The following is a 71,260-nucleotide window of genomic DNA, read 5'->3' as shown; positions in this document are numbered from 1 at the left end:
TCAAGCACATGTGAACCCTTGACAACAGCACCCTGAAGGATAAACTGTCCTTGGTTATTCCAAGTAGCGGTCCCCTTTGAGTCTTTTATCTTGTTCATAATGTATCTAACATTTTTCCTGTTACGTACCTGAACATGTGTCAACATGTCATGCATAAGATTATCTTCAACAGGCATTTGATCTTCAGCCGGTAAGATCGCAGGTACAGGCATTACAGGGGCTTGGCTCTCTCTAGGCGCGTCATCTTTTAAAGGTTCCGGTAGGGAAAGCGTGAAATGGTTGGTATCTCTCTCACCTTGTTTTACCAAGGCCAAATACCTTTGCAAGAGGTTTGTGTATTTTTGGACCTTATCATAGGGGTTCAATCCTTTTCGGTTCAAAATATCCTTCATGGCCGTATCCAAATCATTTCCCGCTGTTTGTCTGATATTTTCAGGACCCTGCATTTGTTTTTTTAAGTCTATCCAACTCTTGTTAAGGCACCAAGTACATTTTATTTGCCATCAAATGTGTTCAACCCCACGTCTGGCAGCAATAAGGCTGGTGATGAAGGGCACAGCTATAGTTAGCAACGGCAGAAGAAAACCCCCAGACTGTTGTAGGCTATGTCTTTTCTTTTGAAGACTGGCTCTTTTATTGGCAAAGATTTTGATCGCTGTCTTTTGTCTCTTTAATTTTTTTAATTGGGTCAGGGTGAGTGGAATGCGCCCTTTGAGAAGATTCAAAGCAATCTCACATAGGGATAATATGAGATCTGAAGAACAGTGACCCAAGATGGCCTTCCGTTCTTTAGCTGTAGCCCCAACTAGGCTTCTCAAGAGGGGCTGGTTTCTTTTTAAATGCAGAGACATACTTTTTAGGAATGTACACAGCCGGCCACTCCCACGGGAACAGGCCTGTTCGGAGCCTCAGGTGTTCTGGAGTATTTGCTTTTAAATCCACGATTAAATAAGAAAATGGCGCTTTGGTAACGTCCTCATAGCTTTCCATAAAGTAGGATTTCCTTCCCGGGTACATCTGCTGAGCTAGAGTGTTAATTTGTAGTTTGTTTCTAGGGTTTTTGAACAAAACCATGTAATTGGCGTTCAAACTAATGGTAAGGCTATTTTTACCTTGGTGAAACACATTCTGCACCAAGTAAAGCATGGACAGGTTTCTATGATGAGTATATTGGGTAAAAGCTCGTGCAATTTCAGGATGTTCGCTACCTGCAAATAGCATATCGTCCAAAACCAGCAGATTGTTTTTATGAGGAGTTAAAAGTTCATCATCAGACAGGGATTCAGGTATTCCTTCAACAAACTTGATTTTTATTTTCTTCAACAGTTCATCATACAAAGGCTGATAACACGAATAACACCACACAATATTGTCAGGCTTCTGAGATAACACATGTTAAGAATTCTATAAAATACTTTTTACAAAACAAGTTTTACCACTGTTGGAGTGGCCTGCGATTAAGGCCGAAATTGGTAGTTGCAACCGGGGGTCAAAACCTTCTACAACAGCCATTATATCTTAAGCTTTAAGACACACTGGGGCTTGTAGCATAAGTCAGTAGCCAAAGGGCAATGTGGTCCCGTCAGATAAAAGCAGTCTCTTGTCACAGACTACCCTGAATCTTTTAGTAAGTGGGGCATTCCTTAGATGGAAGCCCTTTTTATCCCTAACTATTATTATTTTATTTTTTTAGGAGCTAAAAATCTCCAAGTCACTATTCCGGTCGTTTATGAACCCCTCGACCAAGCGTGTGATTGATTCCAAGTTTACACGCGGGGCATTGTTCTACGCCAGAAGGATAGATCCTGACTGTATTGCCGCTCGAGTAAAGCCCCCATTCGTTTGTGTAGCAAGACATTTCTGGATTTTAGAGCCCTGGAAAAGGCAGTAATAAACCTAGCTTGTTCTATTTCAGGTTTGGGTGTTTCTACATAAGAAATGGGGGAATCAAGAAGGTTCGCCAATTCGCAGAGGAGCAAGTCGTCTACCTCGGGAATGTCATTTAAAACGGTGAAATCATCCGGTTTCGTTGTTTTATTGTGAATGTCCGGCGCTCCGAAATCCTCCGCGGGTTCTCGGTGTGTATGGTCTTCTGTGCCGTTATACGCCGGGGAGGAGTCTGAAAGAAAATAATATATACAAAATAGATTATTAAACATTGAAATATCTTAGGTAAAAAATGTCAAATATGTATAACTAATAACATATATAATTGTTTCATACCTTGTCCATGTAGCGCTGTTTCTTGAAGCAGTAAGTTTCCGGACCAGTAACACTTTTCGGGCTGGGGTGATTCTGCACAATGCACTTGCGCACATGTTGTACGTTGCTTGTTTGGGTCTGAAGTATGGAGCGTGCGTGTGGTGGTTCCCGGGGGAGTTGATGTGACGATTCTCCGTGCGTTTGAAAAAACGTTCGTACAGAACGGGAGAATAGCATCTATGTCATTGTTCAGAGTACATAATGCAGCAGGGATCCTTCTTTGTGGTCTGTCAGCTGTAAACACACAAAAAAGCTTTTAATATAGGGTTCACACTTTTTTGTTTTTAATGTATAAACATTCTTATGGATTTTATTATTGGACTTACGTCGACAATAGTGTGATGGGGACTGGCTGCATGCGTTTTGCTCCACTGAAACCCCCTCTAACGAAGGCTGTTCCAAATCATCTATTCCCCTCAGAAGCTGTGTAAAGGATTGAGACCCTACAAACGTTAAACTAATAATAACATATATTTATACTGTATATACATTTTTAAAATATACGAATACGTGCATTTGACATATTACCTAAAAAATCGTTGTCCATCCGTTTTAGAATATCGATATCAAATTTTAATATCCTTACAATTCCCTGAAAATACCTCTCCAAATCGAATATATTATTTTCACTAACTCACCTTCAGAAAGCTCCATTATGACGGTTTCACAGCTGATCTTTTTAGCTGTCCGGGGGCTTTAGTTGCGCTTTAGCCGGTCGTACAGAATGGCTAGTATCTGTTTCGCCAGCCTCGCTCCGAGGTCGTGTCTCTAACGAGAAATATTCTGTAATGAGCTTACAGAGCGGGGTTGCCGTTTTTTTCGGGCGACATCCTGTATGCAAAAAAAAGGTCACAGGCGGGTGTCTCGACATATTCTGTCTACCAGTACTGCATTTATGCTTCATTGCACCGCTTGGGGGTGTCCGTTGTAAATTTATATCCCGGGGTGGGGGGACCGTTAGTATATGCGCTGATTACAAATGACATATGTTTTAAACCGTAGGAGGTTGCCTAGACCATATATATTCTGCCTGGGCTGTTTGACTTTTTAGCCCCCACATCCTTGGGGGTGAGATAAATACGCATTTGAAAGGCTTGTGCGGTAATAAAATCGAAAGTGCCCAAGCCCAATTGAAGAGATGCACACAATCCTAAACAGGCTCACACACACTTTTTCTGGTTTCAAAAGCCACCCATGCAGAGAGACACACCCCCACCCCCTATTTGTTTTGAAACACACACACACCTACATTCCCGCACACGCACACACCCTTCAGGAATCCTTTTTTCTCCGGGACAGGCTTGTGGATGGCTCGAAAATGCACAGCCCCTTCGTTAAAGGTGAGATACAGCTTTAAAACCATTTATTTAATTCATAATATTTAGTACAGACCTTTTTTAAAACAGCTTGTAATCACTTAAACATTTTTACTGCGCAATATTGAAACATGCAATAATGTTTTTTATGTATAAACAATGTTTGTACAGCAGGTCAGCCACCATTACCGGGCACAGTACTACACTTTTTGATAACCTTTAATATTTCTAACATGTTGTTGTAGGAAAGACTATTCGTATAAAATAAGACCTTGCATTTCTCCGCGACAGACCGGGGCGAGAGAGAAATGACAGATTCCTGTTCGTTAAGGGGTGAGATATAGCATTAATACCCTTTATTTAATTCTAAATCTTTAGTACAGACCTTTTAAAAACATTTTTTTACTGTTCCTTTCGACAGATAAAGGGCCCCGGTTATAGGATTGTCCCTGACCCCGCCCGTCAGTTTCCAATTCCCCCTCGTCAAGACTCCGTAAGTTTTCACTCCAGGGATAGATCAAACGTCTTGTATGTAGACTGTATGTCTTAAGGATAGAAGCGGCCAGCGACGTAATTGTTCACGATTTTGGAAAAGACTGTGCAGCTTATTCATCAGGGTTATGAATATAGGGTAATCCCTCCATTTAAAGCTAAACACAGGCATAAAAAAGTTCACATCCTTGCAGGCTTTGGAAAATACATATGAACTGACAGACTTCGTCGCATTTGTACTATCAAAATGTTCACAGGCTAAAATTGTCACTTTGGAGTCGGGGCTATAAGCCACTGAAGAGATCATTATGGCTTTCAAATCATTGCGCCCGCACACTTGCTCTTCCAGGGCATAGCCTGGCACGGTTGTACCACTCAGGGCCTGTTCAATTTGACAGAGTGCTAGCCGTATCTTAAGCCATTCTCTCATACGCAGTGCAGGAGAAAAACTCCCGGGTTTTGCTTGATAAAGGGAGCTAGGGCCGCTGTCTGTGAAAACCTTCACAGTTGAATCCTCAGGTTGGAATATGTAAGTCATATGGCCATCACCCGTATCCAAAACTGCTTTAAAACATTCCGGTGCCTCACCCAAAAGATCCTTGATGCTTTTATCATTGGGTTCACGACAAGAGGCGCATAGTACCCCGAGAATTGGCCTAGGAGACATTAATTTTCTGTTTAATGTTCAGGGTTTTATTTTTAAAATCTTGTTTAGTGTTCTGGGGCCGCATGTGTCTGGGTCTTATTGATAAGGCGTCTGCCTCCAACACAAAGCCCCCCGGACATTCCTAATTCATAGACAACAACCCTAAGAGCAATAAAATAGGTGGGGTGTGGGGGTCATCCTCTTTGAAATGTTCAAACATAACCCCCCCCCTCCCCCAGCTCAACGAGGTCCCTACACATCAATCATCATGACAACTTCAAAAGAATAGATGCAATATAGATATAAAATAACACACACTAACATGTGACAGAACAGGATGCAACTATATGACCCTAACCACGTGACACCTTCCCCCCAGGATGTCTTGACCGGATGCCCTTATTTGGGCATGTACGGACATAGGGTCATAAATCACGATTTTGACCGATGCTGTCTACTTTATTCTCTCTATTATGTACATTTTGCAATATGAAAAGCATATGATGAACAACAGATGGTTTATACTTCTATCAAATCAATCAAACAAAGCTCATCAGAACCCAATAGACATTTTAAAATATTTAATCTGATATTAGACATGATCATGTCTCAAAATGAAAAAAAAACCCAAAAGTAACCTTATTCTGGTTTCATATATACAATTTGATTTCATGAGGACTAAACAAAAACACTAATTATCAGTCAAAAACACAAGTCAGAACACAGCCTCTCGATTCTCTCATGTGATTTCAGGTTTCCACGATGAGAGCAGTGGTATGTCTTCTCCTCCTGTGTATGTATACTTTCATGCTTATTCAGGTGCCTTAACCAATTAAATCTCTTTCCACACTGGGAGCAGTGGTAGGGTTTATCCTCTCCTGTGTGCGTCCTGTCATGCTTATTCAGGGCTTCTAACTGGGTAAACCGCTTTCCACACAAGGAACATTGGTAGAGCTTTTCCTTTTTTTTGTGTGTGTATTCGCTCATGCGTTTTCAGAGTCCCTAACCACCTAAAACTTTTTCCACAATGGGAACAGGAGTAAGGCTTCTCTCCAGAGTGTATTTGCTTGTGACTTTTCAGGTAATCTAACCGAGTAAAACACTTTCCACACTGGGAACAGTGGTTAGGCTTTTCTCCTGTGTGTGTTCTCTTGTGTGATTTCAGTTGCTGTGATCGGATAAAACTTTTTCCACACTGGGAGCAGTGGTGTCGTCTTGCTGGTTTGGACGTCTCTGGGTCTGGTTCCCCTGAATGACTCTCCCCGCTGTCAGAGTGAGAGTCTGGTCGCTCTCCTGCTAAAGTCAAACAAATGATTTAGTTAAATACTAAACAGAGCCCTGAATAAAACCTCCATGTGATAAACTATCTTCCTATGTGGTTTAATGGGCTGTGTCTGTGCGCCGGGTTCAGTTATTGTTATTTTCTTTTGACCCGCCTAGACGCACTAAGAATATCCCAGGCAAATCATGATCTGTTGAATTGTTTATACTACGTCCCTATTAAACAGCGACTGGACAAACATTATTAGGTTTAACATGTATTTATTTGTATTTCACCATAATTGGTTTTGTTCGGTCCATTATCCTCCTTTTCTAATCCAGTAGAATTTATTTGATATTTAGATTATGGGCCATTAGAACAGAGGGAGCCTTGTGGACGGCCATTAGAACAGAGGGAGCCCTGTGGACAGGCCATGATTTACATTTTACATTTATGTCATTTAGCAGACGCTCTTATCCAGAGCGACTTACAAATTGGTGCATTCACCTTATGCTATCCAGTGGAACAACCACTTTACAATAGTACATCTATATCTTTTTTGGGGGGGAGGGTAGGGGGGGGGGGGTTAGAAGGATTACTATATCCTATCCCAGGTATTCCTTAAAGAGGTGGGGTTTCAGGTGTCTACGGAAGGTGGTGATTGACTCCGCTGTCCTGGCGTCGTGAGGGAGCTTGTTCCACCATTGGGGTGCCAGAGCAGCGAACAGTTTTGACTGGGCTGAGCGGGAACTGTGCTTCCGCAGAGGTAGGGGGGCCAGCAGGCCAGAGGTGGATGAACGCAGTGCCCTTGTTTGGGTGTAGGGCATGATCAGAGCCTGAAGGTACGGAGGTGCCGTTCCCCTCACAGCTCCGTAGGCAAGCACCATGGTCTTGTAGCAGATGCGAGCTTCAACTGGAAGCCAGTGGAGTGTGCGGAGGAGCGGGGTGACGTGAGAGAACTTGGGAAGGTTGAACACCAGACGGGTTGCAGCGTTCTGGATGAGTTGTAGGGGTTTAATGGCACAGGCAGGGAGACCCGCCAACAGGGAGTTGCAGTAATCCAGACGGGAGATGACAAGTGCCTGGATTAGGACCTGCGCCGCTTCCTGTGTAAGGCAGGGTCGTACTCTGCGAATGTTGTATAGCATGAACCTACAGGATCGGGTCACATGTTAGCGGAGAACGACAGGGTAATGTCCAGGGTCACGCCAAGGCTCTTAGCACTCTGGGAGGAGGACACAATGGAGTTGTCAACCGTGATGGCGAGATCATGGAAAGGGCAGTCCTTCCCCGGGAGGAAGAGCAGCTCCGTCTTGCCGAGGTTCAGCTTGAGGTGGTGATCCGTCATCCACACTGATATGTCTGCCAGACATGCAGAGATGCGATTCGCCACCTGGTTATCAGAAGGGGGAAAGGAGAAGATTTATTGTGTGTCGTCTGCGTAGCAATGATAGGACAGACCATGTGAGGATATGACAGAGCCAAGTGACTTGGTGTATAGCGAGAATAGGAGAGGGCCTAGAGCTGAGCCCTGGGGGACACCAGTGGTGAGAGCACGTGGTGCGGAGACGGATTCTCGCCAAGCCATCTGGTAGGAGCGACCTGTCAGGTAGGACGCAATCCAAGAGTGAGCCGCGCCGGAGATACCCAACTCGGAGAGGGTGGAGAGGAGGATCTGATGGTTCACAGTATCAAAGGCAGCAGATAGGTCTAGAAGGATGAGAGCAGAGGAGAGAGAGTTAGCTTTAGCAGTGCGGAGAGCCTCCGTGACACAGAGAAGAGCAGTCTCAGTTGAATGACCAGCCTTGAAACCTGACTGATTTGGATCGAGAAGGTAATTCTGAGAGAGATAGCAGGAGAGCTGGCCAAGGACGGCACGTTCAAGAGTTTTGGAGAGAAAAGAAAGAAGGGATACTGGTCTGTAGTTGTTGACATCGTAGGGATCGAGTGTAGGTTTTTTGAGAAGGGGTGCAACTCTCGCTCTCTTGAAGATGTAAGGGACGTAGCCAGCGGTCAAGGATGAGTTGATGAGCGAGGTGAGGTAAGGGAGAAGGTCTCCAGAAATGGTCTGGAGAAGAGAGGAGGGGATAGGGTCAAGCGGGCAGGTTGTTGGGCGGCCGGCCGTCACAAGATGCAAGATTTCATCTGGAGAGAGAGGGGAGAAAGAGGTCAAAGCATAGGGTAGGGCAATGTGAGCAGGACCAGAGGTGTCGTTTGACTTAACAAACGAGGATCGGATGTCGTCGACCTTCTTTTCAAAATGGTTGACGAAGTCATCCACAGAGAGGGGGGAGGAGGATTCAGGAGGGAGGAGAAGGTGGCAAAGAGCTTCCTAGGGTTAGAGGCAGATGCTTGGAAGTTAGAGTGGTAGAAAGTGGCTTTAGCAGCAGAAACAGAGGAGGAAAATGTAGAGAGGAGGGAGTGAAAAGATTCCAGGTCCGCAGGGAGGCTAGTTTTCCTCCATTTCCGCTCAGCTGCCCGGAGCCCTGTTCTGTGAGCTCGCAATGAGTCGTCAAGCCACGGAGCAGGAGGGGAGGACCGAGCCGGTCGGAGGATAGGGGACATAGAGAGTCAAAGGATGCAGAAAGGGAGGAGGGTTGAGGAGGCAGAATCAGGAGATTGGTTGGAGAAGGATTGAGAAGAGGGAAGAGATGATAGGATGGAAGAGGAGAGAGTAGCAGGAGAGAGAGAGCGAAGGTTGCGACGGCGCAATACCATCTGAGTAGGGGCAGAGTGAGTAGTGTTGGAGGAGAGCGAGAGGGAAAAGGATACAAGGTAGTGATCGGAGACTTGGAGGGGAGTTGCAGTGAGATTAGTAGAAGAACAGCATCTAGTGAAGATGAGGTCAAGCGTATTGCCTGCCTTGTGAGTAGGGGGGGACGGTGAGAGGGTGAGGTCAAAAGAGGAGAGGAGTGGAAAGAAGGAGGCAGAGAGAAATGAGTCAAAGGTAGACGTAGGGAGGTTAAAGTCACCCAGAACTCTGAGGGGTGAGCCATCCTCAGGAAAGGAACTTATCAAGGCGTCAAGCTCATTGATGAACTCTCCAAGGGAACCTGGAGGGCGATAAATGGTAAGGATGTTAAGCTTGAATGGGCTAGTGATTGTGACAGCATGGAATTCAAATGAGGAGATAGACAGATTTGAAAGAGAGACGGTCCACTATGGAGAGATGAGGATTCCAGTGCCACCACCCCGTTCACCAGATGCTCTCGGGGTGTGCGAGAACACGTGGTCGGACGAGGAGAGAGCAGTAGGAGTAGCAGTGTTTTCTGTGGTATTCCATGTTTCCGTCAGCGCCAAGAAGTCGAGGGACTGGAGGGTAGCATAGGCTGAGATGAACTCTGCCTTGTTGGCCGCAGACCGGCAGTTCCAGAGGCTACCAGAGACCTGGAACTCCACGTGGGTCATGCGCGCTGGGACCACCAGGTTAGAGTGGCAGCGGCCACGCGATGTGAAGCGTTTGTATGGCCTGTGCAGAGAGGAGAGAACAGGGATAGACCGACACATAGTTGATAGGCTACAGGAGAGGCTACTCTAATGCAAAGGAGATTGGCATGAAAATTAACTAAACAACTGGGGAAGCGAGAGAGCAGGGCCTCCCTCACTAACAATTCACTGAAACACTAAAACGCTAAAATATAACTTTTCTAGCTACCACTAGAAATTAAAATTGATGTAAACTACAGTGGTTCAATGTTTCCAGGAATAGGCTCAAGCTTAGTTTATTCCGCTAGATAACTTGGTACAGTATTCTTCCGTGAAAACCCACCTAGTGCACCGTGTCCTATGACGCCGTAGCTAACTAGCATGCTAGCATCCTATAACACACGGTTAGCACCAATACTTGGTAACAACAAGCTACCAATGGATCATTCGTGTCCATGTCTAGTTCATAACGGCTCCCATGAGGGCTCCATGTGGACGGTCCATTAGAACAGAGGGAGCCCTGTGGACGGTCCATTAGAACAGAGGGAGCCCTGTGGACGGGCCATTAGAACAGGGGGAGCCCTGTGGACGGGCCATTAGAACAGGGGGAGCCCTGTGGACGGGCCATTAGAACAGGGGGAGCCCTGTGAACGGGCCATTAGAACAGGGGGAGCCCTGTGGACGGGCCATTAGAACAGGGGGAGCCCTGTGGACGGGCCATTAGAACAGGGGGAGCCCTGTGGACGGGCCATTAGAACAGGGGGAGCCCTGTGGACGGGCCATTAGAACAGGGGGAGCCCTGTGGACGGGCCATTAGAACAGGGGGAGCCCTGTGGACGGGCCATTAGAACAGGGGGAGCCCTGTGGACGGGCCATTAGAACTATATCGTAATACCTACTATTACACACGTACTATATAGTAATACCTACTATTACACGTGTACTATATAGTAATACCTACTATTACACATGCACGTTATAGTAATACCTACAATACGTCTGTTTAGACCAAGTCAAAAAAACTAAAACAGAACTGGAGTTCACTCTATCCTTACTAACTCGTCAACATCAAAACAGTTTCTCTGCCGAGAAGCAGAGAAACTGATCAATAATTAAATCTGAGTTAAAATCATTACTCAGACTGAGAGCAGAATTTCTAATTCATAGTGTTGGAATGGGCTAAACTTTGAACATTGAGATATTAAATGAATGATAGGAAATGAAAGAGACTGGGTTATGTTAGAAGTTAATGGTTCTCAAGAAGAAAGAAGGCAGCTTTGGAATGTGTTTGATGGAGGAGAGGGGAGTGATGTGATGATATAGGGAAGACAGATGGATATCTGTGGATTAGGTGAAGGAGGGGTTGAGGTCAGGAGGTGAGGGGTGAGGTCAGGAGGTGAGGGGTGAGGTCAGTTCCCCTTGAGGGAGTAATCAGGGTTGGTATCTGGTTACCTTCTTTCCCGTGGAGCCATAAACTTTGAGGAAGAGTGTATGAAGTAGGATGCATATAAACTGTGAGGAGGAGTGTATGAAGTAGGATTCATATAAACTGTGAGGAGGAGTGAATGAAGTAGGATTCATATAAACTGTGAGGAGGAGGAGTGTATGAAGTAGGATTCATATAAACTGTGATGTCTGAAATGTTTGGGGGTCTGATTTCAGCTGTACAGAACCTTTGGGAAAAATAAACTTGGTTTAAGCTTCTCTAGTGTCCGTGGGTTATTTACTCTGGAAAATAAGAACCTAACACTAGAGTCAGACAGATGGATTATCTGGATGGTAATCAACCCAGCTTCCTGACGATCAGATCCCACCCAGAACCGTGAATTCTCGAGTCGGACCTGATCGGGTCTCGGGTATTCAGGTACAGATGGATCCGTGAAGAGCTTTAGTGTGTAAACCATAGAGGAAAAGGCCAAGCAAGAGGTTCCAAAATAAGGCCAATGTTTATTTTGGACCTAAACTTGTCACCTACCTTCCCGCCTTTGGGACAACAGAGACATATGCCCTTGAATGTTTTGGTACACCTACTGGAGAGCTCTTCTTGGTCTGCACCCATTCAGCATCGTTCACACCCTCTTAAGCCTTAGCCCCACCCATCTCTTTAAGGATTGACATGTGAGGCCATGTGCTAAACAGAGTGAGTAAGATTGCATAGTAAACAACCAAAGATTAAGACAAGTGGTAGACGTAGTAACCTACAATAAGGAAAACTCCAGGTAAAAATACACTTCATCTTGCCCTTGGCCTATATCCTAACCTCTTGACGGTCGCCTAGGATACAGCTACAGCGATTTTTGAAAAAAAATTGTGCCCATTTTAACCTGTTATGGCTAGGGGGCAGTATTTTCACGGCCGGATAAAAAACATACCCCATTTAATCTGATTATTACTCCTGCCCAGAAACTAGAATATGCATATAATTATTAGCTTTGGATAGAAAACACTAAAGTTTCTAAAACTGTTTGAATGGTGTCTGTGTATAACAGAACTCATTTGGCAGGCCAAAACCTGACAAGATTCCTTACAGGAAGTGCCCTGTCTGACCATTTCTTGCCCTTCTTGATTATCTCTATCCATTACAGGGGATCTCTGCTGTTACGCGACACTTCCTACGGCTCCCATGGGCTCTCAGAAGGCGTCAAAAAGCTGAATCGTGGCTTTGCAGGCTCTGGCTGAAAAAAAGTAGCGCGTTTGGGTAGTGGCTGGTCACAGTACTGTGAGACTCAGGCTCGTGCACGAGGGGATCCCATGCTTTTATTTTCTCTCTCTTTGTACGTATACACGCTTTCCCGGTCGGAATATTATCGCTTTTTTACGAGAAAAATGGCATAAAAATTGATTTTAAACAGCGGTTGACATGCTTCGAAGTACGGTAATGGAATATTTAGAAATCTTTTGTCACGAAATGCGTCGTGCTCGTGACCCTTATTTACACTTCGGATAGTGTCTTGAACGCACGAACAAAATGCCGCTATTTGGATATAACAATGGATTATTTTGAACCAAACCAACATTTGTTATTGAAGTAGCAGTCCTGGGAGTGCATTCTGACGAAGAACACCAAAGGTAATCAAACTTTTCTAATAGTAAATCGGAGTTTGGTCAGGGCTAAACTTGCTGGGTGTCTAAATAGCTAGCTGTGATGGCTGGGCTATCTACTCAGAATATTGCAAAATGTGCTTTCACCGAAAAGCTATTTTAAAATCGGACACCTCGATTGCACAAAGGAGTTCTGTATCTATAATTCTTAAAATAATTGTTATGTTTTTTGTGAACGTTTATCGGGAGTAATTTAGTAAATTCACCGGAGGTTTGCGGGGGATATGCTAGTTCTGAACGTCACATGCTAATGTAAAAAGCTGTTTTTTGATATAAATATGAACTTGATTGAACAAAACATGCATGTATTATATAACATAATGTCCTAGGTGTGTCATCTGATGAAGATCATCAAAGGTTAGTGCTGCATTTAGCTGTGGTTTTGTTTTTTGTGACATTATATGCTAGCTTGAAAAATGGGTGTCTGATTATTTCTGGCTGGGTACTCTGCTGACATAATCTAATGTTTTGCTTTCGCTGTAAAGCCTTTTTGAAATCGGACAGTGTGGTTAGATAAAGGAGAGTCTTGTCTTTAAAATGCTGTAAAATAGTCATATGTTTGAAAAAATGGAAGTTTTTGTATTTTTGAGGAATTTGTCATTCGCGCCACGCCTATCATTGGATATTGGAGCAGGTGTTCCGCTAGCGGAACGTCTAGATGTAAGAGGTTAAACAGCCTCCTACTCAAACTCAGAAGCTAGGATATGCATATAATTAATACTTGTGGATAGAAAACACCCTAAAGTTTCTAAAACTGTTTGAATGGTGTCTGTGAGTATAACAGAACTTATATGGCAGTCAAAACCCCGAGACAGATCGTAACAGGAAGTGGAATTCTGAATTGCGGACTCAACTTCATCACTTTGCCTGTAAATCACACAGTGAGCAATGGTTCATTGAGCACTTCCTAATGCTTCCACTAGATGTCCCCAGTCTTTACAAAGTGATTTGAGCCTTCTACTGTGAAAACTGACAGAATGAGAGTCTGTGGAAAGTGGTCACATGAGGAGGGCCATCACCATTATGACGCCGGCGCCCCTGGCTACCCTCCCCTTTCGAAACGTTTAGAAAGACAATGCAACCGTCCCCCTTGAATCTTATTGGAGCTCTGGTTGAAAAAGGCCCTAAAGATTTATGTTATACAACGTTTGACATATTTGAACGAACCTAAAAAAAAAAAAAAAATGCATTTTGTTGAAAGAGGAGTCCCGCGCACGACGGAACTTTTGGTGCAGCCTTCAGAACGCGCTAACAAGAACAAGCTATTGGGACGTAAAGGATTAACTTTTTCGAACGAAAATACATTTGTTGTGGACCTGGGATCCCTGGAAGTGCTTTCTGATGAAGATAATCAAAGGTAAGGGATTATTGACAATAGTATACAAGACTAGATTTGATATGCGATTGTTCCAAGATGGCGCTGACCTGTATTGCTAGCCTATTTTCTGAGTATCGCATCCCCTTTTATCGAAAAGTGTGATTACCCAGTAAAGTTATTTTTAAATCTGGCAATATTACATTTTAAAAATGTTTTCGAATAGTAATTTAGTAAATTGTAGCGCTGTTTCACCAGATGCATTTGAGGGAAAATAGTTAGTCAACGTTACGCGCCGACGTAAAATGCTGTTTTTATATATAAATATGAACTTTATCGAACAAAAGAATGCATGTATTGTGTAACATGATGTCCTAGGAGTGTCATCTGATGAAGATTGTCAAAGGTTAGTGCTGCATTTAGCTGTTTTTTGGTTATTTGTGATGCATGTGGTTGGTCGGAAAATGGCTATGTGGCTACTTTTACGATATACTCCTCTAACATAATCTAATGTTTTGCTTTTGCTGTAAAGCCTTTTTGAAATCGGACAACGTGGTTCGATTCAGGAGAGGTGTATCTATAAAACGATATAACATAGTCCTATATTTGAAAAAAATAAAATAAAAATGTTATCCTGTTTAGGATAGGGGGCAGTATTGACACGGCTGGATAAAAAACATACCCGATTTAATCTGGTTACCACTCCTACCCAGTAACTAGAATATGCATATACTTATTACATATGGATAGAAAACACCCTAAATTTTCTAAAACTGTTTTAATGGTGTCTGTGAGTAGAACAGAACTCAAATGGCAGGTCAAAACCTGAGAGATTCCTTTACAGGAAGTGGCCTGTCTGACCATTTCTTGAACTTCTTTTCCATCTCTATCATTTACTAAGGATCTCTGCTCTAACGTGACACTTCCCACGTCGTCCATAGGCGCTCAGAGCCCGGGAAAAAACAGAATGTCGTCATTCCAGCCCCAGGCTGAAACACATTATCGCCTTTCTCAAGTGGCCGATCAAGGGACACTGGGCTTATGCGCGTGACCCCGACCGCCCCCGCCTTTGGGATTTTTTCCTCTGTTTGCCGAAAAGGAGATTCCCTGTCGGAATATTATCGCTTTTCTACGAGAAAAATGTCGTAAAAATTGATTTTAAACAGCGGTTGACATGCTTCGAAGTACGGTAATGGAATACTTAGAATTTTATTGTCACGAATTGCGCCATTCGCGTGACACTTCTTTACTATTTCGGATAGTGTCTGGAACGCACGAACAAAACGCCGCTATTCGGATATAACGATGGATTATTTTGGACCAAACCAACATTTGTTATTGAAGTAGCAGTCCTGGGTGTGCATTCTGACGAAGACAACAAAAGGTAATCAAACTTTTATAATAGTAAATATGATTATGGTGAGTGCTAAACTTGCCGGGTGTCTAAATAGCGAGCCCGTGATGCCTGGGCTATGTACTTAGAATATTGCAAAATGTGCTTTCACCAAAAAGCTATTTTAAAATCGGACATATCGAGTGCATAGAGGAGGTCTGTATCTATAATTCTTAAAATAATTGTTATGCTTTTTGTGAACGTTTATCGTGAGTAATTTAGTAAAATGTTAGCGAATTCCCCGGAAGTTTGCGGGGGGTATGCTAGTTCTGGGGGGTATGCTAATTTATAAATATGAACTTGATTGAACAAAACATGCATGTATTGTATAACATAATGTCCTAGGGTTGTCATCTGATGAAGATCATCAAAGGTGAGTGCTGCATTTAGCTGTCTTCTGGGTTTTGGTGACATTATATGCTGGCTTGAAAAATGGGTGTCTGATTATTTCTGGCTTGGTACTCTGCTGACATAATCTAATGTTTTGCTTTCGTTGTAAAGCCTTTTTGAAATCGGACAGTGTGGTTAGATTAACGAGAGTCTTGTCTTTAAATGGCTGTAAAATAGTCATATGTTTGAGAAATTGAAGTAATAGGATTTTTAAGGTTTTGAAAATCGCGCCACAGGCTGGCAGTGGCTGTTACGTAGGTGGGACGAATTCGTCCCGCCTAGCCTAGAGAGGTTAAGCTAATGGCGATAGGATTTTTCGATGCGGGACGAGCCCGTCAAGAGGCTAATCTGACTTTGGTGCAGGTCATGTTGTTCTTTACATTACTGTCTCTGGTAAACACACACTATATATCAAATAAAAATCAATGTTTGTCACATGCATAGGATACAGAAGGTGTACACGGTGCATTGAAATGGTTACTTCCATATTTGCATAGCAATATCAAAAACAGAAAGTGTCAAAAAAACTAAAACAGATATCAGTGATACTGGTGATAGAGGAGGTAGTAGTTATAAGTATTCAATCAGGGGTAAAGTGGCTGAGCAGCAGGATAAAAAGAAAATTGTAGCAGCAACGTATAGCCTGTGTGCTAGGAGAGAGTTATGTGAATAGAGGTACTGCAGATTGTCCGGATTACTGAGAACTCTTCCCCCAGTCCACACCACGCTTCTGTCCTGCCCTTGACTTTGGTGCAGGGCATGTGATGTCCATGGCATCTTCGTCGCAGAACTCCCTGATCTTCTCAAAAAGATACGTTTGTCTAGCCGTGTCCAGTCCAGGTGGCGCTTGTACAGGCAGACCGTCTATGGGAGGAAGGATGTCAGCGTTGCGGAGCAGCTGAAACCTGGTCCCGACTGAGTCAGAATGCTCCTTGGCGACAACAACACCAGGCTCCAGAGCATCGAAGCTGTAAAACAGGAAAGGCATTAAAACCTTTCATAACATCAATTCACCTCCCAAGTTTAGATAATAACAATCATTTCATACAATGCCATGAAAATGATATTCACCTGAAGTGCTGGTACTGCTTGATCTGTGGCAGTGGCCTGAAGAACGGAGTCAGGTGTTGTTGCCAGCCATAGCTTTCCATCAGCACCGTACCGTCCTCCAGTCCAACCAGCTGTGGGATGCTGACCCCTGTCACAGTGCTGTCCTTCACAACACCAGCAATCTCAGACAAAGTGTTCACTCTGGTCTTTCTGAAGCGCTGCTTGATGAGGCTGAAGAACCAGTCGGGGGCAAACTTGGTGTGGCCTGTGATCAGGAAGTGAAGGTCCAGACTGTGGTGGAGGTTGTGCATGGTCCGCCAGGCACAATACCAGAGCACAAACTTGTTCTTGTTTTGGCCACTGCCGTTATCACAATTCAGGTCCACGCGTGTTTCCCCAACTCCGTAGTTGGTGAAGAAATGGTGCATGTAGTTGATGACTGTGCTGCTGCCTTTGCTGGATGACATGCCTTCATCGATCAAGTAGTTGACTTGTTGTGGGATTCCTTCACAGCAGACACCAAACAAGCCACACTTGCGAGGAGTTAAAAAGTAGATAGGACCTGGCTGCATAGGGTCAGAAGGATAGTGCACCTGCAAATAACAAAAGCACATTAAACAAAAATAAATTGTCACATCCCTGTCACTCTATTTTTACACAGGTCAGTGAAAGATGCGTGTGCCTGCTTCCCATTTATAAAAAGGAGGAAATGTTGCTTACTTGTTGAGCAAAACCAAAGCTGTAATGCATCCTAATGTCTTTACTTGCTGGTTCAGTAGGGCCCCCCAGAGACAACTGCAGGTCTTGACAGGTGGTCTTGCAGTCAGCAACCATCTTCTGGTAGACAGACCGCTCACTCTGAACAAGCAGGAGATGCTCCTCTTGCTTCTTCAGCTTGGCTGACTTAACAGCTTCTGGCAGATTAGCAGATTCGAAGACCTGATAGTTGTTGTTCCTGTGGCACTGCCAGCACAGGTCTGTCCTGGACTTAGTGCTGGAGATGTGGGACAGCAATTTTCTCCATAGATTCCTGAAGGAAGGCAGCCTGACTGCACGTAGCTCTGGAAAATACACAAATAATGTGAGATCAATAAAAGTAGTGCCAATCATGTTGAAAGTAAATAAAATAATCTAAACGTGTTGTTTATGCTTTAAATACCAAGTGTTGTCATTGATTCCTTGTAGAGATGCCACACCGCTGCTTTTGTCACATGAGATGGCAGCAACTTTCCACCAAAGTGTTTGTGTCCTTGGTGGCGTCCTGGTAATACTATTGCGTTATCCTCTGCGAAGTTGTTGATGAAGTTCACAACTCGCTGCAAGTCCTCATGCTTCAGGTGTAACCTGTGCTTGCTTGGGCCAGCTCTCTTTTTGATGGGAGGCATTAGACCATTCTCCTTGTATGACTGGTGGAGGAGAGTCAGGCGTGTTCTACTGATGCTGAAAGACAAATTCCAGATACAAATATTTTAGCATTATAAGATGAGGCCTCCCAGACACACTTCTCTAAATCGATGGGTCAAAGAGAGGCTATAACATCTAGCTACGTGGATGGGTCACTAGTGTCTAGACATGTACACCACTGTTCAAAAGATCGGGGTCACTTAGAAATATCCTTTTTTTTTTTTTTTTTTTAAAGAAAAGCACTTTTGGTGTAAGGTTCTAAATGACTATTGTAGCTGGAAACGGCTGATTCTTTATGGAATATCTACATAGGAGTACAAAGGCCCATTATAGAAAGAGGAGTGGGAGGCTCGGTGCATAACTGAACAAGAGGACAAGTACATTAGTGTCTAGTTTGAGAAACAGATGCCTCAAGTCCTCAACTGGCAGCTACATTAAATAGTACCCGCAAAACACCAGTCTCAACATCAACAGTGGAGAGGCGACTCAGGGATACTGGCCTTCTAGGCAGAGTTTCTCTGTCTAGTGTCTGTGTTCTTTTGCCCATCTTAATCTTTTCTTTTATTGGCCAGTCTGAGATATGGCTTTTTCTTTGCAAGAATAGACTGACGAGTTTCAGAAGAAAGTCTTTGTTTCAGGCCATTTTGACCCTGTAATCGAACCCACAAATGCTGATGCTCCAGATACTCAACTAGTCTAAAGAAGGCCAGTTTTATTGCTTCTTTAATCAGACCAAGTTTTCAGCTGTGCTAACATAATTGCAAAAGGGTTTTCTAATGATCAATTAGCCTTTTTAAATGATAAACTTGGATTAGCTAACACAATGTGCCATTGGAACACAGGAGTGATGGTTGTTGACAATGGGCCTCTGATTCCATAAAATAAATCTGCCATTTCCAGCTACAATAGTCATTTACAACATTAACAATGTCCACACTGTATTACTGATCAATTTTATGTTATTTTAAATGGACCAAAAAAAATGTGCTTTTCTTTCAAAAACAAGGACATTTCTAAGTGACCCCAAACTGTTGAACAGTAGTGTACACATGTTCATGAAATACAATAGATGGCTGTAATCACCCCCAGACACACCTGGCTAACTTGATGGGCCATGTAATCATCTGGCGAAGTGGAGTCTTTTGTTTAGACCATGTAGCTAGCTAACTAGCTATACAATAAATCATAACAAATCGAATAAACTAGGTTCAATGTTAGCTAGCTAGCTAAACAATGAACCATAATAAAGCTAACCAACTAGGTTCAATGTTAGCTAGCTAGCTAACAATGTTAGCTAGCTAGCTAACATTAGGCTATAACTAGCAATGCAAATAGAATTCTGAGATACAAACAATATTACGACAAAGATCATACAAGTAACGTTAGCTAGCGAGCCAGCTAACGTAAGCTAGCTAGCTAACAGTATGCTTGAACTAGTTAGACAAAATTTGATGTAGCTAGACTTACCCGTATACACGGATGAATGCATTACGGCAGACTGGAACCCCTTTAACTAAGTAAGACGTCCTGTGTCGTTTCCGTTTTGTTTGTACAGCTTGCTTGGCCCGTTGTGTCAAGTCACTCTGGTTCACACTGACCGTGTGCAATGCCATAAGAATCATCAGATCTTTCTCCTTCTCTGTCACGGTTGCCATGGTTGCCCTTAGTTTGAAGATGTAATCCGTAGACAGTTGTTTTATACAAAAGCCTTCTGTGTTCTCTTTTCGACTCCCTCCGCATTTGCAATCAAACGCCAGAATTTTCTCCATCTCCTTATAATCTGCTTCCCCTGGGCATTGCACTGATTTCAAAACTCTGTCGTCAACTTCTTCTGTCAAAAACACACTGTTGATCGACGTTTGTTTCCCATCACTGTCATCAGAAGACTCTACAACGTCTGGTTCAATGAAAATGTTTTTACCTAAGTCAGGGATTTCCTCATCATCTGATTCATTTTCAGAGTCCGAGAGAGTCAACATGGCACGATCATCCTCCAGAAAGTAGTCTGTTACAACTTTTCCCCACTGATCTTTGTCGATAGCGCCTGCTAAATTCAGGGCAGCAATGTTGTTGAGACCAGTAGCAACACTTTTGCAGTTCTCCATGATATCTTAAAAAAAATTAAAGCGTTAATAAGAATGATCTACACATACTGAGCAGCTCATGTTATAGACAAAAGCATGCAACATGCCAGACCAATCCAAACTCATCTCTCGGCATGTCCAGTCCATCCATTATCTCATCCATTAAGTGCGACATACGCCTAGCTTCCTGAAACGGATCACGTTATTTTATTGTACTAGAAGAAGCAATCCCTTCTAAAAGTGAACACTGTCTATTTAAGAAATGAATGACGTCATTCGCAAGGCAGAATGTGGCTATGGAATCTAGTGGAAACCAGACAGGAGGCAAAAGGAAGTTGAATAAGTGAATTATAAGGTGGCGAGAGAGAAACTTTTTTGTTAAGTCAGCTTTGAAATTAGCATATCTTGTGTTATGGTTTGCATGTTATCGCAAACAAAGTACTAGGATAGTGAATTCAGCTGTCAGCTGGCAAGGAAAGTTAGCCTACAATTCAAAGTGTTCTAGCCTGTAGGGACATTGTTTTGCGAACAGTAATGAGCAGTTTCAACATTTCTACATGCCGTGTTGCATTATTCAAGTGTGCAGCATGAGCGGGGGACTGGGGAGCTTAAAAAAAAGAAAAAATATTTTGAATTACTCAAATGAATTCGATATATCGCACAGCCCTAGGTACAGAGAGTAAGTAGTCATTCAAAAAGCATGATAAACACCAGTATGCACACAGAGTGATTCTATTAAACTTATCTGACTTATTAAGCACATACTTACTCCTGAACTTATTTAGGCATGCCATAACAAAGGGGTTGAATACTTACTGATTCACAACATTTTCAGCTATTCATTTGTAAAAATGTCTGAAAATGTCATTTCACTTTGACAATATGGGGTATTGTGTGTTGGCCAGTGACACAATCTCACTTGAATCAATTTTCAATTCACATCAAAATGTGGAAAAAGTCAAGGGGTGTGAATATTTTCTGAAGGCACTGTATTATCTCCAAGAATCAATGGCTATATATATCATTCATTTAAAAGTAAAAAAACTGCATGTACCAATCACAGTTTTCCCTTTTAACAACTCATACAGTACTGAACAACATATTTGAGTGCAGCACTTCAGTAGAATGCCCCTTAAAAATCACACAATAGTTCAACAACTGCATAGTTTATGACCCTGTTTTAAAGACAATACCTACTGGTAATAATCAGATCTTCAGTCTCCTCCTCCATTCCTTCCTCCTCATCCTCTTTCACTCCCAAAACATCTTCATCATTTTCTTTTTTTGAAATAGCCTCCTCTTCCTCCCCAAAAGGTTCTTCCACTTTTTTCATTGTAATATCCTCTTCTTCTTTCAATGTGATAGCCTCTTCCTCCTTTTTAATTCTGAAAGCTTCTACCTCCTCTTCCACTCCAAAAGGCTCATTCTCTTCTTTCAATGTGATAGCCTCCTCTTCCTCCTTTTTAATTATGAAAGCTTCTACCTCTTCTTCTTTCACTCCAAAAGGTTCTCTCTCTTCTTTCACTATATCATCCTCTTCTTTCAATGTGAAAGCCTCATCTTCCTCCCTTTTCATTCTGAAAACGTCCTCCTCTGCTTTTATTGTAATATACTCTTCTTCTTCTTTTACGACAATGTTCAGCCCCAGAGCTTCTTTCTCCGTCCAGCTGACGACCTCTTCTTTGGCAGGGGGCGAGTAATTTAGTGAGCTCATGGTCGGTGATGTTAGCTAACTAGCATTAACGACTAGCCTAAACTCAGTATCAATTTAACAAATTTGCTAGCAAATTAAGTTCAACTTAACTAGTTGATGTGTAAACTGAATTATGTTTGAACTAATAATAACTATACCCAAGATCGGTCTAAAGAGCTTCAAAGCTTCTGTTTTATGTTTGCGAGAACGCTACCGAGGCGGTTGAATCAGTAGCCTGTTGTTGGAGAAACATCCCGTCCCGTCCACTAGATTATACGTCACGCAAGAAGTATGACCTGAAATACTCACATCGTCATCTGTTGACTGGAGTGGGTAACGCAGACTTGAAAAATATTAATTACATAGCTTATTCTGGCAAACAATGTAATAAGATGATTGTGTTTCTTGCTTTAACAGTGCAATAAATATTTTTTATGCCCCCAGCTGATGGAATAGCCTTCAGGCCACCTTGAAGCTGGACTAGCTTGTCTCCATTGGACAGTTTAGATTGAGTTGAAGTAGAGGTGATATGTGACAGTTGTGTTAGCTTTGATTCATCTTGTTGTGTGTATTGTATTAATATTATTATCTTACACTGTTATATTAAATTGTGCTCATGTTCAACAGGGCTCCCTTGTAAATGAGATGACCCCTGGTCTTAATGGTAACCCACCCTGTATAAATGTTTTATCTCCTTCTCTTCATTCAAAGACTCAATCGTCATTACTTTATGTTGTATTAAATTGTGTTCATGTTCAACACGAGGGGTGCATGCTTAGTCCTCTCCTGTACTCCCTGTTCACCCACAACCCCAACACCATCATTAAGTTTGCAGATGACGCGACGGTGGTAAGTATGATCACCAATGACGATGAGCCCGCCTATAGGGAGGAGGTCAGAGACCTGGCGGTGTGGTGCCAGGACAACAACCTCTCCCTCAACGTCAGCAAGACAAAGGAGCTGATCGTGGACTATAGGAAACGGAGGGCCGAGCACGTCCCCATTCACATCGACAGGGCTGTAGAGGAGCGGGTTGAGAGCTTCAAGATCCTCAGTGTCCACATCACTAAGGATCTATCATGGTCCACACACACCAACACAGTTGTGAAGAGGACACGACAAATGTCTCTTCCCCACAGGAGGCTGAAAAGATTTGGACTGGGCCCTCAGATCCTTTATACAGCTGCACCATTGAGAGCATCTTGACTGGCTGCATCACCGCTTGGCATGGTAACTGTTTGACATTCCGACCTCAAGGCACTACAGAGGCCAGTGCTTACGGCCCAGTGGACCTCTATACCAGGCGGTGTTAGAAGAAGGCCCTAAAAATTGTCAGCCACCCAAGTCATAGACTGTTCTCTCTGTTACCGCACAGCAAACGGTATCGATGCACCATGTCTGGAACCAACAGGGCCGTAAACAGCTTCTACACCAAAGCCATAAGACCCCTAAATAGTTCATTAGTTACCCGGACTATCTGCATTGACCCTTTTCGCACAAACTTTTTTGACTCATTATATACGCTGCTGTTAGCAGGGAGAGTAGCTTAGTGAGTTTAAGGTCAGAGATGTTAGGTAGCTAGTTAGCATTAGCGATTAGCCTAGTGCCATATTAACGAGCCAGCTAGCTAACAACAACAATGCTAATATTAAATGGGTTAACCAGTAACGTTATGTGACAAACACAGCGACTAATATACAAAGGAACGGTCTAAAGCGCTTCAATGTTTCGGTTTTATGTTGGCTAGCAAGCTAGCATGGGATTGAACCAGAAGCAGTGTTGTTATCGTTAAAGAAGCATCCCGTCTACTACGTTATACGTCACACTGGCAGCATCGAATGAAAGACGCACATAGCCATCTGCTGACTGGAGTAAGCAATGCAGCTGAGGAACCAAAAGTTTATTTTATTTTCAGACAAAAAGTGAATCACTTTCAATGATTGTTTTTCTTTTATTTCAATAATAATATGTTATAACATTACATGTTGTAGTCAGTAATCTTCCTGTATAGTATGGAGCATGTAGTCTTTATTTATTTTATTTCACCTTTATTTAACCAGGAAATAGTATGTAGCCTGTAGTCTTTAGCATGTAGCCTGCGGTCTGTTGTTTCCTGTATCGTCTGTAGTCTGTAGCCTGCCAGTAAAGTATGTAGCCTGTAGTCTGCCAGAATAGTTTGTAGTCTTACAGTATAGTATGTAGTCTGCCAGTACAGTATGCAGTCTGCCAGTATAATATGTAGCTTGTAGTCTGCCAGTATAGTATGTAGCTTAAAGTCTGCCAGTATAGTATGTAGTCTGTAGTCTGCCGGTATAGTATGTAAACTGTATTCTGCCAGTATAGTATGTAGTCTGCAGGTATAGTATGTAGCCTGTAGTCTGCCAGTATAGTATGTAGTCTGCCAATATTGTATGTCACCTGTAGTCTGCCAGTATAGTATGTAGCTTGTAGTCTGCCAGTATAGTATATAGTCTGCCAATATAGTATGTAGCCTGTAGTCTGCCAGCAGAGTATGTAGCCTGTAGTCTGCCAGTATAGTATATAGTCTGCCAATATAGTATGTAGCCTGCAGTCTGCCAGTATAGTATATAGTCTGCCAATATAGTATGTAGCCTGTAGTCTGCCAGTATAGTATATAGTCTGCCAGTGTAGTATGTAGCCTGTAGTCTGCCAGTATAGTATATAGTCTGCCAATATAGTATGTCACCTGTAGTCTGCCAGTATAGTATATAGTCTGCCAATATAGTATGTAGCCTGTAGTCTGCCAGTATAGTATATAGTCTGCCAGTGTAGTATGTAGCCTGTAGTCTGCCAGTATAGTATATAGTCTGCCAATATAGTATGTAGCCTGTAGTCTGCCAGTATAGTATATAGTCTGCCAGTATAGTATGTAGCCTGTAGTCTGCCAGTATAGTATATAGTCTGCCAGTATAGTCTGTAGTCTGCCAGTATAGTATATAGTCTGCCAGTATATTATGTAGCTTGTAGTCTGCCAGTATAGTATGTAGCCTGCAGTCTGCCAGTATAGTCTGTAGTCTGCCAGTACAGTATATAGTCTGCCAATATAGTATGTAGCCTGTAGTCTGCCAGTATAGTATGTAGCCTGTAGTCTGCCAGTATAGTATATAGTCTGCCAGTATAGTATGTAGCCTGTAGTCTGCCAGTATAGTATATAGTCTGCCAATATAGTATGTAGCCTGTAGTCTGCCAGTATAGTATATAGTCTGCCAGTATAGTATGTAGCCTGTAGTCTGCCAGTATAGTATATAGTCTGCCAATATAGTATGTAGCCTGTAGTCTGCCAGTATAGTATATAGTCTGCCAGTATAGTCTGTAGTCTGCCAGTATAGTATGAAGCTTGTAGTCTGCCAGTATAGTATGTAGCCTGCAGTCTGCCAGTATAGTCTGTAGTCTGCCAGTACAGTATATAGTCTGCCAGTGTAGTATGTAGCCTGTAGTCTGCCAGTATAGTATATAGTCTGCCAATATAGTATGTAGCCTGTAGTCTGCCACTATAGTATATAGTCTGCCAATATAGTATGTAGCCTGTAGTCTGCCAGTATAGTATATAGTCTGCCAGTATAGTATGTAGCCTGTAGTCTGCCAGTAGAGTCTGTAGTCTGCCAGTATATTATGAAGCCTGTAGTCTGCCAGTATAGTATGTAGTCTGCCAGTAAGTATGTAACCTGTAGTCTGCCAGTATAGAATGTCGTCTGTAGTCGGCCAGTATAGTATGTAGCCTGTAGTCTGCCAGTATAGTATGTAGTCCGCCAGTATGTATGTAGTCTGCCAGTACAGTATGTCATCTGTAGTCTGCCAATATACTATGTAGCCTGTAGTCTGCCAGTATAGTATGTAGTCTGCCAGTATAGTATGTAGCCTGTAGTCTGACAGTATAGTATGAAGCCTGTAGTCTGCCAGTATAGTATGTAGTCTGCCAGTAAGTATGTAACCTGTAGTCTGCCAGTATAGATTGTCGTCTGTAGTCTGCCAGTATAGTATGTCGTCTGCCAGTATAGTATGTAGCCTGTAGTCTGCCAGTATAGTCTGTAGTCTGCCAGTATAGTATGAAGCCTGTAGTCTGCCAGTATAGTATGTAGTCTGCCAGTATAGTATGTAGCCTGTAGTCTGCCCGTATAGAATGTCGTCAGTAGTCTGCCAGTATAGTATGTAGCCTGTAGTCTGCCAGTATAGTATGTCGTCTGTAGTCTGCCAGTATAGTATGTCGTCTGTAGTCTGCCAATATAGTATGTCGTCTGTAGTCTGCCAATATAGTATGTCGTCTGTAGTCTGCCAATATAGTACGTCGTCTGTAGTCTGCCAGTATAGTACGTCGTCTGTAGTCTGCCAGTATAGTATGTCGTCTGTAGTCTGCCAGTATTGTATGTCGTCTGTAGTCTGCCAATATAGTATGTAGTCTGCCAGTATAGTATGTCGTCTGTAGTCTGCCAATATACTATGTAGCCTGTAGTCTGCCAGAATAGTATGTAGCCTGTAGTCTGCCAGTATAGTATGGAGCTTGTTGTCTGCCAGTATGTATGTAGTCTGCCAGTATAGTATGGAGCTTGTTGTCTGCCAGTATAGTATGTAGCCTGTAGTCTGCCAGTATAGTATATAGTCTGCCAATATAGTATGTAGCCTGCAGTCTGCCAGTATAGTATATGGTCTGCCAATATAGTATGTAGCCTGTAGTCTGCCAGTATAGTATATAGTCTGCCAGTATAGTATGTAGCCTGTAGTCTGCCAGTATAGTATATAGTCTGCCAGTATAGTATGTAGCCTGTAGTCTGCCAGTATAGTATATAGTCTGCCAGTATAGTATGTAGCCTGTAGTCTGCCAGTATAGTATATAGTCTGCCAGTATAGTCTGTAGTCTGCCAGTATAGTATGAAGCTTGTAGTCTGCCAGTATAGTATGTAGCCTGCAGTCTGCCAGTATAGTCTGTAGTCTGCCAGTATAGTATATAGTCTGCCAATATAGTATGTAGCCTGTAGTCTGCCAGTATAGTATATAGTCTGCCAGTATAGTATGTAGCCTGTAGTCTGCCAGTATAGTCTGTAGTCTGCCAGTATATTATGAAGCCTGTTGTCTGCCAGTATAGTATGTAGTCTGCCAGTATAGATTGTCGTCTGTAGTCGGCCAGTATAGTATGTAGCCTGTAGTCTACCTGTATAGTATGTAGTCCGCCAGTATAGTATGTAGTCTGCCAGTACAGTATGTCGTCTGTAGTCTGCCAATATACTATGTAGCCTGTAGTCTGCCAGTATAGTATATAGTCTGCCAATATAGTATGTAGCCTGTAGTCTGCCAGTATAGTATGTAGCCTGTAGTCTGCCAGTATAGTCTGTAGTCTGCCAGTATAGTATGAAGCCTGTAGTCTGCCAGTATAGTATGTAGTCTGCCAGTAAGTATCTAACCTGTAGTCTGCCAGTATAGATTGTCGTCTGTAGTCTGCCAGTATAGTATGTCGTCTGTAGTCTGCCAGTATAGTATATAGTCTGCCAGTATAGTATGTAGCCTGTAGTCTGCCAGTATAGTATGTAGCCTGTAGTCTGCCAGTATAGTCTGTAGTCTGCCAGTATAGTATGAAGCCTGTAGTCTGCCAGTATAGTATGTAGTCTGCCAGTAAGTATCTAACCTGTAGTCTGCCAGTATAGATTGTCGTCTGTAGTCTGCCAGTATAGTATGTCGTCTGTAGTCTGCCAGTATAGTATATAGTCTGCCAGTATAGTATGTAGCCTGTAGTCTGCCAGTATAGTCTGTAGTCTGCCAGTATATTATGAAGCCTGTAGTCTGCCAGTATAGTATGTAGCCTGTAGTCTGCCAGTATAGTCTGTAGTCTGCCAGTATAGTATGAAGCCTGTAGTCTGCCAGTATAGTATGTAGTCTACCAGTAAGTATGTAACCTGTAGTCTGCCAGTATAGTATGTCGTCTGTAGTCTGCCAGTATAGTATGTCGTCTGTAGTCTGCCAGTATAGTATGTAGCCTGTAGTCTGCCAGTATAGAATGTCGTCAGTAGTCTGCCAGTATAGTATGTAGCCTGTAGTCTGCCAGTATAGTATGTAGTCTGCCAGTATTGTATGTCATCTGTAGTCTGCCAATATAGTATGTAGTCTGCCAGTATAGTATGTCGTCTGTAGTCTGCCAGTATAGTACGTCGTCTGTAGTCTGCCAGTATAGTATGTAGCCTGTAGTCTGCCAGTATAGTATGTAGCCTGTAGTCTGCCAGTATAGTATGTAGCCTGTAGTCTGCCAGTATAGTATGGAGCTTGTTGTCTGCCAGTATGTATGTAGTCTTCCTGTATAGTATGGAGCTTGTTGTCTGCCAGTATGTAATCTTCCTGTATAGTATGTAGCCTGTTGTCTGCCAGTATGTAGTCTTCCTGTATAGTATGGAGCTTGTTGTCTGCCAGTATGTCTGTAGTCTTCCTGTATAGTATGAAGCTTGTTGTCAGCCAGTACGTATGTAGTCTTCCTGTATAGTATGGAGCTTGTTGTCTGCCAGTATGTCTGTAGTCTTTCTGTATAGTATGAAGCTTGTTGTCTGCCAGTATGTAATCTTCCTGTATAGTATGGAGCTTGTTGTCTGCGAGGATGTATGTAGTCTTCCTGTATAGTATGGAGCTTGTTGTCTGCCAGTATGTATGTAGTCTGAAGTTTGAGAGTAGAGCTGGACAGTTCTGGGTGAGTAGTCTGAAGGTGTTTTCCATAGAGAAGTATTGGTACATCATCTTTTTATATGTCCCATTAGGGTATCTGTGAGCGCCAGGGTAACTTGAGGTCTTCTCCATGTTGAAGTAGTCTGTGTTCTTCTTCTACTACTTCTATGAGTTGGTAAAACAAACTGAAAGGGTGCATACTGCCACCTAGAGGGGTGGTGTTGGAACAGGTATTAAAGTAAAGGTTGGCTGATTCCTCCCAATGACCCGGATGGAATCATGTCATCCTTCCTCAACCCATAGGACAGGGATCATCAACTAGATTCAGCCGCATGCCGATTTCTTTTCTTGAGCGGAGTGTCGGGGGGCCGGAACAGAAATACAAATAATTTGTAGACTGCAAATTACCGCCTTGCTTACATTTTTATACGATCACGTGTCTCTCTATTATACATGGGAATACTTGGGAACAGATTTCTTGAATGAAAATCACTTGGAGCTGGTGTTTTTAGTCTTTTATGTGTTCCCCCCCACACAAAAAAAACTCTTCTGTTTTTGTTGCTCAGAAATCTTTGGGGGCCAAATAAAACCAGGCTAAATTCGGCCCGCAGGCTGCTAGTTGGGGAACCCTGCCATAGGAAGTCCCACCCAGTTGATGACCTGGATGGAATCATGTGATACTTCCTTAACCAATAGGAAAGTCCCACCCAGTTGACTGCTTTATAATGGTGGAAACCCTCAATGTCCATGACAAAATGTGTTTCATCCGTCTAGAGTCCTACATCTCACTGTCTTTCTCATCTCTCCTCCCCCATTTAGACCAAATAGTCCTCTGTGTTTAGTTCACATTATATCATTTAAAAGTATGCAGGAAGGTGTCTGTAATAGAATACAACAAATGTAGACATTAATAAATACATTTCTATAGCTTCCTAAATAGTTTTTAGAATGGTGGTGGAGTACCAAAATGGAGGCGCAGTGGCTTCATTCAAAACGGCACTCCATTTCTCTCATCTAGTGTGTATATACACATATATATATATATACTGCTCAAAAAAATAAAGGGAACACTTAAACAACACATCCTAGATCTGAATGAAAGAAATAATCTTATTAAATACTTTTTTCTTTACATAGTTGAATGTGCTGACAACAAAATCACACAAAAATAATCAATGGAAATCCAATTTATCAAGCCATGGAGGTCTGGATTTGGAGTCACACTCAAAATTAAAGTGGAAAACCACACTACAGGCTGATCCAACTTTGATGTAATGTCCTTAAAACAAGTCAAAATGAGGCTCAGTAGTGTGTGTGGCCTCCACGTGCCTGTATGATCTCCCTACAATGCCTGGGAATGCTCCTGATGAGGTGGCGGATGGTCTCCTGAGGGATCTCCTCCCAGACCTGGACTAAAGCATCCGCCAACTCCTGGACAGTCTGTGGTGCAACGCCACGTGGATGGAGTGAGACATGATGTCCCAGATGTGCTCAATTGGATTCAGGTCTGGGGAACGGGCAGGCCAGTCCATAGCATCAATGCCTTCCTCTTGCAGGAACTGCTGACACACTCCAGCCACATGAGGTCTAGCATTGTCTTGCATTAGGAGGAACCCAGGGCCAACCGCACCAGCATATGGTCTCACAAGGGGTCTGAGGATCTCATCTCGGTACCTAATGGCAGTCAGGCTACCTCTGGCGAGCATGTGGAGGGCTGTGCGGCCCCCCAAAGAAATGCCACCCCACACCATGACTGACCCACCGCCAAACCGGTCATGCTGGAGGATGTTGCAGGCAGCAGAACGTTCTCCACGGCGTCTCCAGACTCTGTCACGTCTGTCACGTGCTCAGTGTGAACCTGCTTTCATCTGTGAAGAGCACAGGGCGCCAGTGGCGAATTTGCCAATCTTGGTGTTCTCTGGCAAATGCCAAACGTCCTGCACGGTGTTGGGCTGTAAGCACAACCCCCACCTGTGGACGTCGGGCCCTCATACCACCCTCATGGAGTCTGTTTCTGACCGTTTGAGCAGACACATGCACATTTTTGGCCTGCTGGAGGTCATTTTGCAGGGCTCTGGCAGTGCTTCTCCTGCTCCTCCTTGCACAAAGGCAGAGGTAGCGGTCCTGCTGCTGGGTTGTTGCCCTCCTACGGCCTCCTCCACGTCTCCTGATGTACTGGCCTGTCTCCTGGGAGCGCCTCCATGCTCTGGACACTACGCTGACAGACACAGCAAACCTTCTTGCCACAGCTCGCATTGATGTGCCATCCTGGATGAGCTGCACTACTTGAGCCACTTGTGTGGGTTGTAGACTCCGTCTCATGCTACCACTAGAGTGAAAGCACCGCCAGCATTCAAAAGTGACCAAAACATCAGCCAGGAAGCCTAGGAACTGAGAAGTGGTCTGTGGTCCCCACCTGCAGAACCACTCCTTTATTGGGGGTGTCTTGCTAATTGTCTATAATTTCCACCTGTTGTCTATTCCATTTACACAACAGCATGTGAAATGTATTGTCAATCAGTGTTGCTTCCTAAGTGGACAGTTTGATTTCACATAAGTGTGATTGACTTGGAGTTACATTGTGTTGTTTAAGTGTTCCCTTTATTTTTTTGAGCAGTGTATATATATATATATAAATAAATCAATCATTGGTACCAACCTCCACCCCCTAACACACATTTCTCAACTAACCCCCCCCCCCCCCCCAAGTGTTTCAGACACTTTGTTCTTACTCCCAGGTCTGGTGTTGGAGGTCATTCCACAATCTGTGTTCTACTACGCAGGTCTGGTGTTGGAGGTCGTTCCACCCTCTGTGTTCTACTACCCAGGTCTGGTGTTGGAGGTCATTCCGTGCTGTGTGTTCTACTACCCAGGTCTGGTGTTGGAGATCACTCCACACTCTGTGTTCTACTACCCAGATCTGGTGTTGGACATTCCACTCTCTGTGTTCTACTACCCAGATCTGGTGTTGGACATTCCACTCTCTGTGTTCTACTACCCAGGTCTGGTGTTGGAGGTCATTCCGCACTCTGTATTCTACTACCCAGGTCTGGTGTTGGACATTCCACTCTCTGTGTTCTACTACTCAGGTCTGGTGTTGGACATTCCACTCTATGTGGATCTACGGTGTGCATTTTCTGATGTTTAATCAGATCTCTTAAATCAGAGTATCTCTTCTCACATTGATCACAGCTATAAGGCTTCTCTCCAGTGTGAGTTCTCTGGTGTGATTTAAGGTTGGTTGACTGAGTAAAACTCTTCCCACACTGATCACAGCTATAGGGCTTCTGTCCTGTGTGAGTTCTCTGGTGTGATATCAGGTTATTTGACTGAGCAAAACTCTTCCCACATTGATAACAGCTATAAGGCTGCTCTCCTGTGTGAGTTCTCTGGTGTGATATCAGGTTATTTGACTGAGCAAAACTCTTCCCACAATGATAACAGCTATAAGGCTGCTCTCCTGTGTGTGTTCTCTGGTGTAGTAGTAGTCCCCTTGACGTGGTTAAGCTTATTCCACAGTCAGAGCAGTGGTAATGCTTCTCTCCAGTGTGTATTCTCTGGTGTGCAGTCAGGTTAGCTGAGGTAGCAAAACTCTTCCCACATTGATCACAGCCATAAGTTTTCTCTCCTGTATGAATTCTCAGGTGTGATTTCAATGAATGTGATCTGGAGAAAGTCATGCCACACTGTGAGCAGCGATAAGGTTTCTCTCCTGTATGGATTCTCTGGTGTATTTTAAGTTCTGATGAAGAGGTGCATGTCTTCCCACATTGATCACAGTTGAAAAGCTTCTCACCTGTGTGAATTCTCAAGTGTAATTTTAGTGAATCTGATCTTGAATAAGTCTTCCCACATTCAGAGCAGCAGATCGGTTTCTTCCCTGTAAGTGTCCGCTGGTGTTTATTGAGGTGTTCTGATGTGGAGAGGCTCTTCTCTGCTTCCTCAGCATCAGGATGTTGTTGAGGCTCCCCAGATGATCCACGATAGTCATATCTCTCTCCTGTGTGAACGACAAAGTCAGACGGTCAATGGAGTGAATGATTAAATTATTTTACAAACTTTGACAATTGTCTTCTAAGTATTTTTTTGGTTCGTTTTTGGTCCACCAGTCACCGTGGCAGGCAGATTGAAAAAAAAAACTACCATCCCAAATATTTTTTCGCTATGATTAGAAAATTATAAATAAAAATGAATAAGCATGCTTTGTCATTGTTGTAAAACAAGAAATGTAAGTATGAAGTAATGTGGTATGTTGATCAATGTAATTTCATTTTTGTGATATGAGTCTTTTAACCAATGTGTGTTAAAATAATTCCTTTAGATACAATAGTAATGATGAACAGTGGTACGACTGTTTGCCTGTTTGGCCCTGTCCGGGGATATCATCGGATGGGGCCACAGTGTCTTCTGATCCCTCCTGTCTCAGCCTCCAGTATTTATGCTGCAGTAGTTTATGTGCCGGGGGGCTAGGGTCAGTCTGTTACATCTGGAGTATTTCTCTTGTCTTATCCGGTGTCCTGTGTGAATTTAAATATGCTCTCTCTAATTCTCTCTTTCTCTCTTTCTGTCTTTCTCTCAGAGGACCTGAGCCCTAGGACCATGCCTCAGGACTACCTGGTATGATGACTCCTTGCTGTCCCCAGTCCACCTGGCCTTGCTGCTGCTCCAGTTTCAACTGTTCTGCCTATGGAACCCTGACCTGTTCACCGGACGTGCTTGTTGCACCCTCGACAACTACTATGATTATTATTATTTGACCATGCTGGTCATTTATGAACATTTTAACATCTTGACCATGTTCTGTTATAATATCCACCCTGCACAGCCAGAAGAGGACTGGCCACCCCTCATAGCCTGGTTCCTCTCTAGGTTTCTTCCTAGGTTTTTGGCCTTTCTCGGGAGTTTTTCCTAGGGAGTTTTTCCTAGCCACCGTGCTTCTTTCACATGCATTGCTTGCTGTTTGGGGTTTTAGGCTGGGTTTCTGTACAGCACTTTGAGATATCAGCTGATGTACGAAGGGCTATATAAATAAATTTGATTTGATTTGACTGAACATCAAGAATCAACAAAGTGCCTGTCCTGACAGATAAAATGCTGATTGATACAGTTGACTTATTATTATAGTTCTACGCTGACATTTATTAGAAGGAGTACATGTGATCCTACGTTTATAGTTAGGAGCACACAAATATATTTAGGAGTACAACTAAAGTATGAGTCTTTTAATGATACGTTTTGTTTGTTGGGGTGATCCATTTTCAGTGAAGCACAATTTTCCCCTCAAATAGGTGTCATTACGATAGACCAAAATGTTCAGCTGTCCCTTTAAGGCGTGGTCCGATACCGTGGTAACAGGGTACTGAGTGTGTCTTTAACTGATAGATGAGGATGGTAATCTCTGATGTATCTTCAGTAGCAGCAGAGACTGGGAGCAAACTAACTGACATTGAATGGTGATCTCTGATGTCTCTTCACTAGCAGCAGAGACTGGGAGCAAACTAACTGGCATTGAAAAACAACCTAGTGGGTAAACAAAACGATGAATGTCCCCCCCATTGTAAGATGTTAAAAGTGTTTGTTTCTACATGGGCATCGTTGGTCTGAGGTTTTAGGCTGGGTATCTGTAGAAGCACTTTGTGACACCTGCTGATGTAAAAAAAGGCTTCTTAAAATGCATTTGATTGATGTCTTTAGAAAATGTTACTTAGTGTATTAAAGTAGTCAATACTTTGCTTGTGACTCTTTAAAGTTGTTGCATGCACTTGCAGTTTGTTTTGGTTGTGTTTCGGTTTTACGTTTTTTGCTTATAGGGACTGAATGGTAAATAATGTAATTTTGGAGTCACTTTTTTATTGGAAGTAAAAATTGAAGCAGCACTGAACAGAAATCTAATCACAACATGTAAAGTGTTGGTCCGATGTTTCATGAGCTATATAATAAGACGGCGGGAAATGTTCCATACACACAAAAAAAAGCTTATTTCTCTTAAATTGTATTACATCCCTGTTAGTGAGCATTCCTCCTTTGCCAAGATAATCCATCCACGTGACAGGTGTGGCATATCAAGAAGCTGATTTAACAGAATGATCATTACACATGTGCACCTTGTGCTGGGAACAATAAAAGGCCACTCTAAAATGTGCAGTTTTGCCACACAACACAATGCCACAGATGTCTCAAATTTTGAGGGAGCGTGCAATTGGCATGCTGATGGCAGGAATGTCCATCAGAGCTGTTACCAGAGAATTTAATGTTAATTTCTCTATAATAAGCCACCTTCAATGTTGTTTTAGAGAATTTGGCCTCACAACCTCAAACCACAGCTTTGGCGTCAGGTGGGCGAGTGGTTTGCTGATGTCAACGTTGTGAACAGAATGCCCCATGGTGGCGGTGGCGTTATGGTATGGGCAGGCATAAGCTATGGACAACTGACACAATTGCATTTTATCGATGGCAATTTAAAATGCACAAAAATACCGTAACGAGATCATGGGGCCCATTGTTAGGCATTTTTTTAAAAAGGTATCTGTGACCAACAGATGCATATCTGTATTCCCGGTCATGTGAAATTCATAGATTAGGGCCTAATTCATTTATTTCAATTGACTGAAACTGTTGCATTTTGCATTTATATTTTTGCTTAGTATAAATAACGTTCACTTCGAGCTAGCTACTAACTGTTACATTCCCCAGCAAGAAAACCAAGTAATGCCGCTCAAACAGAAGGGGGAACAAACAAAGAGTCACAGACAACTACCAAAACGAAACAGGTGGGATTTTAGGAGGAGTTCTGAAAGACACTCATGGGGGTGTCCACTGAAAGTTGTCTAGCAACAACAACTGGGACCTAAAAGACAACCAAAATTTGCCCAAGAAGAGGTAAACAAAATAAAAACCCACACCAAACTTAGACAGGAAGCAAACCAAAATGGTGGAGCAAAACAAAAACAGGGAAGATCAGATGAAGGATGTTTTTTTTAAAGAAATCAAATAGGTAGAGTCAACTAAAGATGTTGACCCTTCACATCTCAAGACCACTAGAGCACTGGGCCAGCTACTATTAAAGAGTCTTCTTCTAATGCACATAGGAATGTGTCTTTGTTTCACAGACCTTTCCCACCAAAACTCTAACACGGTCAAACGTGAATAATGGAACAATAATTCAAACATAAGTGGGGAGCAGCAAGCTACGCCATCTTGGATCATGATAAGTGTGGAGCAGCAAGCTACGCCATCTTGGATCATGATAAGTGGGGAGCAGCAAGCTACGCCATCTTGGATCATGATAAGTGGGGAGCAGCAAGCTATGCCATCTTGGATCATGATAAGTGGGGAGCTATGGAAAATGAATGTGATATTGCTTTTCATTTTGTGATGTCATTAAAAACTGTACGGACAAAATACTGTAACTTGGAAAGTATATCCCCTTTATCTGTTGTACATATAATATGACAAATGATGACAGTAGTTTTGTTAAGATAGGAATCTGATTTTAGGAGGTATTAGGAGGTATAAGATCATCTATCTCCTATAAACTGTGTATAAGTAAATAGCCACGCCCCAAGTGAGGTTGGAGATCATGTCAGACTGACAGAACAATCCCCTTTTGACGAGAGTGCATCAAACGTATTGCCAATGAAATTAACATTAGACCAGGAAATGTGAGGCAGGAGCCACATGTTTGAAATGGTTTGGACTTTGAACCTCAACACGAGGTGTCGAAATAAACTCACCTTCCTTTAGACCAGAGAGACGGCGAGCTGCAGCTCTTGTCCATCGTGGTCCGAATCCTGAATAATCAACACAAGGTGTAGGCGAGAAGCTCACCTCCCAGACAATCTCTGAGACGGCTGATTAGCTGTCTTGAGTCAAATATCTAGAAAAGCTCATCTAAGTGAGACTATCCTACTACGTCGTCACGGCTGGCTAGCTATCTTCCAGAGTGAACAACAGTAGAAGACAGGAAAGGGGAGATCTCTTTCGGACAATCGGAGCCATACAGCTTGCCACTGAAAGGCCAACAACCTTCCTAAGGAGGGCTGGTTCTGACCGAACATTATTATTTAGTGAGCTAGTAAATAAATAATTAAACCAATTTGTTTAGTACTGAATCACGAGTAAGGCTGGGGTTTTCGCAGATCCAAGAAGGTTACGACTGTTCAGAATGATGATATGATAAGAGGTAATTATTAATAAGATGACTGTTTATCGATGTAATAGATACATACCCTTTATAGAGTTTAATTCAGGAGACGGTAACTCTTTAAACAACCTCTTCTGTGGTGTTCCAAATCCTAATGAGGTGATGAGTTACATGATTCATTTAAATCAGGTAACAATTAAACATAGTGGACTAAATAAATAACAGTCATCAGATTAATGAAAGTAAAGTCACGACATGTAACACATACAGACTAATGAGGTGACACCAATTGGTGTGCCCCACGTGCTAACGTCCAACCTCGAAATATAAATGACTAATGAGGTGACACCAATCGGTGTGCCCCACGTGCTAACGTCCAACCTCGAAATATAAATGACTAATGAGGTGACACAAATCTGTGTGCCCCCACGTGCTAACGTCCAACTTCAAAATATAAATGTAAAAACAAAAGTCTGTAACACCAACCTACTCTTCAGATCCAATGAGGTCATCAGAAAAACAGTTGAATGATAGCTAGCTAGCATAGTTAATGGTACTCTTATGCTTGAAACAACATTGGAACCAATTATCCACAGTTGCTAATAGTTAACCGGTAGCTACCTGATTAGCAAGCTAGCTAGCTTTATTGGTCCAGGGAGTAGGTTAGCTAGCCTCCAGCTTCGCCGGTAAAACCCCAGTATTACTGCTAAACTATTCATCCTTGATCATTCAAATCTGTTGCAGAAGAGGGAGAGTGGACAGTCCTCAGCCTTGCCGTAGCTACCGTTAGCTGTGCTCCGTGGTGATTAGTGAAGCTACCCTGGGTGGGCATAGAATGAGTTTTCCCCACAAAAGGCCTTTATTACAGGCAGAAATACTCCTCAGTATCATCAGCTGTCCGGGTGGCAGGTGAAGAAGACAAATGTGGAGGTCCTGGGCTGGCGTTGTTCCACGTGGTCTGCGGTTGTGAGGCCGGTTGGACGTACTGCCAAATTCTCTAAAAACTATGTTGTGTGACAAAACAGCACATTTGTTAAGGTGGCCCCATTTGAATATATACTGCTCAAAAAAATAAAGGGAACACTTAAACAACACATCCTAGATCTGAATGAAAGAAATAATCTTATTAAATACTTTTTTCTTTACATAGTTGAATGTGTTGACAACAAAATCACACACAAATAATCAATGGAAATCCAATTTATCAACCCATGGAGGTCTGGACTTGGAGTCACACTCAAAATTAAAGTGGAAAACCACATTACAGGCTGATCCAACTTTGATGTAATGTCCTTAAAACAAGTCAAAATGAGGCTCAGTCGTGTGTGTGGCCTCCACGTGCCTCTATGACCTCACTACAATGCCTGGGCATGCTCCTGATGAGGTGGCGGATGGTCTCCTGAGGGATCTCCTCCCAGACCTGGACTAAAGCATCCGCCAACTCCTGGACAGTCTGTGGTGCAACGTGGCATTGGTGGATGGAGCGAGACATGATGTCCCAGATGTGCTCAATTGGATTCAGGTCAGGGGAACGGGCGGGCCAGTCCATAGCATCAATGCCTTCCTCTTGCAGGAACTGCTGACACACTCCAGCCACATGAGGTCTAGCATTGTCTTGCATTAGGAGGAACCCAGGGCCAACCGCACCAGCATATGGTCTCACAAGGGGTCTGAGGATCTCATCTCGGTACCTAATGGCAGTCAGGCTACCTCTGGCGAGCACATGGAAGGCTGTGCGGCCCCCCAAAGAAATGCCACCCCACACCATGACTGACCCACCACCAAACCGGTCATGCTGGAGGATGTTGCAGGCAGCAGAACGTTCTCCACGGCGTCTCCAGACTCTGTCACGTCTGTCACGTGCTCAGTGTGAACCTGCTTTCATCTGTGAAGAACACAGGGTGCCAGTGGCAAATTTGCCAATCTTGGTGTTCTCTGGCAAATGCCAAACGTCCTGCACGGTGTTGGGCTGTAAGCACAACCCCCACCTGTGGACGTCGGGCCCTCATACCACCCTCATGGAGTCTGTTTCTGACCGTTTGAGCAGACACATGCACATTTGTGGCCTGCTGGAGGTCATTTTGCAGGGCTCTGGCAGTGCTTCTCCTGCTCTTCCTTGCACAAAGGCGGAGATAGCGGTCCTGCTGCTGGGTTGTTGCCCTCCTACGGCCTCCTCCACGTCTCCTGATGTACTGGTCTGTCTCCTGGTAGCGCCTTCATGCTCTGGACACTACACTGACAGACACAGCAAACCTTCTTGCCACAGATCGCATTGATGTGCCATCCTGGATGAGCTGCACTACCTGAGCCACTTGTGTGGGTTGTAGACTCCGTCTCATGTTACCACTAGAGTGAAAGCACCGCCAGCATTCAAAAGTGACCAAAACATCAGCCAGGAAGCATAGGAACTGAGAAGTGGTATGTGGTCCCCACCTGCAGAACCACTCCTTTATTGGGGGTGTCTTGCTAATTGCCTATAAATTCCACCTGTTGTCTATTCCATTTGCACAACAACATGTGAAATGTATTGTCAATCAGTGTTGCTTCCTAAGTGGACAGTTTGATTTCACAGAAGTGTGATTAACTTGGAGTTACATTGTGTTGTTTAAGTGTTCCCTTTATTTTTTTGAGCAGTGTATGTTTGTACCATCTCTAATTATGTCGGGCCAAGTTCAGACCAGAAGCTCATGTAACACGGGACCAACACTTCACACGTTGCATTTATATTATCGTTCACTATACACGGTTATCAAAACGTCACGCCAGGGTAAGCCTACATGAAACACAGCCCCTTTATTTTAAGTGTTGCTAAAATGCATGGTGGAAAAAGATTTCCCTGTCTGACCACTAGGTTTTACGGTTATTATGACTCGTACTGTGGTACTCTATAGTCTGATAATGAAGATGTACACAGGTGGAGACCAATGATGTAGATAAACCCTGGATGACTGATAGGGGGAGCTGTATTGAAGCCACCGCGCCTCCATCTTGGTATTCCTCCATCTTGGTATTCCTCCTCCATTGTAAAAAAGATTTACAAAGATATAGAAATGCATTTATTATGTCGACACCTCTAGTGTGGGGCTCTGTTACTACATTTATTATGTCTACACCTCTACTGTGGGGCTCTGTTACTACATTTATCATGTCTACACCTCTGCTGTGGGACTCTGTTACTACATTTATTATGTCTACACCTCTACTGTGGGACTCTGTTACTACATTTATCATGTCTACACCTCTGCTGTGGGACTCTGTTACTACATTTATCATGTCTACACCTCTACTGTGGGGCTCTGCTACTACATTTATTATGTCTACACCTCTACTGTGGGGCTCTGTTACTACATTTATTATGTCTACACCTCTACTGTGGGGCTCTGTTACTACATGTATTATGTCTACACCTCTACTGTGGGGCTCTGTTACTACATTTATTATGTCTACACCTCTACTGTGGGACTCTGTTACTACATTTATTATGTCTACACCTCTACTGTGGGACTCTGTTACTACATTTATTATGTCTACACCTCTACTGTGGGACTCTGTTACTACATTTATTATGTCTACACCTCTACTGTGGGGCTCTGGTTCTACTAAAGGCTATGGTCACAAGTCAGTCATAATGTGGCTAATAGGCTTTGCGCATGTGTCAAACACAAGGCCCGTGGGCCGAATAGGACACACAAGCGAGTATAAATGAGTCAACAGTTGATTAATCTACTTTATGAAATGACAGCCTGATGTGCTCGCATCTGTGAATTCAACGTCAATTGCGCTGCTTTTGTGTGCCCCGTTTTTACAGCGGTAAGCGGAGGGAAAGTGTCAGACATGCTACAGTCCTGGGCTACTAAAATGTTGCAGTTAAGCTTGACAATGAATAACCAAAAAATATTACAATTGCAACAAAACTCTATGCAAAGGAGAAATATGTAGGCCCTCTATTACATCACCATTAGAGCAGTAGTCTAGAATCAACTACAAGACATTTAGAGTGGAACCATACTGCAATGCTGCATTCAACTGCACCGGTGAAACATGCAGTGAATTTCTTTTTTTTTTAATAAAAATTGTTTTCAGTTACAACAACCCGTAGCTACTTTTTTTTTGTTATTTGGAATTATTAAATACTTTTTGATTAGTGTTGCGGGGCATATTATGCACATCTGCAAGCATTGCAGCAAAGGCTGGACAGATATTAGGATATTTATCTCTTTTGCTTTAATATGTTAAAATGCTATATACAGCATCCTATGTACATACGTGGACATTACAAAGGGCCATATGTTTTCTAATAAATCAATGGCCAGTTTGGGCCAGTTATAGGCATGGTTTTCTGTTATAATAAACATCATAGTCTATGACTGGCAAATTAGCTGTTTTATCAATATGGCCAGTCTGCTGATTGAGTTTGACACCGTTGCCTTAAAGCCACACTCTGTAAGATACAAATCTTCAGAGTGAGCCAACAATGCAAATGTAAACAATGGAACAAATGCATCACATCCAAATATCACTTGATTATCTGTAGTTCTGGAGGAATGACACATGCAGATAAACACACACAGTCAGAGTTGAAAAAAGGACCATTTAAACACATGGAATCTGATCTACTCTATATTCAAACTGACATACTCCATATTCACTTCATGTTTTCTAATAAAAACATACAAATATAGTTTGAGTATACTTTGTACCATTTAATTTGATATGGTATAAACAAGTAAACACATTCTCAGTCAACAATATAAGACAATGGTAGCACTCAGTATGTTATCTGGTTCATTTTAACAAAATGTGATGTGAAATATCAATTTACCCACTAGGAGAAGAAATTAACTCAATGTGATGTGAAATATATCAATTTACAAACTAGGGTAAGACTTCTTCCCTCCTGCGTGGATTCTCACGTGACTTTTAAGTGACCGTGATGAGGAATAGGTCTTCCCACAGTCTGAGCATTGGTAAGGCTTTTCTCCTGTGTGGATTCTCTCGTGCACTTTCAGGTGTGCTAACTGGGTAAAACTTTTTCCGCACTGGGAGCAGCGATGAGGCTTGTCTCCTGTGTGTGTCCTCTCATGTCTTTTCAGGTTCCCTAACTCTGTAAAACCCTTTCCACACTGGGAGCAGTGGAAAGGCTTTTCTCCTGAGTGTATTCTTTTATGTTTTTTCAGGTTCCCTAACCGTGTAAAACTCCTTTCACACTGGGAACAGTGGAAAGTCTTATCACCTGTGTGTTTCCTCTCATGTCTTTTCAAGCTTGCTAACAAGGAAAAACAATTTTCACACTGGGAGCATTGGAAAAGCATATCTCTTGTGTGGATCCTCTCATGTCTTTTCAGGCTTGCTAACAAGGAAAAACTCTTTCCACACAGAGAGCATTGGTAAGGTTTCTCCCCTGTGTGCATTCTCTCATGTGCTTTCAGGTGCCCTAACTCGGTAAAACTCTTTCCACACTGGGAACATTGAAAAGGCTTCTCTCCTGTGTGCAATCTCCAATGCACTTTCAGGGACCCTAACCGGGTAAAACTCTTTCCACAGTGGGAACAGTGGTGCCGTCTTGCTGATTTGTACGTCTCTGGCTCTGGTTCCTCTGAGTCTGGTCTTTCTCCTGCCAAAGACAGAGTATTTATTTAAGTAGAGAGACCTGAATGAAACCTCCACGTGACAAAACTGACTTCCTATGAAGTTTAATCCAAATCAGGGCCAGTGTTCAAACATTTAATAATTTAAACAATTATTTGTTTTTAAAAACAACTGTAGAGCTCCTTGTGGTTCAGTTGGTAGAACATGGTGCTTGCAATGCCACAGGTCCTGAGATCGATTCCCATTGGGGCCACCCATATGTTATAATGTATGCGCGCATGACTAAGTTGCTTTAGATAAAAGTGTCATAGCAGATATTACACAGTATATTATCGCCAACTCTAATCTGGCGCTCATGGAATGTCATGTTTTTAGGCTGAGCAGAGCTCTATAATAACAGATATTGAGGACTACTGTATTCAAATCAATGTCATAGATTTGATCCATTGGTAATAATGTTTTGTTGGTGGCCCACTCTTTGATGGTAAACATCTTACACTGTGGCTTTAAAGGGATACTGCAAGATTCTGGTACCTCGCACATTGACTCACCTGTGTGGAAATCAGTTAATTGAAATGAATTCATTAGGCCCTAATCTATGGAGTTCTTATGACTGGGCAGGGGCGCAGCCATGGGTGGGCCTGGGAGGGCATAGGCCCACCCACTGGGGAGCCAGGAAACATAAGAACCAAGCTGGAGTTATCAGTGTAGTCCTGTTATCGCCTGGGAAAAAAACCTCTAGGCTTCTAACATAACTGTCAATTTACCAAGCTGCTTCCCAGTGATGCGAGCCTACCAGACGAGCTAAATGCCTTTTATGTTCGCTTTGAGGCAAGCAACACTGAAGCATGCATGAGAGCACCAGCTGTTCCGGACGACTGTGTGATCACGCTCTCCGACGCCGATGTGAGCAAGACTTTTAAACAGGTCAACATTCACATGGCCGCGAGGCCAGACAGATTATCAGGACGTGTACTCAGCGCATGCGTGGACCACCTGGCAAGGGTTTTACTGAAATGTTCAACATCTCCCTGACCGAGTCTGTAATACCTACATGTTTCAAGCAGACCACCATAGTCCCTGTGCCCATGAAGGCGAAGGTAACCTGCCTAAATGACTACCGCTCCGTAGCACTCACGTCTGTAGCCATGCTGATCCGCAACACAGGGGCCCCTCTAAAACAGAAAATTAACTAAATTCAATTCATATCAATCAACAAAGAGATTAGAATATGTTGAAGGCTAGCTGTATTGGGTGCAAATGACTGAACGGGCTCATTTTTGTGTCTGTGTCTGCAGGTATACAGACGAGGAGGCATACAAAGGAATGCCAATATGCAGATCACATTTACCATCCTCCTTCCTAACCTCTTCAATGAATATCCCATAGGCCTCTATATAATGGACAAGGTACAGTACAAGTCAAATGTTTGGACACACCTACTCATTCAAGAGTTTTAAATTGTAACTATACTCTACATTGTAGAATAATAGTGAAGTCATCAAAACTATGAAATAACAAGTGTTAAACAAATAAAAATATATTTTAGATTCTTCAAAGTAGCCCCCCTTTGCCTTGATGACAGCTTTGCACACTCTTGGCATTCTCTAAACCAGCATCAAGAAGGAAGTCACCTAGGATTGCATTTCAAATAACAGGTGTGCCTTGTTAAAAGTTAATTTGGGAAATTTCTTAATGCGTTTGAGCCAATCAGTTGTGTTGTGACAAGTTAGGGGTGGTTTACAGAAGATAGCCCTATTTGCTAAAAGACCAAGTCCATATTATGGCAAGAACAGCTCAAATAAGCAAAGAGAAACGACAGTCCATCATTACTTTAAGACATGAAGGTCAGTCAATCCGGAACATTTCAACAACTTAAAGGAAAAGAGAAAAATCAGAACAATTCTCAGTCAAAAACAACAGTCAGAACAAAGCCTCCGTATTCTCTCATGTGATTTCAGGTCCTCTAACACTACACAGCCCATTCAAATAAGAAAAGCTTGATGATGAATTGGTTATTTGAATCAGCTGTGCATTGGGCACAAACCAAAACCTGCACCCAGAAAACAAATCCACAAACACAATCCTTTATAAAACATGCAGTGGAGAAAACACTGGAAAGTCAATACACAAGACACATTCAGTCTCTGGACACAATCCTTTATAATACATGCAGTAGGGAAAACACTGGAAAGTCAAGAAACATTCAGTCGCTGGGGCTTACTGTCCCACCATGTACTGAACCTTCATCTGTCCTATGTCCTACTGTTCAGGAGCCTACATCTGTCCTATGTCCCACTGTTCAGCAGCCTACATCCTTACCTCCTGTGTGTATTCTCTCATGTCTTCTCATGTGACCTAACTGGCTAAAACTCTTTTCACATTGGGAGCAGTGGTAGGGCTTCTCTCCTGTGTGTATTCTCTCATGCTGTTTCAGTTTTCCTTTCTGATTAAAACTCTTTCCACACTGGGAGCAGTGATGAGGCTTCTCTCCTGTGTGTGTCCTCTCATGTCTTCTCAGGTCAGCTAACCAGGCAAAACTCTTTTCACATTGGGAGCAGTGGTAGGACTTCTCCCCTGTGTGTATTCTCGCATGCTTTTTCAGTTGTCCTTTCAGGTTAAAACTCTTTCCACACTGGGAGCATTGGAAAGGTGTATCTCGCTTCTCCCCTGTGTGTATTCTCTCATGTATTTTCAGGATCGCTAACAACGAAAAATTCTTCCCACACTGGGAGCATTGGAAAGGTTTATCTCGCTTCTCTCCTGTGTGTATTCTCTCATGCTCTTTCAGGTATTCTTTCCGGTTAAAACTCTTTCCACACTGGGAGCAGTGATGAGGCTTTTCCCCTGTGTGTATTCTCTCATGTATTTTTAGGCTCCCTAACTGAGTAAATCTCTTTCCACACTGGGAGCAGTGATGAGGCTTCTCTCCTGTGTGTGTCCTCTCATGTCTTTTCAGGCACCCTGATGAGGAAAAACTTTTTACACACTGGGAGCATTGGAAAGGTTTATCACCTGTGTGTGTCCTCTCATGTCTTTTCAGGTCCCCTAACTGGTTAAACCCTTTCCCACAGTGGGAGCAGTTGTGTCGTCTTGCTGGTTTGGACGTCTCTGGTTCCTCTGAGTCTGGTCTTTCTCCTGCCAAAGACAGAGTGTTTATTTAAATAGAGACCTGAATGAAACCTCCACAACTCTGTTGCTAGGAGGTTGAATCCAAATCAGATCCCTCAACCTGAGGCCAGTTTACAAAAAAAATCTAATTTAAAAATAATCTTGGTGTAATTTGAAAAACAAAAGATGTAGAGTTCCAACTAGAATCTTGCTCTCATGGAATGTCATGTTACAGGCTGAGCAGAGCTCTATAATAATAGATAATGTCATGTTACAGGCTGAGCAGAGCTCTATAATAATAGATCATGTCATGTTACAGGCTGAGCAGAGCTCTATAATAATAGATAATGTCATGTTTATAGGCTGAGCAGAGCTCTATAATAATAGATAATGTCATGTTTATAGGCTGAGCAGAGCTCTATAATAATAGATAATGTCATGTTTTTAGGCTGAGCAGAGCTCTATAATAATAGATAATGTCATGTTACAGGCTGAACAGAGTTCTGTAGTAATAGATAATGTCATCTCTTTAGGCTGAACAGAGCTCTATAATAATAATGTCATGTTACAGGCTGAGCAGAGCTCTATAATAATAGATAATGTCATGTTACAGGCTGAACAGAGTTCTGTAGTAATAGATAATGTCATGTTTACAGGCTGAGCAGAGCTCTATAATAATAATGTCATGTTTTTAGGCTGAGCAGAGCTCTATAATAATAGATAATGTCATGTTACAGGCTGAACAGAGCTCTATAATAATAGATAATGTCATGTTTTTAGGCTGAGCAGAGCTCTATAATAATAGATAATGTCATGTTACAGGCTGAGCAGAGGACTACAATAATAGATAATGTCATGTTTTTAGGCTGAGCAGAGCACTACAATAATAGATATTGAGGACTGCAGTATTTCAATCAATGTCATAGGCTGCATTTGATCCATTGGTAATAATGTTTTGTTGGTGGCCCACTCTTTGATGGTAAACATCTTACACTGTGGCTTTAAAGGGATACTGCAAGATTCTGGTACCTCGTGTTAGCACATTGACTCACCTGTGTGGAAGCACCTGCTTTCAATATATACTGAACACAAATATAAACGCAACATTCAACAATTTCAAATATTTTACAGATTTACAGTTCATAGAAGGAAATCAGTCAATTTAAATAAATTCATTAGGCCATAATCTATGGATTTCACATGACTGGGCAGGGGTGCAGCCATGGGTGGGCCTGGGAGGGCATAGGCCCACCCACTGGGGAGCCAGGCCCTGACAATCAGAATGAGTTTTTCCCCGGAGGATACTCTACAACCAGTCGAGCTACCAAAAACAGCCCATTCAGCAACCCGCTCAGGTTAGCGATGCCCATTTGTCCCTCCCGGATAAATACGACGGCACCCCATTTTAAATGCCGTGGCTTCCTATTTCAGTGCTCCCTCTACTTTATGCACCGGATGGGAGCTCCCACCACCGAGATGTCCAAGGTTGCCACGGTTATTTCTCTGCTGACTGTGCGGGCGTTTGGAATGTGCCACGGCAGTCTGGGAGAGAGGAGAGGAGGAGCTAGATTCATATGGAGGGGTTCATGGCTGTTTTAAATGCATCTTCGATCCTCCACCGGAGGGCAGAGAGGGATTACATCCAAGAGGGGCTCCAACAAGGTTTCATCCGCACGTCCACTTCTCCTGCGTCGGCTGGTTTCTTCTTCATGGCCAAGAAGGATGGAGGGTTACGTCCACGCATTGATCACAGAGGACTCAATGAAATCACCACGAAGTATCGGTACCCTCTTCCGTTGGTGCTGGCAGCCATCGAACAGCTCCGCGGGGCCCGGTTCTTTACCAAACTGGACCTGCGGAGTTCTTACAATCTCATCCGCATCCAGGAGGGGGGGATCAGTGGAAGACTGCGTTTAGCACAATGTCTGGCCACTACGAGTACTTGGTGATGCCATTTGGCTTAGCCAATGCTCCGTCAGTGTTCCAGGCATTCGTTAACGAGGTGTTCAGGGACATGCTCGGACACCAGGTGGTCGTGTATATCGATGACATCCTGGTCTACTCGACTACCCTGGAGGATCACATCACTCACGTTCCAGCAGTCCTGGAACGCCTCCTGGCTAACCACCTGTTCGCCAAGGCTGAGAAGTGCCAATTTCATCAGAGGGCTGTCTCCTTCTTAGGCTACCAAATAAGCCCGCAGGGAGTGAGGATGGACGACAAGAAGGTAGATGCGGTCAGGTCATGGCCAGTCCCAACCACCATAAAGGGGTTACAATGGTTTTTGGGGTTTGCCAACTTCTGCCGCCGTTTCATTAGGAACTTCAGCTCCATCGCCGCTCCTCTCACCTCTCTCCTCAAAGTTGGTTCCTGTAGGTTCGTGTGGAGCCCAGCAGCCAACGAGGCCTTCTGTCTACTCAAGGGACGTTTCACCTACACCCCATTGCTCAAACACCCAGATCCCACGATACCCTTTGTGGTGGTGGTGGACGTTTCAGAGGTGGGTCGTGGGGGGGTAGTTCTGTCTCAACAACAGGGTAATCCACAGAAATTACGTTTCAGAGGTGGGCGTGGGGGGTAGTTCTGTCTCAACAACAGGGTAATCCACAGAAATGACATTTCAGAGGTGGGCGTGGGGGGTAGTTCTGTCTCAACAACAGGGTAATCCACAGAAATGACATTTCAGAGGTGGGCGTGGGGGGGTAGTTCTGTCTCAACAACAGGGTAATCCACAGAAATGACATTTCAGAGGTGGGCGTGGGGGGTAGTTCTGTCTCAACGACAGGGTAATCCACAGAAATGACGTTTCAGAGGTGGGCGTGGGGGGTAGTTCTGTCTCAACGACAGGGTAATCCACAGAAATGACGTTTCAGAGGTGGGCGTGGGGGGTAGTTCTGTCTCAACGACAGGGTAATCCACAGAAATTGTACCCATGTGCATTTTACTCTAAGAAACTGTCCACTGCAGAGAGGAATTACGACGTCAGTGATCGTGAGCTCCTGGCGATGAAGTTGGCAATAGAGGAGTGGAGACACTTATGATAAGGTAAAAGGTTTATGTTTCTGTCTCCATATGATAAATATATCCAATGCAAAAAACATTTACATTTAAATGGTATTAACATTAATTTCCAAATATTTCCGGTACTTCCCATATATTCCCACGGAAAGTTTCCACCTCTGAATATTCCCCAAAATGTGCAACATAAGGTGGGATACATGGCCGATATCTAAGTCTATTGCGCTGTTGATGTATTTAATTTATATTGAGCTCATTGTACAAACTTCACATATAAATATTTACGCAAGGTGATTGATTTTTTGTAAGAATTTGTATTTACCAAATACAAGCCGGGCATCCTTTTCCCTAAATTATTCAGTTGTGCGGTTTTCATTTCTCCCTACTGCTCCAGTAGAGAAACTAACTGGTCCAATAGAGTTTAAGTTTCAGCATACAGTAGCCCATGGTGGTAAGCAATTGTTACATCAGCGTGTGACATCATCCCTCTAGCCAGAGCCCTTAGACGTTAGTGTCTGACTTCATCCCTCCAGCCAGCTAATACTACCCAGAGCCCTTAGACGTTAGCATCTGACTTCATCCCTCCAGCCAGCTAATACTACCCAGAGCCCTTAGACGTTAGTGTCTGACTTCATCCCTCCAGCCAGCTAATACTACCCAGAGCCCTTAGACGTTAGCATCTGACTTCATCCCTCCAGCCAGCTAATACTACCCAGAGCCCTTAGACGTTAGTGTCTGACTTCATCCCTCCAGCCAGCTAATACTACCCAGAGCCCTTAGACGTTAGTGTCTGACTTCATCCCTCCAGCCAGCTAATACTACCCAGAGCCCTTAGACGTTAGCATCTGACTTCATCCCTCCAGCCAGCTAATACTACCCAGAGCCCTTAGACGTTAGCATCTGACTTCATCCCTCCAGCCAGCTAATACTACCCAGAGCCCTTAGACGTTAGTGTCTGACTTCATCCCTCCAGCCAGCTAATACTACCCAGAGCCCTTAGACGTTAGTGTCTGACTTCATCCCTCCAGCCAGCTAATACTACCCAGAGCCCTTAGACGTTAGCATCTGACTTCATCCCTCCAGCCAGCTAATACTACCCAGAGCCCTTAGACGTTAGTGTCTGACTTCATCCCTCCAGCCAGCTAACACTACCCAGAGCCCTTAGACGTTAGCATCTGACATCATCCCTCTAGCCAGAGCCCTTAGACGTTAGTGTCTGACTTCCTCCCTCCAGCCAGCTAATACTACCCAGACCCCTAGACGGTACTACAATACTAAAATTCCCTGCATGGTCAATCCAACGGCTGATTGGCCGTGCAGCATTTACGCTACAGAAGTCAGAGCATTCATACTTCTTGCGCTTCGCCAAGCAGCGCAGAGCTGTTGTGAAGAAAGTTGTCGAGGAAGTGAGTTTTTGTGTTAATACAGGACCTTCCGCCGTCACCTACCGTCAATCAATCATGTCAATGTGGAGCTATATGGAGCCCTCCTCATTGGGTACGGAGCTCAGTTTGTCTTCTGGATGTTTTACGTGCCAGTGAGTTACTTGCACAAGGGATAATTAGTAATCAGGTAGGCCTATTTTATGACGTTTCCACCAGATCAGAGAAGGACATTTTTCCCTTTCATGCTGAGTTGTTTTCCAAAGGGAGAGAGCTGAAAAGATTCCTTAAATAGGCTACGTTGAGGAACTGTTGTCATTTTCAATGGATGTTAATAAAAACAGACCTTGTTAACTTGCTGTTTGAGGCGAAGAAAAAAAATGACTTTGAGAAGCTCCGCAGTTATGGTGAGTTAAGACAATCAGAAATAGTATCAGACCCCCAAATGTGCACATTTATAGGCCTACATTTGCGTGCAGGCCAGGTAGCCTACAGGCCTACTTCTATGTGTAATCAGGCCAGGTAGCCTACAGGCCTACTTCTATGTGTAATCAGGCCAGGTAGCCTTACAGGCCTACTTCTATGTGTAATCAGGCCAGGTAGCCTACTGGCCTACTTCTATGTGTAATCAGGCCAGGTAGCCTACAGGCCTACTTCTATGTGTAATCAGGCCAGGTAGCCTACAGGCCTACTTCTATGTGTAATCAGGCCAGGTAGCCTACTGGCCTACTTCTATGTGTAATCAGGCCAGGTAGCCTACAGGCCTACTTCTATGTGTAATCAGGCCAGGTAGCCTACAGGCCTACTTCTATGTGTAATCAGGCCAGGTATTTTACAGGCCTACTTCTATGTGTAATCAGGCCAGGTAGCCTACAGGCCTACTTCTATGTGTAATCAGGCCAGGTAGCCTACTGGCCTACTTCTATGTGTAATCAGGCCAGGTATTTTACAGGCCTACTTCTATGTGTAATCAGGCCAGGTAGCCTTACAGGCCTACTTCTATGTGTAATCAGGCCAGGTATTTTACAGGCCTACTTCTATGTGTAATCAGGCCAGGTAGCCTTACAGGCCTACTTCTATGTGTAATCAGGCCAGGTAGCCTACAGGCCTACTTCTATGTGTAATCAGGCCAGGTAGCCTACAGGCCTACTTCTATGTGTAATCAGGCCAGGTAGCCTACAGGCCTACTTCTATGTGTAATCAGGCCAGGTATTTTACAGGCCTACTTCTATGTGTAATCAGGCGAGTGTCCTTACTCAAGATTGACAGGAGCGCTCCAAATAAAACTCGTAAATGCAATGAAATAAACCCTAACTTTTTTCTCACAAGTGTAGCCTAGATAGTGCTCTCTGCAAACAACGTGTCCATGACAATGGTAAGACTGTAATAACATAGTGAATGCATTAACAGAAATTACCTTAACCAAACAAATATTGTATATTAGACATTATGGTAATTAACGGTAAATGTACTACTGGTGACACTACTGTGACATCATTGTAATTCATTGTAATGAGAGGGATACTATTAATACTGTGCATGCAAGTATCTCTTGGCTAAGAGTTGAGGAGAGACTGACTGCATCACTTCTTTTTATTAGAAACATTGTGTTGAAAATCCCAAATTGTTTTCATAGTCAACTTACACACAGCTCTGACACACACACTTTTCCCACCAGACATGCCACCAAGGGTCTTTTCATAGTCCCCGAATCCAGAACAAATTCAAGAAAACGTACAGTATTATATAGAGCCCTTATTGCATGGAACTTCCTTCCATCTAATATTGCTCAAATAAACAGCAAACCTGGCTCAGAAATAAGATAAAGCAACACCTCACGGCACAACGCCTCTCCCCTATTTGACCTAGATAGTCTGTGTGTATGCATTGATATGGAGACTACGTGTGCCTTTTTAAAAATGTATGTACAGTTGAGGTCGGAAGTTTACATACACTTATGTCGGAGTCATTAAAACTCATTTTTCAACCACTCCACACATTTCTTGTTAACAAACTATAGTTTTGGCAAGTCGGTTAGGACATGTACTTTGTGCATGACACAAGTAATTTTTCCAACAATTGTTTACAGACAGAATATTACACTCATAATTCACTGTATCACAATTCCAGTTGGTCAGAAGTTTACATACACTAAGTTGACTGTGCCTTTAAACAGCTTGGAAAATTCCAGAAAATGTCGTCATGGCTTTAGAAGCTTCTGATAGGCTAATTAACATCATTTGAGTCAATTGGTGGTGTACCTGTGGATGGATTTCAAGGCCTACCTTCAAACGCAGTGCCTCTTTTCTTGACATCATGGGAAATCAAAAGAAATCAGCCACAAATTGTAGACCTCCACAAGTCTGGTTCATCCTTGGGAGCAATTTCCAAACGCCTGAAGGTACTACGTTCATCTGTACAAACAATAGTATACAAGTTTTAACACCATGGGACCACGCAGCCGTCATACCGCTCAGGAAGGAGACGCGTTCTGTCTCCTAGAGATGAACGTACTTTGGTGCGGAAAGTGCAAATCAATCCCAGAACAACAGCAAAGGACCTTGTGAAGATGCTGGAGGAAACAGGTACAAAAGTATCTATATTCACAGTAAAACGAGTCCTATATCGACATAACCTGAAAGGCCGCTCAGCAAGGAAGAAGCCACTGCTCCAAATCCGCCATAAAAAAGCCAGACCACAGTTTGCAACTGCACATGGGGACAAAGATCATACTTTTTGGAGAAATGTCCTCTGGTCTGATGAAACAAAAATAGAACTGTTTGGCCATAATGACCATTGTTAAGTTTGGAGGAAAAAGGGGGAGGCTTGCAAGCCGAAGAACACCATCCCAACCGTGAAGCACGGGTGTGGCAGCATAATGTTGTGAGGGTGCTTTGCTGCAGGAGGGACTGGTGCACTTCACAAAATAGATGGCAACATGAGGAAGGACAATTATGTGGATATATTGAAGCAACATCTCAAGACTTCAGTCAAGAAGTTAAAGCTTGATTGCAAATGGGTCTTCCAAATGGACAATGACCCCCAAGCATACTTCCAAAGTTGTGGCAAAATGGCTTAAGGACAACAAAGTCAAGGTATTGGAGTGACCATCACAAAGCCCTGACCTCAAAACTATAAAACATTTCTGGGCAGAACTGAAAAAGCGTGTGCGAGCAAGGAGGCCTACAAACCTGACTCAGTTACACCAGCTCTGTCAGGAGGAATGGGCCAAAATTGACCCAACTTATTGTGGGAAGCTTGTGGAAGGCTACCCGAAACGTTTGACCCAAGTCAAACAATTTAAAGGCAATGCTACCAAATACTAATTGAGTGTATGTAAACTTTTGTCCCACTGGGAATATGATGAAAGAAATAAAAGCTGAAATAAATCATTCTCTCTACTATTATTCTGACATTTCACATTCTTAAAATAAAGTGGTGATCCTAACTGACCTTAGACAGGACATTTTTACAAGGATTAAATGTCAGGAATTGTGAAAAACTGAGTTTAAATGTATTTGGCTAAGGTGTATGTAAACTTCCGACTTCAACTGTACATGACGTAATGAAGCCATGTAAAATGTTGCGCTACACGTGCAACACAGCATTCCTAACCTAGCCCACAATGTCTGCTGTGTGGATCAGGCAGTCAACAAGTTGAGCAGTCATTTGAAAGAGTAAGAACATTTCAGCGAGACAACTCAAAGGCGAAATCCATTAAAGCCAAGATAATGGAATTCATTGCCCTTGACAAGCAACTGTTCTCTGTCGTGGTTTATGTTGGCTTTCGCCGACTGGTCGAGCACCGGTACACACTACCAAGTGCGCTATTTTTCAGATGTTGCCCTACCGGAGTTACACAGCAATAGCGTCACTGCTATTAGCTTCACCACATACATACTATGGAACGCCGTTTGTGTCTTTGCGTGTCAAAAAAGATACAGTAGCACTGTCAAAGCTGTACAAAAAAGTCTGCAAACACCGGACACGAACAATGTGTTTACAATAATAAAGCATAATTTGTTCGATCGCAACTTCTGGGGTAGCTAGCTTTAGCTTGGTACCTCACTAGCAACAATACAACCAGCCTGAAAACAATGACCAGTATAAAACTGCAGTCATTTTCATTATTCTTAGCAATGATTTAGGAATCCTTGTGAGTAAGTATTAGCTAGGTTGCCACTTGTTGTTCGCCTATTGAAATTGAACTTTAGTTCATGAAAATAAATAACGTTAGCTAGCCAGCTACTTAACCCTGTTGCCCAAAGCTAACGTTATAAGCAGCCAGCTAACTTCATCTGGCTAGTGAGGTTCAACCGTACCGGGTTATATGTTGTGAAGCTAGCCACAATAAGGATTAGACACAATAGTGGACTTTGCGGATTGCCTTCAAAATAAAAGTATGTCATTGACAGTGATGCAAATGAATACAAAAAGTAGAATTATGCCATACTTTAATTTTGAAGGCTAACCGCAAAGTCCACTATTGCGTCTAATCCTTATTGTGGCTAGCTTCACATAGATGGGTCCAACCACCATTAATCACATAAGAACTGTCTTATAAATGGGGGTTATTTTAGATGATGACACCTAGCTATGTAGTTAGCAAGCTAACATTATAGCTACTGAAACAGATTGTCGTTTTGCTATGTTTTTGGGGATGAACATTGTTTGCATCCATGAGCTAGCTAGCTTTTTTTTATGACCAGCACTGTAGGTGCGCGAGACAACTTTACCAGCATCATAGCATACGTATCGATGAATCGTTGTGACATATGAAATACGAGTGATAGTGTAATCAATGTGTAATAACTACGCAAAAAAATTATGAACACGTTAAATTTTTATGTGACGTGCAGTCATATTCAGGTCCTGATTGGTCAACAAGCTTATTTGACACGTAACAAATAGTGTTATTTGACATGCAAAGACCCAAACGGCGTTCCATAGTATGAGAAATCCTGGTTGAGAATGAAACGACTGAACAAATGAACAACGAAACAGAAGTGAAAGAAATGGGTTTTGATTATGTTTTACTGGTAATGGGGACATACGTAAATGCCATCAAAATAACCTTTTGGTCAGTGGTGTGTGTGTGTGTGTGTGTGTGTGTGTGTGTGTGTGTGTGTGTGTGTGTGTGTGTGTGTGTGTGTGTGTGTGTGTGTGTGCAACCTATATTTAACTAGGCAAGTCAGTTAAGAACAAATTCTTATTCACAATGACCGCCTACCATGGCCAAACTCGGACGACGCTGGACCAATTGTGCACCACCCTATGGGACTCCCAATCACGACCGGATGTGATACAGCCTGGATTCGAACTAGGGACTGTAGTGATGCCTCTTGCACTGAGATGCAGTGTCTTAGACCATCTGCACTGAGCTAAAGGCTAGAGAGCTGCCGCTTTCAATGAGCGGGACACTAATCCGGAAGCTTATGAGAAATCCTGCTATGCCCTCACACAAACCATCAAACAGGCAAAGCATCAAGAAAAGACTAAGATTGAATCCTACTACACCAGCTCTGGTGCTCGTCGGATGTGGCAGGGCTTGCAAACTATTACAGACTACAAAGGGAAACCCAGCCGCGAGCTGCCCAATGACATGAGCCTACCAGACGAGCTAAATGCCTTTTATGCTCGCTTTGAGGAAAGCAACACTGAAGCATGCATGAGAGCACCAGCTGTTCCTGGATGACTGTGTGATCACGCTCTCCGTAGCCGATGTGAGCAAGACCTCTAAATAGGTCAACATTCACAAGGCTGCTGGGCCAGACGGATTACCACGAAGTGTACTCAGCGCATGCGCGGACAAACTGGCAAGTGTCTTCACCTCTCCCTGACAGAGTCTGTAATAGCTACATGTTTCAAGCAGACCACCATGGTCCCTGCGCCCAAGAAAGCGAAGGTAACCTGCCTAAATGTCAACCACTCCATAGCACTCACGTCGGTAACCATGAAGTGCTTTGAAAGGCTGGTCATGACTCACATCAACAGCATCCTCCAGGATACCCTAGACCCACTCCAATTTGCATACCGGCCCAACAGATCCAGATTACGCAATCTCAATTGCATTCCACACTGCCCTTTCCCTCCTGGACAAAAGGAACACCTATGTGAGAATGCTGTTCATTGGCTACAGCTCAGCGTTCAACACTATAGTGCCCACAAAGCTCATCACTAAGCAAAGGACCATGGGACTAAACACTTCCCTCTGCAACTGGATCCTGGACTTCCTGACGGGCCTCCCCCAGGTTGTAAGGGTAGGTAACAACACATCTGCCACGCTGATCCTCAACACGGGGGCCTCTCAGGGGTGTGTGCTTAGTCCCCTCCTGTACTCCCTGTTCACCCACGACTGCATGGCCAAGCACAACTCCAACACCATCATTAAGTTTGCTGACGACACAACAGTGGTAGGCCTGATCACCGACAACGATGAGACAGCCTATATGGAGGAGGTCAGAGACCTGGCTGTGTGGTCCCAGGACAACAACCTCTCCCTCAATGTGAGCAAGACAAAGGAGCTGATTGTGGACTACAGGAAAAGGAGGCCAGAACAGGCCCCCATTAACATTGACGGGACTGTAGTGGAGCGGGTTGAGAGCTTCAAGTTCCTTGGTGTCCACATCACCAACAAACTAACATGGTCCAAACACACCAAGACAGTTGTGAAGAGGGCACGACAACACCTATTCCCCCTCAGGAGGCTGAAAAGATTTGGCATGGGTTCTCAGATCCTCAAAAGGTTCTACAGCTGCACCATCGAGAGCATCCTGACTGGTTGCATCACTGCCTTTTATGGCAACTGCTTGGTATCCGACCGTAAGGTGCTACAGAAGGTAGTGTGTAGGGCCCAGTACATCACTGGCACCAAGCTTCCTGCCATCCAGGACCTATATACTAGGCAGTGTCAGAGGAAGGCCCAAAACATTGTCAAAGATTCCAGTCACCCAAGTCATAGACTGTTCTCTCTGTTACCGCCTGGCAAGCGGTACTGAAGCGCCAGGTCTACGTCCAAGGGGCTCCTTGGCAGCTTCTACCCCCAGGCCATAAGACTGCTGAACAATTAATCAAACGGAAACCCAGACTATTTACATTGACACCCCCCCCCTTTGTTTTTACACTGCTGGTGCTCACTGTTTGTCTATGTATGGTCACTTTACCCCTACCCACATGTACAAATTGCCTGGACTGGCCTCTGCCCCCGCACATTGACTCAATGCCGGTGCCCCCTGTATATAGCCGCGCAGTACAAAAAAAAAAAAAAAAAAAAGAATGCATGAAATGAAATGTATGCATTCACTACTGTAAGTCGCTCTGGATAAGAGCGTCTGCTAAATGACTAAAATGTAAATGTAAAATAGCCTTGTTATTGATCTTTTTTACCCTGTTTTCTCCCCAATTTCCTGGTATCCAATTGGTAGTTACAGTGTTGTCTCATCGCTGCAACTCCCATACGGACTCGGGAGAGGCGAAGGTCGAGAGCCGTGCGTCTTCCGAAACACAACCCAACCAAGCCGCACTGCTTCTTGAAACAATGCCCACTTAACCCGGAAGCACCAATGTGTCGGAGGAAACACTGTGCACCTGGCTACCGTGTCAGCGTGCATTGCGCCCGGACTGCCACAGGAGTCGCTAGTGCGCGATGGGACAAGGACATCCCTGCCAGCCAAACCCTCCCCTAACCCGGACAACGCTTGGCCAATTGTGCGTCGCCCCATGGGTCTCCCTGGCGCGGCTGGCTGTGACAGAGCCTGGACTCGAACCCTGAATCTCTATCGTTATTTTATTGTGTTACTTTTAATGTTATTTTTTTACTTTAGTTTATTTAGTAAATATTTTCTTAACTATTTTTCATTTACTTCATTGTTTGTTAAGGGCTTGTAAGTAAGCATTTCACGGTAAGGTCTACACCTTTTGGAATCGGCACGTGACAAATAATATTTGATTTGATTCCGTCTGCGTTGTTCGCTGCTAAAGCATAGAAAATAAACAGCGAGTAGCAGCAGTGTAAAAACATGGGGGGGGGGGGGAGTTTGGTGTAAGTTTGTGGTCGGCTATATACAATTAATTTAAAAGTAAAAAATGCATGTCCGTTTAACAAGTCATGTGTATAACTTCAGTAGAATGCCCTTTTAAAACCACACACACACATTAGTTTAACAAGGGTAGTTTGTGCCCCTGTTTTTAAGCCAATACTCACTGGTGTTAATCAGATCTTCTGTCTCCTCCTCCTCTCCTTCCTCCTTCTCTTTTATTGAGAGAGCCTCCTCCTCCTCCTCTCTAAAAGGTTCTTCTTCTTCTTTTACTGTCACATTCTCCTCTTCTTTCAATGAGATAGCCTCTGCCTCCTTTTTAATTCTTAACGGTTCTACCTCCTCTTCCTCCTTTTTGATTCTGAAATATTCTACCTCCTCCTCTTCCACTGTGACAGCATCTATCCCCTCTTCCACTTTCACTCCAAAAGTGTCTTTCTCTTCTTTAACTGTAACATCCTCCTCTTTCAATGTGAGAACCTCCTCTTCCCGTTTCACTGCAAAAGGTTCTTTCTCTTCTTTCAATATGATAGCCTCCTCTTCCTCCTGTTTAATTCTAAAAACGTCTTCATCTCCTTTCATTGTAATATACTCATGTTCTTCTTTCACGACAAAGTTCAGCCCCAGAGATTCTTTCTCCGTGCAACAGACCTCTTCTTCTTTAGCAGGGGTGGAGTAGCTAAGTGAGCTCATGGTCAGGGGATGTTAGCTAGCGACTAGCCTAGTGCTAGGTTCAGAAATAACCTTAACACATTTGCAAATGTAACAAGTAAATTATGTTCATTTAACCAGTAGATACTTAAACAAATTTGTGTTTAAAACACTGAGATGAATATACACAAAAATAGCAAAAGATTCAATATTTGGTTTTATGTTGACTAGCGAGATGGTTGAATCAGTAACCGTGTTGTTATTGAAGTGTCCTTTCCCGTCCACTAGATTATACGTCACGCAAGAGGCATCAACTGAAAGACTTAAGTCGCCATCTGCTGACTGGAGTGAGTAACGAAGATTAGACAAATATTCACTAAATGTTTTATTCTGTCGTAAATCATTGCAAAACAACCAGATCTCATGTTTTCTCTTACTTCTTACCAGTACTTTTCTCTATGCAATTAAATAATTTGTATTTTATTTTATTTGTAATGTAATATTATCTTATGTTGTTGTTGACTATAACAGTTCTATAAACTATTATGTATTTTTATGTTTTGTGCATTTAAAAAAACACATTTACCAAAAATGCATGTACCAATCACAGATTGCCCCTTTAAAAATTCCTACAATACTGAACAACACATTAGTTCAACAAGTGCAGAATTTGTACCCTTGTTTTTATGACGCAACTCACTGGTGTTAATCTTCCTCTCCTCCTCCTCTTTCACTCCAAAAGGTTCTTCCTCTTCTTTCACTATAACATCCTCCTCCTCCTCTTCCACTGTAACAGCCTCTATCTCCTCTCCCTCTTTCACTCCAAAAGGTTATTCCTTTCATTATAACATCCTCCTCTTCTTTCAATGTGACAGCCTCCTCTTCCTCCTTTTTCATTCTGAAAGCTTCCTCTCCTTTCAATATTCGGTAGCACTTCATTTGAATGTCTGTTTTAGTACACTGCAATTACATATGTAATTACACTGTAACAAATATTGTAATAAATTACAATAATTCATAGTTACGCTGTAATAGTAACATCTAACTGGTGGTAATTGCTGTCTGTAATTACAGGGGTGTAACAATGAATGCTTGTTACCATGGTTATTACGAATGTTAAAGTTTCCGCTAGCATCCCAACGCACCATCTTTTTGGCCAATGCACGTTGTAATTATCTGATCAATACATGGAGTTTTTGCCACCAAGGATTGTGACCCGTCTTCAACGGTCACATGGGACAGGAATAATGGAATGGCGATTTTCACAAAGTAATTGACAGACTCTAGCATGTTACATTCCAAAAGCAGTTGGATTCTCAAAAAGCACAACGTGCACCACTTGGGGACCCGAGGACCGAGTTTGGGAAACGCTGGGCTGAAGATCAAATACCAATAGGGAGCCACTATGACGTGCTCACACGTTGGCAGTACCCGCATTTAACCAGTAGATGGCCTCCGTGCTCCACGGTAAAGTTTTCCTCTCTGCATGAGTCTCTCAGCAGCACTGCAATATGGGACTTTCAAAGTCAGTTGGCATGCAATGTTTTTCTTCGCTACGTAGTGACAATTCTCCATGCCAACACTATTATTGGGACTCTTTGCCCTATATCATTACTGCTAGTGTAAAACCTTTGACTGTTCTACTATAGGCATACTAATATACATCTAATCACATTCTAGTGGTCACATCCCTCTCTTTAGCAGATAATATTGAAGCTAGAAATCCGCCAAGTAAAACGTGCAATACGCAGCTTTTATTTCTGTGACCTTTATTTAACTAGTCAAGTCAGTTAAGAGCCAACTCTTATTCACAATCACGGCCGGTTGTGATACAGTCTGGAATCGAACCACGGTGTGTAGTGACTCGAGAGTAGGGAACACGACGTGTTCGTCAACAACATACATGGTGGGAAATATAGAGGGACGTGTAGAAATGGAACAATTGTGCCTTTTTGACGGAAATATGGGAGGTGGCTCATAACCCTCCCGTTGTCCTCCCATTCTGCCTACTCCCCGTGTCCCCGGGCGGGTCACCCTGTCCCGTCTCGGCTAAAGGCCCAGAGGGCACAAGTGTGACAGTAGGCGTGCGAACAGCCTTTGCAGATGTATTTCTTCCACCTGCAGCACGCCGTGTGTGTCTTGGCGTCCTTCTTGGGCGGGCAAAGCTGACACCTCTTCCTCTTACTGGCCACCAGCGGGGCGGCGGCCGGGCCAGCGGCGTCCGGGCCGGCGGCGCGCTCCCGGGCCGGCGGAGGAGCGGCGTCGCGGTCGGCACTCTGCAGGACTTTGACGAGCGCGGACGCGGCTTCGGTGCGGGGGAGACGCTGCCTTCTTTGTATCAAGGGCTTGACAAGCGCCTTTCCCAGCTGCTCCAGGAACACCCTCCTCTTGTTCCGCTTCCGAGGCATCCAGTCGGGCTTGATCTCTCGCCATATGACAAAGGCGTTGTAGGAGGACACGTCGAGGATGTTGTGGAAGATGACCAGGGGCCAGCGGGCGGTCATCCGTCTGCAGCTGTAGGTGCCGACCACCTTGTCTAGGTTGTCCACGCCGCCCTTGTTGCGGTTGTAGTCTAGGATGAGGGCCGGCTTCCGGTCGCGGCGATCGCTGACGTCGGCCTCCGCGTGCAGCGTGCTCAGGAGCAGCACGTTCTTATTTCTCTTTGCCAGGTAGGACACCAGAGTGGCGGTGGGCGTGAAGGCGAACCTGGAGGACGAGACCTGTCTGCCCTTTGACTGGAGCAGCGCGGGAGGGAGCTCGGGCTTGTTCTTTCGCACCGTGCCGACCATGGTGAGGTTCCTCTCGAGGAGCCGCTGGCCGAGTTCGTAGGAGGTGAAGAAATTGTCGCAGGTGACGTTGTGACCGGCGGGCAGCCCCTGCGTGAGATCGAGGACGACGCGGGCGCCCGGGTTCTTCTCGGGGGCTCCGCCGGCCGCCTTACCGGTGTAGACTTGCATCTTCCAAGCGTAGCTGGACTTGGCGTCGCAGGCCACCCACGACTTGATTCCGTATTTGGCCGGCTTGCTGGGGATGTACTGTCGGAAAGGACAGCGCCCTTTCGGGAGAGGGAGAGGAAGGAGATTAGAGGAGGCGGCGGCGGCGGCGGCGGCGGAGTCACTGATGCTGACGCTAACTCTCTATACTACCGCTGGCTCATCAAGCAGCGTCATGCTGACGCTGATGCTGCTGCTGCTGCTGATGATGATGATGTTGATGATGATGATGATGCCGCTACCCCTCTATACTACCGCTGGCTCATCATTGGGGGGGTCGAACGGCGTTTATGTTACACGCCGCCGATGCTACCGCTGACGCTACCTCTCTATACTACACAGATACACAGATACACAGATACACAGATACACAGATACACAGACGGTACCTCTGAACGGGACCAGTTGTTGGTCCACCGTCAAGTCAGACCCCGGGTTGAGAGGAAGGAGATTAGCAGCGTCGTGCTGCTGATGCTACTGCTGCTGATGCTACTGCTGCTGTTGCTGACGACGCCGCTGTTGCTGACGATGATGATGCTGTTGCTGACGATGATGCCGCTACCCCTCTATACTACCGCTGGCTCATCATCGGGGGCGCACGCACGGCGTTTATGTTACACGCCAACGCTGCCGATACCGCTGTTGCCGACGATGATGCCGATGCCGCTGCCCCTCTATACTACCGCTGGCTCATCATCGGGGGCGCACGCACGGCGTTTATGTTACACGCCGACGCTACCTCTCTATAGTACACGCACAGATACGCACAGACACTCACAGCAGATACGCACAGACACTCACAGCAGACGCACACACACACACACGCACACACACACACACACACACACACACACACACGCAGACGGTACCTCTGATCGGGACCAGTTGTTCGTCCACCGTCAAGTCGGGCCCCGGGTTGTAGAGGGCCGGCAGCCGCTCCTCCCACAGGTCCCAGACCTCTCTTATGGCCGCCAGTCTGTCGGCGGCGAGTCTCGCGGGTCTCGACCGGCGGTCGTCGAATCGCAGCAGCCTCGAGTACTTGTGAAAGACCTTGAGCGGCATGGTGGCTCGGAACACGGTCCTGCCGCTCTCCGCGTCCCACAGGCTGGCCGCGGCCTCGCCCCGGGACCTGTAGACGCCCGCTAGGATCAGCAGCCCTAGGTAGGCGCGCAGGTCGACCGAGTCCATGGGTCGCCAGCCGTCGGCGTATTTTCTCACCCCCTGCAGATTGGTCATGTCCACCACGATCCTTTCTATCGCCGGGCGTGACAAACAGCCGGAAGGTGGACTCGATGTCGAGCGCGCGCGACGCCGCGTAGGCCGTAGGGCCGGGCGTCACCGCGGGGCCGGGGTGGCGGACGGCGCGGGGCGGGTCCGGGCCGCGATAGGCCTCGGAGGACCATTTGATTTTGCCGTTTTTTGACAGCAACGTCTCCCTTCGGGCCCTTTGGGCAGAGGCCGCCGCCGCCGCCGCCGTGTCCTCTGGCTCTGGCTCTCTGTCTCGCTCTCGGGCGGCGGCCGTGTCTCCCTCTCGCTCTCCCTCTCGCTCTTCCTCCTCCGAAGAACAAGAAGAAGAACAAGAAGAAGAGGAGCGCGACCGCAAGGCCGAGTCGTCCGCGTCACGTTCGGGGTCGTATTCCTCGCCGTCTTCGTCTTCCGAAACGTCCTCCTCTTCGGAATCGCAAAAGTCTTCTTCGTCTTCTCGGTCGACGCTGGAGGCTATCTGTTCCAGGACCTGAGCCGCGCTGAAATCGGGATCGCGGCGAGGCGCCGGCTGCTGCCTCGCGCTCGGCGGGGCCGTACACCTCGCCATCGTCCTCATCGTCGTCCTCGTCGTGTTCGTCGTGTTTGTCTTTTTCTTCTTCTTCTTCTTCTTCTTCTTCTTCTTCTTCTTCCTGACAATATTAGTAGCCTCTCTACGGCCGGCCGACTGCACGCTGACGCGCCGCGCCCGGCATGCTTTGTGTTCCTAGCTCCAACAGTGATATCTAACATGTTTGTGTTCCTAGCTCCAACAGTGATATCTAACATGTTTATGTTCCTAGCTCCAACAGTGATATCTAACATGTTTGTGCTCCTAGCTCCAACAGTGATATCTAACATGCTTGTGTTCCTAGCTCCATCAGTGATATCTAACATGCTTGTGTTCCTAGCTCCAACAGTGATATCTAACATGTTTATGTTCCTAGCTCCAACAGTGATATCTAACATGCTTGTGTTCCTAGCTCCATCTGTGATATCTAACATGTTTATGTTCCTAGCTCCAACAGTGATATCGAACATGTTTGTGCTCCTAGCTCCAACAGTGATATCTAACATGCTTGTGTTCCTAGCTCCAACATTGATATCTAACATGTTTGTGTTCCTAGCTCCAACAGTGATATCTAACTTGTGCTGGTGTTCCTAAAAAGTCAGATCCACTGCATATATTATTAGGACCTGGCCTGGAGCAGCCAGGTTGATGTCATGACCAGGGCCCCTGTAACCAAAGCAGACCAACTGGGCATCTACATCGGCTACGTATCAAATCAAATCACATTTTATTGGTCCATACACATGTTAAGCAGATGTTATTGGTCACATACACATTTTGTAGCAGATGTTATTGGTCACATACACATTTAGCAGATGTTACTGTGGGTGTAGCGAAATGCTTGTGTTCCTAGCTCCAAACAGTAGTATCTAACAATTCACAAAAATATACACAAATCTAAAAGTAAAAAAAATTGAATTAAGAAATATATAAATATTAGGACGAGTAATGTCGGAGTGGCATTGTCTAAAATACAGTAGAATAAAATACAGAATATATACATATGAGATGAGTAAAGCAGTATGTAAACATTATTCAAGAGACCAGTGTAAGACCAGTTCTGAAGTATGCTGTCACTGTCTGTCACCCTAGCATACCATGGTCACATCCTGACCTCACTCAAACCCTGATCGTTCAAGCTGGAGAGTGTCCAGAAGAGAGCCCTGCAGCAGAATAATTCTAGGCCGGTCGTAACTGTACACCAGCTACCAGGAAGCCTTCATGTCAGAACATGAGCTGATCTGCCTGACATTTGTTAAATCCCTGAAGAACTCCTAGTTTACAGACTGGCTCCCTCCAACCAGAGAACAAACTGAACACTCTCTCCGTGACACCAAACAGGCCGCTATTAGACTCTCCTGTTCCCTACTTCACTAAAAACCGGATTGATTAAAATGGCACACACCACATAGCTACTACTACAGCTACTGCTACTACAGCTACTGCTACTACTACTACAGCTGCTACTACTAGAGACAGACATGATTAACAGACTACTACTACTACGGAACATAAGTGGTTGTATCCACATTTCATGCCCCATGGCGTCAATTAATCAATATTCAGACTATAGGCCTATAAAACAAAGTCTGTAATAGTCATAAAAAAAAACGGCACTTTGTCATATATTACCGTAAAATGTAGTCTGAAGATGGGGGAAATGTGGTGGAAGAACCTAGACCATTTGAAATTCAAGAAAGCCATTTTGTGTGACTACTACTGTATACACCACCTGGAAAAACACATACATTTCAAATGTAACTGAATATTACCATACGTTGTTCCACGTTTGAGATCAGTCCTCATTTAACAATGCTTAACTATGTATAAAAGCCATTGAAGCATACCTAAAGTAATGTATATGATATTATCTAGATCAGTAAAAATACTATGCAAAATGTCATTCTAAATGTGACATTGTAGGTATGAGCCTCTTGACTTCTCAACCGCCTGGTAGAGCTCTGTAACTTGATTGGAAAAATATTATTGGGAGTTCTTATTTGACTTGGTAGTAATAGGAATTTAAGGTTAAATAATTGTTTTAACATGTTTTTCAAGTAGAAACAGAGGGTAACATTTTTGTTGTTGATGTTGAGTATACTTTCTACAATTTGATTTAATGTGGCATAAACAAAAACACATTTTCAGTCAAAAATATGAGATAAGGGCGGGAGCACTGTGTGTGTTCTCTCATGAAGACTAAGTGCATGTGACGTGAAATATGCCTTTCCACACTGGGAGCAGTGGTAAGGCATCTTCCCTGTGTGTGTTACCTCATGGTCTGTCAGGTGCCGAAACTGGGTAAATATCATTCCACACTGGGAGCAGCGGAAAAGCTTCCCCCCTGTATGGCATTTCTCATGCACTTTCAGGTTCCCTAAATTCTTAAAAGTCTTTTCACAATGAGAACAGTGGAAAAGCCTCTTTACTTCTGTGTGAGTTCTCTCATGTGATTCCAGGTTCCCTAACTGGATAAATCTCTTTCCGCACTGAGAGCAGTGATAAGGCTTCTCCCCTGTGTGTATTTTCGTATGTGCTTTCAGGCTCCCTGAATGGGTGAATCGCTTTCCACACAGGGAGCAGTGGTATGGCTTCTCTCCTGTATGTGTCCTCCCGTGCGTTTTCAGGTTCCCTAAATGGTTAAAACTCTTTCCACACTGGGAGCAGTGGTGTCGTCCTGCTGGTTTGGACGTCGCTGGGTCTGGATCCCCTGAAGGACTCTTACCACTGTCAGCGTGAGAGTCTGATCTCTCTCCTGTCAAATACAGTGTTTAGTTAGACAGACATGTATGAAGTCCACATGATGAAACTTCCTATTAAGTCTTTGTATGAGGTTTAATATAGATCCCTCAGAGCAGAGTGGCTGTAGAGTACTGTAGGCTAATAAAAATCCTATTGAACTTTACATGTTGTTGTGCTGTTATTTGACATCCTAATCTGATCTAGATTTATGATATCCTTATTTCATCTAGACATCCTTATTGAACAAAATGACATCCGAATCCAATCCGATCTACTTCTTAGGGGTTGTAAGGGAATTTATCCAAATCTGATCTAGATTTTTGACATCCTTATTTCATCTAGACATCCTTATTGAACAAAATGACATCCGAATCCAATCCAAATCTGATCTACTTCTTAGGGGTTGTAAGGGAATTTATCAAATCTGATCTAGCTCTATTAACATCCTTATTGATCTCCACATCCACATCTGATATGGGGTTAGCAGGGCATCAATGGAATGTGGATGTCATAGATTCAATTAGGTTGGTTTCAATTATTGACTTTGGAAGTAAATCCAAATTCAATATATGACATCAAAATTGGTAAATAAACAGACACAGAAAGTTTAAATAGAATATTGAGTTATTATTTTTTATATTATTTTGCTTTTAACTCAGCTAGGTGAACCGGACAAGTGTGCTCGCACATGCCGTTAGGGATAGGCCCCCTTTTTTCTCCACTCCCTGCCTGAATGACGTGCCCAAAGTAAACTGCCAGTAGCTCAGGCCCTGAAGCCAGGATATGCATATAATTGGTACCATTGGAAAGAAAGCACTTTGAAGTTTGTAGAAATGTTAAAATAATGTAGGAGAATATAACACAATAGATCTGGTAGGAGAAAATCCAAAGAAAAAAAACTGTATATTTTTTTTTTTTTTGGAAAGACCATCCTCTTAGAAATGCAAGAGAAAGGTTGTATTGTAAAATAGCTTCCTGATGCAATTCCTATGGATTCCACAGGGTGTCAACAGTACATCCTGTACAAAAACAAACTCACTTCCTTGACAACAGCTCTGCACTGCTTCACAAAGCGCAAGAAGTATGAATGCCCTGACTTCTGAAGAGGCCGTATCAGCGTAAATGCTGTATGGTCAATGCAGACGTCAGATTAACCATGCAGCGCCCAGACGCACAATTCACCTCTCTCCCGCCAATTTGACAGAATTTATGATTGGCTTAACGCACCACCACTATTGACCTGTGGAGCTTCTCAACGTAATGTTTTCTTCACCTAAAACAGCAAGCAAACAAAGTCTGTTTTTACATCCATTGAGAATTACAATAGTTCCTCAATGTATATGAAAAATCTTTACAGCCCTCTCCCTTCTGATTAACCACTCAGCGTGAAAGGGAAACATGTAATGCTCTGATCCAGAGGAAACGTCATAAAATGGGCCTACCTACTTCTCATCAGTGCTTGACTTGGACTGAAATAGGTTCCGGTACTCCTTTTTGGTGCTGGTACTGTTTATATTTAGGTGCAGGAGCTCCACTATACTTCTGAGCTAATATTCTATTAGAGGAACATTTGAGGTGTCGCTACTCAGCTCCAGTGAGCTCCTGCCCAAGTCAAGCACTGCTTCTTATCCCTTGCGCAAATAGCCTACAGCTGTGTTTGTCTGTCCTGAGCTCACTGGTGAGGGGAAACTCTGAGGATCCAGAATATATTATGCAATGTTACAAGTTTGCTAGCACAAGCTTCGGGCCGGACCATGTTAATAGTTGATACAATGTTTCAAGTTGGTTGCAGACAGGCCATGCATAGTCAATGTGATTTATAGGATATTTATTTTTATCAGGATATTTTCTACCTGCAGGCTGCAATGTTTTTATTTGTTGGCTTTATGTATGCTATTTTTACATAGTTGGAAACAGAAGATACTTTTTAGGTTTTTATCATTTTCATTTAGATAGAATTTTGATTAAACACATGACAATGATTTTGAGATATGAAGTCGTTATTATAAATGAAATTAAAATGTTCCACGAAAATGTGCATATGAAAACCATAACTGGCACGCAGATCAGTAGAAATTGTAAGATAAATTGGCATTCCACATAAGTAAGGCAGAATGGTGTATATATATGGAAAAATACACTTAAAAAAATTAATCGACCAAGATTTGTATTAGTCGGGGACAGCCCTACTGGGAACAGATACTAGTGGGCAGATCTATTTTATTTGTTCAAACTAAACTACAGCACTTACTTTGATGTGTCAAATCTGATCCTTTCTTCTCTTCTCCTCCTCTCACAGTTCCACTCAGCCCCGTTGTTTTCCTGCAGTCCACCAGCAGCACAGACAACCTCTTCATACCCAGCAGTAAGGCGCTACCGGGAGAGGCACGACACGGGGACTCTGGTAGGGTGGAAAGGGGCGGGCTAGCGTTGTCCTGGTGACCATAAAGAGGGGACACAGACACATATCATTATGGATGCTGATGTCACTGTTGTCATAAAGTGCTTTACAGAAACCCAGCCCAGACCCCGATTGAGCAAGCTGTATGCTAGACCAGACCAAGCTGTACCATCTGGTGTTTGGATCTGGAGAGACTCTTCTCTGCCTCGTCAGCATCAGGATGTTGTTGAGGCTCCCCAGAGGATCCACGATAGTCATGTCTCTCTCCTGTGTTAAAGAGAACATCAAACAGATGGTAAACTTATTACTTTTTATTGCAATCATAGATGGTAGGGAATTCGATTTGATAGGTCCTCAACTCGCAGCTCAGACACAACACTTGAGTCAGGATAAAGTGGGGTAAGCTTGCACCCTGATTGGTCCTCAACTAGCCTGCCCCAGAGCAAGTTAGAGATGAAGGATTTCTTGCCATAGAAATGTACATGGCTAAGAGGTAAGAGACCTTCAACATTTATCCTGAGTTGAATTCAGTGAGTTGAATTCAGAATTGACCAAAGTCAGCTCCCTAACTCCTCTATCCCACTACATAGTATACCCCTCAGAGTTAAACAGGCTGTTGGGTTCTGATGGGAAATGAAAGTTGAGCAGGTGTTCATAATGTTTTGTACACTCAGTATATTTTGGGTTCAGATGGGGTATGACCGTTGAACTAAGGTCGTTGGGCATTTAGGAGATATATTCTTCAAGAATCAATGGCTACAACTCTCTCTTATGTGTCATCAGTTTCTTGGACTTCTCCTCTGCTTTTAAACTGTGAGATGTGAAGTTGTGGACTGGTTGCGAGTGACATTTTGGGTGTACAAAGCGCTCAGTGAATTTCATAAGTTCCCGTACCTTATTATGGCAGAAAGCCCCATCTATCAGCTCTCTGTTTCCACTCTCTCAGTGGAGCTGACTTGAACTGGCAGGTTTCACACCCCACATTTACATAGGGAGTAACGTGTCACATTTTCTGGCCTATCCAGAAAAATGATAAATGTTCTCTTCCTCTGAGAGAGTGAGGCCAGCTTGGGAGACAGCTCCCAGTGTGGAAAGATGTTTACCCGCTGACTAAACTAAATTAATTGAATTTAGATGTAAATGAACAATAAAGTATCAATCATTTAAAAGTTTCAAAAAAATATATACCAATCGCAGATTGCCCCTTTAACAATTCCTACAGTACTGAACAATATATCAGAGTGCAGAACTTCAGTAGAATGCCCCTTTAAAAGCACACATTAGCCTAGTTCAATAACTGCAGAGTTTTTTTTAGACAGTACTCACTGGTGTTAATCAGATCTTCTGTCTCCTCCTCTTTCACTCCCAGAACGTCTTCTACCTTCTCTTTTATTGAGATAGACTCCTCTTCCTCCCAAAAAGGTTCCTCTTTCACTCTAACAGCCGCCTCTTCCTCCTTTTTTATTCTGAAAGCTTCTACCTCCTCCTCTTCCACTGTGACAGCCTCTATCCCCTCTTCCACTCCTAAAGTTTCATTCTCTTCTTTCACTATAACAGCCTCCTCTTCCTCCTTTTTCATTCTGAAAGCTTCTACCTCTTTTTCCACTGTGACAGCCGTTACTCCCTCCACTCCAAAATGCTCCTCCTCTTCTTTCAATGTGATAGCCTCCCCTTCCTCCTTTTTAATTCTGAAAGCTTCTTCCTCTCCTTTCACTGTAATATCATCCTCTTTTACGACAATGTTCAGCCCCAGAGCATCTTTCTGTTTCCAGCAGACCTCCTCTTCTTTAGCTGGGGAGAAGAAGCTGAGTGAGCTCATGGTCGGGGATATTAGTTAGCTAGCTAGCTAGCATTAGCTGGTTATCATTAGCGACTAGCCTAGAGCCGGGCTCAGTATCAATCTTAACAGGGTTAACACATTTAACATGCAAATGATGTTAAAATTAAGCAGTTGATACGTTAACATGATTGTGTTTAAAACACCGAGACAAATATACACAAGAATGGTCTAAAGAGCTTCAAAATGTCGGTTTCATGCCTAGCAAGCTATCGAGGTGGATGAATAAGCAGCCGTGTTGCCCTTCTTAGCATCCCGTCCACTAGATTATACGTCACGTAAGAATTGCTCACTTCGCCATCTGCTGTCTGAATTGGGTGACGCAAAGAGGATTCTGTCAGTCATAACAAATCATTTCAATGTAAGGTTTTTCCACACTTCTTATATATATACACACTATCACCCTCTGCGGAATTGATAAAAACCGCAAACATCCGATTTTGATGGATATCATTATCTTCAATCATATTTAAGCTATGTAAGTTCATCGGTAGCGTGGCCGAGCGGTCTAAGGCGCTGGATTAAGGCTCCAGTCTCTTCGGAGGCGCGGGTTCGAATCCCGCCGCTGCCAGTAATTTTGGCTCTTGCTGTATCACAAACGGCCGTGATCGGAAGTCTCATAGGGCGGCTCACAATTGGCCCATGTTTGCGGCCATTGTAAATACGAATTGTTCTTAACCGACTTGCCTAGTTAAATACGGGGCTAATATATATATCATCAGAACCGACACCCATATTGTCCTCATTCTATCACAGCTGTTGATTCTCCAACCCTTTCTCCATCAGAACTGTTCCATCACAGCTGTTGATTCTCCAACCCTTTCTCCATCAGAACTGTTCCATCACAGCTGTTGATTCTCCAACCCTTTCTCCATCAGAACTGTTCTATCACAGCTGTTGATTCTTCAACCCTTTCTCCATCAGAACTGTTCTATCACAGCTGTTGATTCTCCAACCCTTTCTCCATCAGAACTGTTCTATCACAGCTGTTGATTCTCCAACCCTTTCTCCATCAGAACTGTTCTATCACAGCTGTTGATTCTCCAACCC

General features: G+C 43.7%; 4 protein-coding genes, 1 non-coding gene and 2 pseudogenes across 5 annotated transcripts; 1 reads left to right on the top strand and 6 right to left on the bottom strand.

The window, feature by feature from the left end:
* Positions 1-4,013: 4,013 nt before the first annotated feature.
* On the bottom strand, positions 4,014-6,025 carry LOC123739549 (zinc finger protein 595-like; annotated as a pseudogene).
* A 9,843-nt stretch (positions 6,026-15,868) lies between these two features.
* LOC123731615 (uncharacterized) lies at positions 15,869-22,768 on the bottom strand. The gene is made up of 6 exons (XM_045711072.1): positions 21,339-22,768; positions 19,525-20,167; positions 17,813-18,093; positions 17,374-17,714; positions 16,675-17,246; positions 15,869-16,571 (listed from the first exon to the last, which is right to left on the bottom strand). The coding sequence occupies exons 1-6, from the start codon at positions 21,853-21,855 to the stop codon at positions 16,298-16,300; spliced, it is 2,628 nt and encodes an 875-aa protein (XP_045567028.1). The 5' UTR covers positions 21,856-22,768; the 3' UTR covers positions 15,869-16,297.
* Positions 22,769-31,233: 8,465 nt separating this feature from the next.
* Positions 31,234-32,516, bottom strand: LOC123738377 (zinc finger protein 239-like; the record flags this gene model as incomplete). The annotated part of the gene is made up of 1 exon (XM_045713444.1): positions 31,234-32,516. A coding segment is annotated over one exon (1,005 nt), but the record flags the coding sequence as incomplete, so codon positions are not given.
* Positions 32,517-41,319: 8,803 nt separating this feature from the next.
* Positions 41,320-58,698, bottom strand: LOC106573838 (zinc finger protein 583-like). The gene is made up of 3 exons (XM_014149236.2): positions 57,941-58,698; positions 45,242-45,364; positions 41,320-42,251 (listed from the first exon to the last, which is right to left on the bottom strand). The coding sequence occupies exons 1-3, from the start codon at positions 58,464-58,466 to the stop codon at positions 41,506-41,508; spliced, it is 1,395 nt and encodes a 464-aa protein (XP_014004711.2). The 5' UTR covers positions 58,467-58,698; the 3' UTR covers positions 41,320-41,505.
* Positions 58,699-60,454: 1,756 nt separating this feature from the next.
* On the bottom strand, positions 60,455-63,230 carry LOC106573952 (piggyBac transposable element-derived protein 4-like; annotated as a pseudogene).
* Positions 63,231-64,145: 915 nt separating this feature from the next.
* LOC106564491 (zinc finger and SCAN domain-containing protein 21-like) lies at positions 64,146-70,465 on the bottom strand. The gene is made up of 4 exons (XM_045711071.1): positions 69,700-70,465; positions 68,543-68,640; positions 68,224-68,407; positions 64,146-65,985 (listed from the first exon to the last, which is right to left on the bottom strand). Exons 1-4 carry the CDS (start codon positions 70,190-70,192, stop codon positions 65,375-65,377), a joined length of 1,386 nt encoding a protein of 461 aa, XP_045567027.1. The 5' UTR covers positions 70,193-70,465; the 3' UTR covers positions 64,146-65,374.
* A 234-nt stretch (positions 70,466-70,699) lies between these two features.
* On the top strand, positions 70,700-70,781 carry trnal-aag (transfer RNA leucine (anticodon AAG)). Its single transcript has one exon. It is a non-coding gene; the product is annotated as a tRNA-Leu (tRNA).
* The last annotated feature ends 479 nt before the right edge of the window (positions 70,782-71,260 follow it).

Source organism: Salmo salar, chromosome ssa02 (assembly GCF_905237065.1).
Source record: "Salmo salar chromosome ssa02, Ssal_v3.1, whole genome shotgun sequence".
Taxonomy (NCBI): domain Eukaryota; kingdom Metazoa; phylum Chordata; class Actinopteri; order Salmoniformes; family Salmonidae; genus Salmo; species Salmo salar.
The sequence above is the reverse complement of the archived record's forward strand: the minus strand, read 5'-3'. Positions and strand labels throughout refer to the sequence as shown.

What these genes read in the sequence shown, in the direction of transcription:
- LOC106573838 (XM_014149236.2), bottom strand. Translation starts at nt 58,466, where the DNA reads ATGAGCTCACTTAGCTACTCCACCCCTGCTAAAGAAGAAGAGGTCTGT. An exon ending in AGAAGATCTGATTAACACCA is followed by an intron (nt 45,365 to 57,940) that starts GTGAGTATTGGC and finishes TGTCTTTGGCAG; the next exon opens with GAGAAAGACCAGACTCAGAG. An exon ending in ACATGAGAGGACACACACAG is followed by an intron (nt 42,252 to 45,241) that starts GTGATAAACCTT and finishes TGTCTTTGGCAG; the next exon opens with GAGAAAGACCAGACTCAGAG.
- LOC123731615 (XM_045711072.1), bottom strand. Translation starts at nt 21,855, where the DNA reads ATGAGCTCACTAAATTACTCGCCCCCTGCCAAAGAAGAGGTCGTCAGC. An exon ending in GCATTCATCCGTGTATACGG is followed by an intron (nt 18,094 to 19,524) that starts GTAAGTCTAGCT and finishes TTTGTCTTTCAG; the next exon opens with CATCAGTAGAACACGCCTGA. An exon ending in GCTTTGGTTTTGCTCAACAA is followed by an intron (nt 17,247 to 17,373) that starts GTAAGCAACATT and finishes TGTTATTTGCAG; the next exon opens with GTGCACTATCCTTCTGACCC.
- LOC106564491 (XM_045711071.1), bottom strand. Translation starts at nt 70,192, where the DNA reads ATGAGCTCACTCAGCTTCTTCTCCCCAGCTAAAGAAGAGGAGGTCTGC. An exon ending in CCAGATCCAAACACCAGATG is followed by an intron (nt 68,408 to 68,542) that starts GTACAGCTTGGT and finishes TATGGTCACCAG; the next exon opens with GACAACGCTAGCCCGCCCCT. An exon ending in ATCAGATTTGACACATCAAA is followed by an intron (nt 65,986 to 68,223) that starts GTAAGTGCTGTA and finishes TGTATTTGACAG; the next exon opens with GAGAGAGATCAGACTCTCAC.